Source organism: Bremia lactucae, linkage group LG12 (assembly GCF_004359215.1).
Source record: "Bremia lactucae strain SF5 linkage group LG12, whole genome shotgun sequence".
Lineage (NCBI taxonomy): Eukaryota > Oomycota > Peronosporomycetes > Peronosporales > Peronosporaceae > Bremia > Bremia lactucae.
Window position 1 is genome coordinate 3,280,989 of NC_090621.1, and position 66,802 is coordinate 3,347,790.

The following is a 66,802-nucleotide window of genomic DNA, read 5'->3' on the forward strand; positions in this document are numbered from 1 at the left end:
CGTGGATTGAATATCATTGGTAATTGGAATTTTGTTGAGCTACTCTACACAAGAAATCTCAATCCTGTTGTAACCAGAAAGCAAGTCCCTTGATTTATAACCACTGTTTTCTTATGTTGCATGCATCCCTTCTGCTTGCGAACTAGAAATTTGACCAAAGTACTTTACATGATTGATCCACACAGAAAGAATTAAATAACATGGATTTTGAGTTATTTAGGATAGCAGGTTAACAACAGTAGAAATAATTATACCAACACCAGCGTTTTCATTGGCTGTAATGATAACATTTGTTCGGCTAAAAATTGATTGTGTGAGTTTTGATGGGAACTTGGCCGATTATTAAGTATTGCCAGTATGTTACGAATGACAAGTGAGTATCGTTGAGACTTAAAGCCAATATCGGCTTTCAGAAATATTACTTATCTAATTTCGATACGACATTGGGTGTGTAGCGATAGTGGCAGCCAGCCGTGGTAAACCGTACGAATTGTTGCCAACCATGACGTTTATCGGTCGGGTCTGGCCCCGCCAGTATCAGCTCGTGCGCTAGTACATTCGTGCTTGCGAACGACTTCCCATAATTTGTTTTACGACGGACATGAAGGCTTAAAAATGATTCGGCGCATCGCTTCGATCAATTTGATTAGGAATGAGGACGAATATGGCTTCTATCCTTCAAATAGGAATTGACTTTCGACGTAAAATTAAACTTGGAGGCTTCACCAAGCTCCATTTACATGTTAAAACAAAGTTTTTTTTATAGAAAGATCATTCATATGTGGCAATCTCGACCGGGTTGAACGAGAGGTCATGTTTATCGCCGAACTGTGGTCTAGTTAAGAAAAAAATGCAAATTGAATTGTGATTGTTTTAGCAGAGAGTTAAGTTGGTCAAGTCTGACTTTCGAGGCAGCGTATTAGAATTCCTAAAGCTTCTAGAACTTGTCTAATAATAGAACTTACATCAGTTTGGTCTGTATCCTATGCATAGTTACAACAACGATAACCGAAGTCTATCGACGGGTCCACACTGCTTCCCCAGGATCTGTCGCTCTTTAACATGTAAGTAATCGTGATTCTAATATCGATTAATTAAGCTCACAGATAATCGTCTTTTTGTTGTTTCATTCCTTAACAAGTACAAATACGTCGCGTATAATACTTGTAAGCCGTTCCTACGAGTCTTCGGTATCTTGCTTGCCAGAAATAAGACATGGAATAGCGCTGCAACGTCAGCGGCAACGAAAAGTATACGTCTTTTGTGAGGTTAATATCTTACAGAGCTCAGCACACTGACAATAGCTCCGACTTCGGGGGAAGCGAGATATTGCAGCGACACAAGATTGGTTCAAACAACAAAATTCTGAAGAAAATTTGAATTCGGCGTTTCGTCTCTCAGGACTCAAATATGTAGTGATGACGAACATTTCTATTTTAGCTCGAAGATACTTATCACTGGCTTGGCGACTCAGCTACTAACACAGCGCCACTTGCATGGTCGTGTATGCACTTTTGTTCTACATAACGTGTCGGCCAAGTAATATTGGGTGCCGGGCTGGATTTCTATCGGTCCTACGAGCCCACGCCACGAAACGAGAAATTCTTAATGTTTGGTTAGCGTGTTGTATCGGTGGTCCTGGATCCGCTTAACTCCAAAGCAATGCCTTGCTTGCCTGTGAGCTCTAAAATTTCAGCGGTGACGTACATGCTGGCGTTGTAAAAAAATTTGAGTCTTGAGACGTGGACTTCGAATTAGTCGCCTGTAATGAGATGTTCGATCATAAATGAGTAATCGCGTGCCTCGGTCACTATGTACGGCCTGAACCAGCGCACCATTAACTTGTTTTCACGAAGACGCTCATCGACTCGAGACCACATCACAAAATCTTCAGCGCTGAAGCTTTCAAGTGTGCCCTTTTTCGCCATTTTTGTTGATCAGTGTTATCTTGTTGCAGTCGGCTGCTTCTTCATGCATTAAGCCCTACCTCTCGTGGAGCCTTTAACTCCTCATCGACTGCAGCTAGATCAATATGCATGAGCTTTTCTTTCATCTTCACATTTCGCGGTAGCAGCGCCGTATCCAGCGGGGTCGATACTTGCAAGCCGGTGAACAACTTAATGAGTGCTCTCCCATCTAGTGATTTAACTGGTGATTGGTTTAGGTTGGCTTGTTTAAGAGGGATTAGACACTCCCAGCTTTGGGTGTCAAGCTGGTTCTCGAGGAGTAGTAATCGCATGACCTGGAGTATGTCGCAGTTTAAACGCTCGACTGTTCCGTTTACCCAAGGTGTATACACGGGCATAAACGTGTGTAGCACCTTCATATGGGTTCTCAGATTCTATATTGACGAATTCTTATAATGGCTGCCAATGTCGGAAAGCCACATGGACGGCAGGCCAAATCGTTTTGCTCAGTCGGGGACAGCTATTGTAGTTACGGAGCTTGTTGGGGAATCACACGGCATCAATTCGCAGAATGAGCTAGCTCTTAACTGAGGACGAGCAGGTAGCGTGTACTTACGTAAGAATCTTCCATGAATAAAAAGCCAAAATACAGATTTCGTTGCTTGCACGCGCTTACGATGTTCGCTCTACGAGCGTTGAAACAATTGACTACGATGAGCTCATTTAAGCATACCTCCTTTGCATAGACGTAGCTTATGTTTTTGATCCGTTAAACTCTTCACATCATCACACTCACTGACTTGAAATACAATGAGAGACCAGCCTCGGTAACTGTCGTTCGACGTCAAGCATACTGTCGTCGTATCAGATTAGAAATTAGCTCCGCCGAATTTACCACACTGTTCCGGAAATTTACTGCACTGTTGCTACTCTTCAAACGTCGAAGTCAGGGTAAGCCCTTCAGCATAGCGTTGCTTCCGACTATGACCATCAAAACCTGTCTCCAATTTCAATTGCATCGGTGCTGCATGCTAGCAAATTTGATAATTGCCTCTTGAGCTGCGCGCAAGAACTTCGACAATCTGCAGCAGTACTGGTAGCGGTAGAGAACAGAGCGCAGAAACACGCTGGTGATCGTGTTGGACCCCTTTCCCGTCAATGATGCGCCTCTACCACGCAGCTCTTCCGCGCGTTCAAGTTTAAATCATAATCATGTAACCGCGAGAAAAATTTACGCGGGACGGCTTTAAATTACTCCGCTGTCTTCGCAAAAACAATGATACCGTCAATCCAGATCAATACATTTGTGAACAACACGTCCCGAAATACTTCTTGCATCTGATTCTGAAAAAGAATGGGAGAATTCGTAATACCTTGAAGAACTCGCGTGGGCGTGTACACAGTGTCATTCGTAACAAAACTGAAAATTTGCGTCCGCATGCAGTAAAAGTTGCCAAAAAAATTGAATAGGTCAAACTTTGCAACAAACTGAGCACCACGGACCTTCGTAATTATGACCATCAGGTTGGGCGTCGCGCCAGGAATTGGAATCGCGCGTTTATTGGTTGGGCGTTAATCATTCGTGCAGCGATACTCTTCAACAATTTCTTTCTATCTAACTGGAACCGCCGCACACGCCCAACGACTCTGGTTGTTGCCAAATACCAAATTAAACTCCTCCAGCCGCTTACAGTCGTCAACGAGGAATTTCACTTTCACTGGGGAGTATTGTCGAGATTCAGTGCGATATGGGACAGCATTCTACACTAGAATTACTCGCAATGGCTTGATCTTTGTTGATGGATCGGGTCCAAGCTTAATTCGCCACAGATCTATGCTGTGCAAGGTATCTTTGCGCAGTGCCCTTTATCAGATTTCGGGGAAATCAGGATTTGTCGGCAACTGCTAGCCTTGACTCCAAATATTCTATGATCTCATTCACTTTTGTCCTTCCGACAATGTCATTATCAGGTACATCATCACCATCGTCGCCAGGTCCAACCCTCGGAGCAAGTTGCTCCAATAGTTGGTCTACATTGTTTCCAAGTGAATATATAGTCATGTTTCAAAAAAGAAACTCGTCTGCAACTCCATCAATAATCATACACTGAACCTGTTGTACATGAACAGGACCAGCTGTTGTTTGAAGCTGCATATCTACTTCACATTGATCAGAGCGTTTCTAACGACCGGACAGCTTTCCCTCCATTGTTGGTTTTTACGTCGTTTATTCGCTTGAAAGTAATTTCCTTGTCAAATTCACTAGTTATTGGGCCTGTTTTACTAGATGAGCTCCATTGCATACGAGGCAGCCGTCGCACGGCGGTGGACGAGACTTCCCCCTCCCTCTTCACGTTCTTGAGCGAGAACCTTGGTATAGACTTTTGCTGCTGGCTGGCTTGAGGTGCCATTTTATGGGCTGCCTTCTGACCAGTACTGCTGGTCTTTACCTGATCACGCGTCATGTCCCCCCTTCTTAAGCTCCTGCGCGAGCATGTGATAATGCTGCTCGCTGGCACGCTCTATCAGAGCTTCATACAGCGCTATGTCATCTATTTTCAACGCAGGTTTCGCAATGATCACGCGATCAATTTCTAGCCGTAGCATCTTGAGCGCAATGTACTGTAGCAGCATCTTGCACCGTTTTTGCAAACGCTCTGCGTACGTGCTCTCATCGGCTCGGCCACTTTCCAAATTACGATGTAATCCGCGGTCCTCGATAATTTTATCGAAGAGCACAAATCGCTCAAAACTCGCGCATCAGTATCTTCATTCTCTAGTCTATCTTGATGTGGTCGCGGAAAAGTCGGTCTATATCAGGAATGTGACGATTTTGAAGTGACGATTATTGCCGCATGATCGTCAAGTTAAGGTCTTCATCTACCACCGAGTCCGCCTGCTTCTTCAAGACAAAACTAGCCAAGTGATCGAGGACATCGAGTTACGGATGGAGGTGACAACGTGGTCGTACTGCTCCCCCATGACGGCGCGTCGGTTGCGAATCTTGGCTTCATACTAGCGGCGTTGTCGCCCCCACGACACCAGCAACGCTTGGTCATAGGCGTTGTAACTTGGTGTTAAAACACCTAATAAAACCGGGTGAGGTATACTCATGTCGATTTCGCCATCAACATCAACTGTCATTAATGTTTGTCGGGTTGTCTCCACGCCTTGCGGGCCGGCTTGTATCACAGCGGTCTTCCCGCCTTTTTCCTTCATTGCCGCGGTTTCTGGCTCGTCTAGATCGTATACTTTGTGGTCCAGTTTCAAAAGGATGCAAATTGAATTGTAATTGTTCAGCAGAAAACCAAATTAGTCAAATCTGGCATTCGTGGCAGCGTACCAGAATTCCTAAAGCTTCAAGAACTTGTCTTATAGAACTTACATCAGTTTGGTCTGTATCCTGTGCAGAGTGACAGAGACGAGGACCGAAGTCTATGGACTGGTCCACACGAACGGACGCTAGCGAAGCTGCTCATCAAAATATGACAGCATTTCGGTCTTAATATTTAGACCAGGACGAACTCGGAATCACCCGTATTCCCGGGAACTGTCGGGCAGCTATTTACGAACCTTGGTCACAGCTACCTTTAATGACAGCTCGTAAAGCTGCTAGGCAGCCATGTCGATATGTCGACAGCCAGCTATTCTACTACGGATGGCCACAGTAAGAATTTGCTGTGAAATTCAAGACTTTTTACGCAGCATAAAAGCTGACACTCCCACAAATGTGCTCCAAACTTTTACGACTAAAGTTTGCACTAAATAATGTAACATTTGCATTAACAAATTGCGCACACTGTTCTCTCAGCAACGTGCGACACCCTTGATTGCTGCTATGTTGGCTTAAGAAGGTTGCAAAATACTAAATCTTATACGGGGGGTCGCTCGGCTCACCGATCCACATGTAGTGTCTGTGATGGAGTTCGCTACTTTGTCAGCACCGCTACGGCTTAAGATTTGCAAAAGCTAACTCATACGCAAAAGACCGTTTTTCGTTATAAGTACACGCTTATGCGACGAAACGCCTTTTGCATAAGACAACAAAATCAACAAAGGTACAGAAGTTGTGGATTGGTTGTACTAACGCTGAGAGCCTCCCGGTAGACGTAGTCATTGCTGATACAAATAAAAGTGAGACCTCCTTCGAAGATACTTGATAGGTCTTGGCCGCACACAAGGAAGGGTGCAGTTGAGCATGTCAACAAGGATGACAACTCATCTGGTGTCCTATTTGAAGCTAAGCCCAACAATGCAATTATAGAAGAGAATGTCTGAAGTTGAAACGAACCCGTCCTAGAGCCTGCACTTAAAAAATATCTATCAACGGCACACTCGAGAGTAGAATTTGAGTTTAATTTAAAGAAAATGAATCAAGACTTTAAATGCCTATGTTGACCCACAAAGACCCTAATACGACCATATAGACTCGGGGTGACTCGTCTAATTCTTCGAAACAGGCGAGCCTAACACGATTCTTTGTAGCATACTTAAAGCGTGCAGAAAGGATGTTATCGAGGACAATTGCTGTTAAAAATGCCGTCCGTCAAATTTTAGACAGTTGGGATATTTTACATATATTATACCAGCATCGTCTTTAGAAATTACTTACAAAATAAGAAAAATCAACGACCACAGAATACTTGTTAGATTTTTATTACATTGTCAGATCTTATATAGGCGAGCACATCTATTGCGACCACGCTCTACTTAAGCACACACATTAGCACAGCGAGAAAGAGGGTTTTCACCGTCTTCTCTCACCGGCAGTGAGGTAAGTTGGTGGGCGCCTAAGCGGCATCTTCCTACGAACTAAGACCTGCAGACTAAGTGACGTCACGGGAGCGGTTATTCGGCTCCACGTGCGCACTTACGAACTAGTAATTAGTTATCAGACTTATTTATAATAGATCGTATTAAATTTAAAACATTTTTTAACAATCATAAATGGCATCTATGTAGATATGTTATTAGATGTATTGCGTGCGAAATTCTGAATATGACGCTAGCCTATGCGTATCACATATACAAGGGTGGGTCAAAATGTGAACCACATCGAAGTGATGGGTCTAATTACTTCACTTAAGTAATTGATTATATTCTTGAGTACACAAAGTGTACTTAACAGGGATTGTGTAACATAAGGGCAACTATAGCTTGTTACACCATCCCCATTTAAGAACAAATTTACATCTTGCAAATTCGTCAAGAGGACAGAGAAACAGCGAGCTCCTTTACGCACCGCTTAATTCTCTCATTCATTATTTATACCTGTGTCTTACACGGAGCCGAATATGCCACCTAAAAGAGGCAATGTTGGTGGTTCGTCTACGAAGACACCCACTCAACCACGCACGAAGCGCACGCGCCGCGTTAACAAGCCGCTGTCGCCCAGTGCCACAGCCACAACGCCGACAGCTTCTGCTGCCGACGTGTTAACTGGACTGAATTTATTTATCCTACTTTCACAGCGAGGATGTAGATCCGTCGTTCATTGTCGATTACAATGAGTCGACACCGCTGCCATCATCTCATAGTAAAGATGAGTACAGCGAGCTAATGAGGAAGGATGATGGCGCTATATTGCCCATATAAATATCTCTCATTGCTCCTAACATGGAGACAGCAACGTTTTCCAATGCTCTCTCGTCGTCTGCGCTGGCTACATAGCGACTATTAATGAGAGCGCTGCCCGTAAATGGGCGCAGCCGCTTCTCCGTTGGGTATAACCACAACGCCTTATTATCCATAATGGTTCTAACATGGAGGACTCGGAGCCTAAAGCTCCACCGACAACACGTGAACGTGCTCAGTCGGTGTCACAAGCCATTCGTATCGAACGTGGCTATGTGACGGGCGGCATACCACTTATGCTCCCTCCATATCAGTGGCCTCGTATCAACAGGCCAAAAGCTTCGCTCCTACAAAGCAACATTTTAGACGCTCATAATTATTATGGCGTCGTTCAGTCATGAAAGGCTTAGGGGAGATCACTTGGACATATTTTCCCGATCCTGGTCGTGTTGCGCTCAAATGGAACGCTCGACCAATACGGGTCGGAATTGACGCACCGCTTTCAACCGCATTACGATGCGATAAAACAGCCGTCGCAGCGAATAAATTTCGCCCGATTGCGTGTGAAAGAAATCATGGGAGGTACTATATCCCCTGTTTCTTCTCACAACGCTGCTTCTGCTAGTGCATTTGAGACTAGCGGCGAGGCCTCAGCTGGCGCTTCATTTCATAGGAAGTCACTAGCTGGGCACATCAACACGTAGGGTATCAATCGGATCCCAAGAGTCGAAACGCTTCGGGTATCCCCTCCACAGGACAAAGATTTGATACCTCTTCCTCACGGAGCGATGGGAAGCAGCCTTCCAACAAGGAAGCGTTGATTTACACCCGCATCCATCATTGCAGGCGGCGCCCGATAGAAGTGGCGATCTCGCCCACCTACTCGCGGCTGCCTTACTCTTCGTCCGTTAAGCGCTGTTGAACAACGCATTCGGGATCTCGAGGTCAATTCTTGTGACTGACCTCGGATCTTCAGGATGTCCGCGCGAAGGATCGTCAGGGTTATGAATGCCTGGTACTTCGGCTTGATATCCTAGAGAATTTGATGGTGAGGGGCCCGCATTACGCGCGTGGTATTCCTCGCTCTCCGAGACAACTTGTGCGTCTTCATATACGGGGGGAGGGTGAGCCTATAATTTAGGTCTCTAACCTCTTCTACCACCGTAACCGGCCCAATGAAATGCGGCAATCATTTCGTTGTACCTCCAGGTAGTACAGAAATTGCAATTTTAGGTAGGGTAGCAGTGCTTAATAGTACTTTTTTACCTCTCTAAAGCGTTCATTATTTTTCGCGACCATTTCAATTAGCATATTATTTTTGCTTATCCTGTGCGCTTGCAATCGCGTCACGGACTTTTCATGTGATGGCTAATCGCTCATCCACAAAGCGCTGAGACTCGCTCATGCTTTTTCCATCTAACACGCCTATGACTGCCGAGAGGTCGGTTATAGGACATAATTGTAAATAGCGAAACATCGGTGCTGCTTGGGAGCATAGGCATTTCTTGCCGTGACTCCATACTGACCACTACTGGGTCACTCCGACCACAAGGGTCGGACGGTGCTCGTCGCCTTTGTAGACAGACATATCTAAGTATAAGGGAGTTGAAGAAGACTTCTTAAGATGGCTAGTCAAGTTGGACGATGCCATAAGGGCTCGTCACATCGTCGACTGAGAAAAATGGAGCATTTAGCACCATTTAAAACATCGATCACAGGAAAGGAGGCAGCTCCCTTTATCCTAATTCATGTATACCGACAACACGGACCGGGGTCCACGTTTTAGGTCAGTCTTTTGGCGACATATGTTTGAGCTGCTAGGTAGCAAGCTCCACACGTCGACGGCAGATCATTCTCAGACCGATAGCCAAACAGAACGTGCCAATCGGATCGTGGCGGATATATTGCGCACGAGAGCGAAACTCAAAGAATGGAGCAAACAATTGCCAGAGTTCGCTATAAATAACAGTGTCCACGGCAGTACGAGGCGGCATGCCAAACTTGAAGTCCAGTCTTACCGACTTGCAACAATCCGTAATAATTGACAGCGGCTTCAGTGGCGCACTGCTGGACGTTGCAGACGTTATGCATTGACACTGGTCGCAGGAGCGAATACAGTTGGCCGCCCATCTATAGGTCTAGCCACCATAATTCCTCTGACACTCGTAAGAATGTCTTTTCACGGCCCAGATGCCCATTAAAAGGCGCATCATGGAGCTCGTGGAGGATCATCAGCTTGAGATCTGTGTCATGAGACACATAGATTCCTTAGGGATCACAAGGTGACAGCTGATGCCACAACAGGCCATCGCTGTAGCTAAAGCGATGTAGCTTAGCTTTCTGCGACGGAAGGGTTACCTTTCATCCACCAAAGTGATCTAACAGCAGGTGACAATGGTCGTCCTGGCTGTAGCTCTCTTTTATTTCAGAGGCTAATGACCTCGTCACGTGGTATGCCTTCATGGCTGCCTACGTTGACGGCTGAAATTGTGTTTTGGCACTAGACACACTTTCCTGGTGTTTTATCTCGAAGTCCGGTCTGCGCGATAATGAGTCAGCCAAGGCATCTGATTAATTGGGCTTGTATTCAACTTTAAAATTAAATTAGAGAATAATGTAAGCCATCTTGCCATTCTAGGCGAGAGGTGCGGTGAGTTTATTGCGGTCCGCAATGATGTGTGATCCGTACAAATTAAAAATGGCTCGGTGCCCAATAGGTGCACACAAAACTTGGCAGACCATATTTTATTGAAAGTAGCTATTTGTCATGCACAGGGTAATTCAGTTCGGCGGCTTTTAAAACCTGGGACTGATAAGAGATGACACGGTCAACGCCGTCGTCATCCTTCTGCATGAGCGCGCTGCTGATTGCAAAATTACTTGCATCGCAGACGACGCTAAAGTGCTCATCCGCGTCTGGCAATGTCAGGACCGGTGCCTCTAGAAAAGATTGCTTCACTGATGTGAACGCATCATCTTGTTCTTTTAACCAAACCCATTCTGCGTCCATTTAAGGAGGTCAGATAATAGTTTAGTTTGCTCAGCATAATCCTTGCTAAATTTATGCAAGTAACTAGAGTCATCCTTTCATGGCTCCAATTTCGGTGGGAATACTGATACTTTTATTGCGCATCGCCAGGAACGAAGAGGTATGGTTTGTGGCTGTAGAATAAAGACAAAGTAAAACTATACAAATATTTCAACTTTTTGCGCGACGATCTTCTATCTACTACTGACTTTATTACATAACTCACAATCTAGTATAGCGCCTACTTGCGCACCGCACAATCGTGTCTTATGACGATTGGCGGGTTTGATTTAACGTTAAATCAACCAATCATAGAACTTATGTCTTATCGGTCAATATTACCGAATTTGGTAATATAGGAACTATTAACTCAAAATTATTTGAGATAATTGTATTGTACTTCTAAATATTATTTCCTATTATAGAGTATAATATTAATCTCGATTCCAGGAAATAATATTTATGTATCGGGACTCCCGTTACACCTTAACTTTTACAGAAATTATTGTTACTAATTTCTTTCAACTCCAGAACTACTGCAGTCGCGAACAAGTCACTACCATCCTCAACACCACTTTCAAATTAACAACTCGGAATGTCTTTTTTTGACCACAGAACTACTGCAGTAGTAAACAAGTAACTATCTTTCTTGGTGCCGCTAATAAAAAACAACTGACATGAGCCGTTTCTTCTTTCAAGCAAGTCACTATATTTCTCATTGAGAATGGCCGTTTCGGCGCAGTGATCTCGTAATCACTTGAACAAGGAAGAAAAAGCGGCAAGTCGAATGCAAGGGCGGGTAGGCAGTAAGAAAGTAGGTTTGACCAAACTTGAATAATGCACTCACGTCGACCTTTGTCACATACGCCGCAAGCAGCTCCTTCCATCACTGCAAATTGACGACAGCATGTGTTGGCAAAGCACTTTTTGTCACATACATAATTGCATTAAAAATGTATCTATTTACTTCTTTCGATCATTCCCCATCCAAGATATCGGGACTGATTTATTCTTACTACTCGATCTTTTCCGTACATCGTATAGTATACACCCCGTTAGGTGAGACTTGAAATATACCCATCTTCGGATCATTCCTATATCTCCTCGCTTCTGCTCATGGCTCACCATCTCCTACTCGCTGCGCTGGGAGTCGTAAGCGTGCAGCTCGTGTCGTCCCTTGTGCGTGTGCCACTAACGCTCACGCCCCAGTCCCGCAGCACCGAGGACCTGCTGCAGTTCCACACGCAGCCCTCTGAGGCCTTACTCAGCGGCGTCCACGAAGACCACGTGCTTAGTGCGCTTCGCTTTCAGCAAGACAATGCGCAAAATCCTTTCCAAAACGATCGTATCGTTCATAATGCGCAAGAATTAGCAGCCCAGGGCCACGTGCCGCTCGAAAATTTCATGGAATTTCAATTTTTTGGTCCCATTGCCATTGGCACGCCTCCGCAAGAAGTGCTCGTGTGTTTTGACACGGGCTCGAGCGATTTATGGGTTCCTGGCACCAAATGCGACGCGTGTGCGGGCATTGAGCGCTATAACCACTCGCAGTCTCGCACATACCACGAATCAAAGGCCCATCCGGGGTTTGCCGTGCAATACGGCAGTGGCAAAGTTAGTGGCCACTTTGGCAACGATGTGGTGCAATTGGCTACATTTGAGGTAAACCACACTGCCGTGGGCATTGTACGTCGTGAAGAAAAGTCGATGGCAAAAATGAAAGCTGATGGGCTCTTAGGGTTGGCCTTTGATGGTTTGTCGACGTTTTCACACCCGCCATTTTTTTTTGCATTACTTGAACAACATGCGGATTTGGATTCCATGTTTGCGTTTTATTTAAGTCCATATCCTAATAGTCTTGGCTCGGAGTTACACGTAGGGGGGTATGATAAAGAGTTACTGACGTCGCTCAATGCCACATGGCAACTAACAGACGTGTTGCCTCAATTTGGCCAATGGACATTTTGGCGTATCCATCTTCATCGCGTGAATGTTGGTCGTCATGGAAATGCGTGTCCGGATGGATGTGTCGCATTTGTCGACTCGGGCACGTCACTGATTGGCATTCCTGGGACATTATACTTGAATTTTTTATACCAAGTGGCAACTTTTGCGCAAAATCAGGGCTGCTATTGTGGATTTGTTCAATACGGGTTTCAATGTTTTTTATGTGCACCACAAGACTTTCCACCGCTCCATCTTGGCATTGGGCACCAACATTTCTATACACTTGAAGGTCCGGATTATACGCTCTGTGTCGGGCTCACGTGTATAGTGCTTGTCCAGCCGAGTGGACAAGACATGTGGGTTCTTGGCGATGTATTTATGAAGAAATTCTACTCGCTCTATGACGTGGAGAAGAAACAAATTGGCTTTGCATGCGCCAGTAACTCGTCGCTCTGTGGCATGGACGAGTTTATCGAGACTCCAACTTCCGATCACTTGCCCGCGTATACCTCGCCATTGTTTGAATCCAGTTTCAACATGTATACCATGGATACCCACGCCGTAGTGGTATTGTTTTTATCCGGATGTTCGTTTCTTGGGGCCTTATTTATTGTTGCGTCATTTTGGCAATATCCCGTCTTGCGTACTTTTCCGTCGTTTTCGCTTGTATTTTGGCTAGCCATGTGTTTACTTGCGTACCACAGTACACTCTGGATAGCCGGTGTATTATGGCGTACACACCAGACACATGCGGTGTTTTGTGCCTGGTTACAAAGCACGCAACAGTTTTTAGGCACGGCCATTCTCCTGTTTAGTGGCGCCATGGGCCTCGAACTTATTCGGACAGTACGATGGACCCGTTGTAGTACCGTCAATTTCAATGTGGCATATCATATTGTCATTTGGGGCACGGCCTTCTGTACCGGAGTCTTTGCCCTCGTAACTCGCGTGATTGGTTTTTTACCGGATGGAGCGGGTCCGTGTCGGGCTTGTTTTGTTGGCCACAGTCCAGGATGGGCTCGTATTGGGTTGTTTTACCTTCCTGCAACAATTACGTTAAGTATTGTTGGGACAGCTGTATGTACCACGTTGAATGGTACGGTTTTAAACCTTCCGCCTCAAGCAGAACGTGTTCGTCGACGGTGTGGCCAATTGTTGTCGAGTTGTTTGGCAACTTTTGTGTCGTTGTTTCTTCCGACAATTTTTGGATGGCTACAGATTGGAGGGGTACGTTGGGTTACGGCAGGCCTATGGTTGTATTTGTCGGAACTTTGTTTTTATTCGCAAGGGTTACTTCTTGCTTTGTCATGGGCATTGAATCCGTCGTATCGAGTTGCTCGGGACCGAGGAAGACTTGGTGAAACGACTCGTTTAATGGAACCGAATTAAACGGACGGGTTGAAAGAGTTTAAAACATAACGTTTAATACAAAGGTTACGACTTGGTTTTAATCCCGTCTTTAAGTGAAGACTTGGTGAAACGACTCGTTTAATTAAATCAAATTAAACTGACGGGTTGAAATCGTTTAAAACATAACGTTTAATACAAAGGTTACGACTTGGTTTTAAACCCGTCTTTAAGTGGTTGGAAACGCATCGAGCGCGCCGTAAAACTCCCAAAAATCATCTCCTAGCAACTCCAAATTGTCGTCCTCGAGCCAACTATCTTGCTGACAAATTAAACTGTCCTCAACCACGTAGTCAATATGATTTTTATGACGCACGGGTAAATGGCCACACCCTGGTCGATGCGTGTCTTGTGCCATTGTACAGTGGTCAAAGGATACCGTACGCTCCGCTGCTGTCCGATGGGCTAGTTTTGTGACACTATCTTGACACACGAGATGATTCTGGACAACGTAGTCGCGATGGTTGCCATGTTGAATGGACAAATGGCCACACGACCGATTGTGAAGCGAATAGTCGAGTAAAGACGACGTCGATAGACACGCCGTGTCCGTTGTACAGGCAGGAAGTGTGTTGGAATCCGCCACAAATGGAAGCAACTCTTCCGATGGCAAAAGAGATGTACCCATGTCCGATAGGGTCGGAATTGGTTCGGACATCATGGAGGGACTGTTTTGCGTGTTTAAATAGAGGTCGCTGATACTTGTGGGTGTGGTGGAACTATCTTTCTGGGACACCAGAGGAGGTGCGGACAGGACAAATTGTTCGTACAGAGTTGACCCTACGGACAATTTATTTGCAATTGGCTCGGAATCGGGCCGTGGCGGACGGAGCTCGAGATGCGCGGGACAGCAACTCGCACCGAGCACGGTCGATGGACAATGCGAGGGAAACGATTCCAGTGCAAACGAAGGCGTGTCTTGGGACAGAAAGAAAGCGTCCAAAGCGGCAAGACTTGCGGGTGGCGAGTGGCACGGAATGTCCGGACACTTTTGCTCCAAGCCATTTGATCGTACAATTTCACTTGGGTGATGCGATCCTTGAGGGTGGAGTAAAATACCGGTATTAAATGTTGCCTCCGCAAGAGGCATGGCAACATCGTTCGGACAGTCGCAATGAAGATTGGTGCGTCCATTTTTTTCAGCGTCTTTGAGCAAACGCTTGCGCTTCTTGGTTGGAAGTTTAGAGGCCTGGAGCTGATTGTTATGAAGTCGCTGATGCTTGTGGAGATCAAATCGACGTGCAAAATGACGAGTACACCCAGGAAACGTACACGCAAATGGTTTCTTGCCACTACATTTTTGTATAAACAAGTACGTGAGTCAAATTTATACTATCGTACAATTCAAGCGTACAGAACTTACGTGTGTGTCCGTTCATGACTTAAAAGGTCCGAACGACGGGCAAAAGCCTTGGTGCATTCTTTAAAGTGGCAACGATAAGGTTTTTCACCAGTATGAACTCGGTAATGCACTTCCATGTCGGCTTTGCGCAAAAACTTTTTGCCGCAAAATTTGCAACTAAATTTCTTGTCGCCATTGTGAATGTGCCCGTGTCGTTTTAAATTCCCTTTAAGGTGAAACTCGCGGCCACAGCCCGGGAACATGCAGCGAAATACTTTCTGCATGGCCTGAGTCGCTTTTGCCGTCTCGTACGGAGCTGTTAGGCACTTCCCCATTGGAAGGATCGATTGGAGGCTTTTACAGTCGAGCATTGAGTCCATTTGTTTTTTATTATGGTCGGGAGTGGTTAACAACAGGAAAGTATCGCATATTACCGGTACAGTGGTCGGTACGGCGCCGTCGGACAAACTCAAGAACCACTCAAATGCGAGCCATTGAGTTTATAACCCTATATGAGGTTTAATTCGTAATAGCTTCAATAGTGTTCTTCAACTGTCTTTCTTGAACCAAAAGATTGAGCAATTATTCGATTTTAACTTATTCGTAAGAGAATTTGCGACTTGCAAGCTCGTCAAAAATTGACGCTTGGCAAATTGAGCTATTTATGTAAACTATGCCGTAAGATAAAGAGAAATTATCACCTAGCCGTCATGAATAAAAAACAAATCTTTTTGGTACAGCACGATGACATTGTTGCAATGAGGACAAAAGTTCACATCACTATGCATTATCATTATCTATCGATTGAGGAACTTGGAATAAAGGGTTTTAATATGACTTCATCGATAATTACAGTAGTCGTTCTCTTTTCCGCCTATTTAAATAACGACATACCTTTGCTGGCTTGGTCCATTAATTGTAAATGAGAAGCTATGAGTCTGTTATGCCTGTGAGGCAAACACAAGCAAAGATAGCAAACTTTGAATTAAAATGGGTGGTACGTGGAGTTTCAACTATCAATGAACATTTGATTTGCCAGTACTTTCATTGGGGGCAAGTTTGAGCCAATCCGAGCTGAAAAAGTTAAATCAAGTAAAGTGTTGCTTCTTTATTTTTGCGGTGGTGATTTCAGGTGCATCTGAAGCAATTGTGCCAAGATGGACGTTTGTTGTAATGCATGTGATCAAACGGCTCGAATCTTATTAATGCTACAAGTGCTAAAGTTGTTACATAAAGGAACGTTATATTGCCATTGCACATCGATCCATTGAAGCGTGATTTGCTGCTTAGTCAAACTTCATTTACCTCGACGCAACAGGTGTGCGATGTATCAAGTGATTCTTTTTCGGCTTCATTTCGACATCCTCGTATCCTCGTTTGATGAATTAAATTACACAGGAGAAGGCATCACTCGGATACTTGTAAATCGCACTATAAAGGTCAAGTCGACGCATCTGATATGTTGATTTTATTAAAAATACCAGGTTTGTGGCAACAACTTGATTTTCTAAGCGCCAATTTTTTGACAAGCGAGTTTGGATGGGTTCTTTCTGGCATGACCGCTTTTGGCCCCAGCAACGCACTAAACAATCACTTCGTCACCATATGGCTTCGTCCCAATTAACATGCAACATGCAGCAAGCTCCATGTTTTATTAAAGCATTGTGCGTTTCACAGTGTCGGACTCAACATTTGTCAGCGTATGGGGAATTTCAATACCTGTGCAATTTTCATGAACGACGACAAATCCTCTCATTTTTTATCCTCATCATATCCAAATGGCAAATGTGCACTTTTGGACGAAAAAAGGGTCCCTACGCCTCAAGAAAAGAGCGATTTATCCACTTTAAACCCTAAAAAGCGCCCACGTCGGGTCGTTGATTCGAGCACCACATGTGTGCCCGAGCAACGGCATTGCCGATATGCCAATAAAAGGTGCTTACATCCGCGTGCAGTTAAACGCACGGGGGGCTTACATACATTCTGTGCCATGCACCGGGCTAATGCCAATCGGAATCAGCGCCGCCTCGATATGCGCAAACGTATGGCTCGACAGGCTTTGAAAGTGGAGGCAACTTACCTTCATTCACATTCGAGTACCGTCACTCTAAAGCAACAGCACAACGTATTGCAAAACACTACAGCACAATCACCTAGGCGCAACTTTGATACAAATTTCGAGCCATTTTACGAGCCCACACCGCTTCAGGAGGAAGATATTGCGACTTTAGTGATGCTCTTTTTGCCTCGACAAGGTGCAACGTTCGAAAGGGAGTTTGGCACTTCGCTCGTACTCGCAACACCGAACGAGTGGGTTCCAACAGAGAGTAGTGGCAGCAATGACCATATTTTGCCTTCTTCGCGAATTTGACCAAAAGAAGACAAGACATGGTAGAGAATTTTTCGATTTGCCGTGTCGAAGCTGACGCGTTTGTTTAAAGATTGAAATACTGAACTTTACTTGAACTTTTAACTTACACAGCCTTACTTTAAAGTCTGTGCCTGCATGAATTGATAGGAACTTGTTGTAGTTGCCTCAATTTGCAAACGAACTCATTTTGGGCAAGGTTGGATAACTTCACTACTGGAAGGCCACGAAATCGATGTTTTTTTTCGCAATTAAATAGGCATTTTACTGACACAATTTACTGGTGGTGTCCATAGACAAATCGCTCATTTTTATCGTCTTCGAAAACGCATATTCTGCCCCCACAAGTGACGTTTAGATAAGAGAAACATGAAAAAAAACTTGCAACTTCATTATACAGTTATCAAAAAAACACTCGATAATCGTTGCCGCTAAAGAGCGCAACGTTAATTTCGTTTTGAGCTACAAACGAGTCTTTCGTAGTTTCCATAATACGAGCAGCATTTTGCGAGTGCATGCGCTGTAATATGCGCTTCTGTGTACGCCGCTTGCGCTCGAGTTTGCGCTGGTTCTGATTAGCTTTGGCACGGTGGCGTTCACAGAGATTGTGGCGCTTACCATTACGCTTAATTGTCCGCGGCAACCAGCACTTTTTGTTGCGATAGCGGCAGAGCAAATTGTCGGTTGCGGCCACATTGTGGTTTGCGGGTGCCGAGGCAACTAGCACCGATGATGTTGCCTCGTGGCGCAATGAGATTGGCGGCTTTGCACATGAGTTCAGCGACTGAAAACGTATGGGCGGCAGAGTTGCCGCTGTGGCTGTTAGAAAATTAATGGATGGGAGACGTAACGGAGCCAATGACATGGCACCAGACGCGGAGAGGATATGGAAGCCAATGCTTGCGGTAGAGGTGCTTAGGCTGCCCGTTGCTAAAGCGCATGTCTTGTCGTTATTAGTGGCGAATTTATCGGTCACTTCCTCAGGCTGCGCTTCATTGAGTAGTCGATCCATTGTTTCACTTGTATTAAACAAGTTGAAAATGGACTTGATTGTTTAAACTGGGAGATGCAAGCAGCCACTGGTTGTCAAAATGCATTGACCTGTACAATTGTTTCAATTTTGATATGAGCTCGTTCGGAAGATGCAAATGGAGTCTGTCATCTCTGATAATAGAGCCGGTTCCTGATCATGATATCCTATGTGCTTGTTTAAAGTTACCCCAATCATTTTTCCTCAACGATGCTTCTGATAAATATGTAGAGGTTTATTAAAGAAGTGCCAGGTTCGAAAAACGTTTAAAGAACGTCAAAGTCGGACGAGATAATTATGCTACATCTTTGGCAAGGATATCTAGAAGGCAAGGATGTTGATTAAGTTCTGCTTTAGAAAGAGATAAAACAATCCAGTGTAGCGAGCGCCAGCTAAAATGTATGTTGCCGTTTAACTTGCAAAAAAGTTTTGTTTGCATAGAACCATATACACCTAAATCTTCACCTGTGCATTGGCATGAATAATATGACACAGCTTCAATGATAAAATGGCTGACTACGAATAAACAAGAAATGAAATGAAGCTGCAACATGTTTTCCACTCTCCTTCTATAGATGCTATGCAGGCTTCAAGATTTACTGCAGGTGCGTTGCAGCACATCGCTTTGGAACAATACATATCTCGGATGGCAGAGTTGCCGCTGTGGCTGTAAGGATATTAATGGGTGGGAGACTTTAAAGAGTTGATGACATGGCAGCAGATGGAGAGCATCATGAAAGCCGATGCTCGAGGCCGAGCTGCTGAGGCTGAAGCGAGTGCTTTCTCGTCTTCGGTGAAAGTCTCAAATCGTAGGTCTCTTACTTCCTCCCTAAATACATTTACTTGTATAATCTTATCGAACGAATGAAGCAATACGTGTCATTGGGTCTCTTCCATTAGAAGGGTACAAATTTCGGTCATTCTCGATTCGGTATACTGGGACGGCAGAGCCTGTCTAATTCAATACTATTACAATAATACAAAAGACCTGTAAGATTTTATATTCTGCCGCCTTTTCGGTGGAATGTGGAGTCGACTGATTGGACTTTAATCTCGAAGCGTTGCAATCTAGATATCCCGATACCCAGCGGGACAATACGCCAAAATCAGGTGCTTTACTGCATGCTTTTAAAAAACCTCGGATGAGTTCAAGATTATAAAGCAGCCGGTGCTGGTTTCCGAGGACGAACAAGCGCAACGCTGAGAGCCACAAAATTTTTGCGAGCGCCACCGCGCCAGAGCCAAGCAGATTCAGCGCAAGCTTGAATGCAAGCGACGTACGCAAAAGCGCACATTATAGCACGTCTACTCGGGAAATGTTGCTCGCATCATGAGACTCGTCANGGAGAGCATCATGAAAGCCGATGCTCGAGGCCGAGCTGCTGAGGCTGAAGCGAGTGCTTTCTCGTCTTCGGTGAAAGTCTCAAATCGTAGGTCTCTTACTTACTCCCTAAATACATTTACTTGTATAATCTTATCGAACGAATGAAGCAATACGTGTCATTGGGTCATCTGTGACGGCAGAGCCTGTCTAACTCAATACTATTATAATGATATCAAGCCCTGTAAGATTTTATCTTTTGCGTTTCGGTGGAATGTGGAGTCGACTGATTGGACTTTAATCTCGAAGCGTTGCAACCTCAATATCCCGATACCCAGCGGGACGATACGCCAAAATCAGGTGCTTTACTGCATGCTTAAAAAAAAAACTCGAATGAGCCCAAGATTATAAAGCCGCCGGTGCGGGTTGCCGAGAACGAACAAGCGCAACGCTGAGAGCCACAAAATCTTTGCGAGCGCCACCGCGCCAAAGCCAAGCAGATTCAGCGCAAGCTTGAATGCAAGCGACGTACGCAAAAGCGCACATTATAGCACATTTACTCGGGAAATGTTGCTCGCATCATGAGACTCGTCAGCACCCAGTGCAACGCAATATAATGCTTCAAATTTAACTATACACCTATGCCAACGTAGATGACAAGTTTGGTCTTAAATGGCAAAGCATAAGACTCGTGATTATGTATTTAATGGAAGCCGATGCTAGTTTTTTTGCGTCTTTCTAATTCTACATATTACATGAAAAATATCTTGTTTTATAATTTTAAACAGGGAAATGTCATATTCACCCCCCTAGAGACACAATTAAAAATATCTTGCTTTATAATTTTAAACAGGGAAATGTCATATTCACCCCCTAGAGACACAATTAAAAATATCTTGTTTTATAATTTTAAACAGGGAAATGTCATATTCAACCCCCCCCCTAGACGCAAGTTAGTTTAAAACTCATTATATTCTTCAAAGCTACAGATAAGAAGGACCTGGCATGGAGCTTCTAGAGAAAACTACACGATTTAAGCAAGTTCGTACAGTATGACCGACATTTTGACCAATGCTGCAGCGCACCCTACGTGCAGGCTGAGCAAGTTCAAATGCGGAAGGATCACGCCGGTTAAATGGGTCATTTCCAAAACGCACTTGCGATCCAGGAGGGCGACCTCTTGTTTGCTGAACGACAGGATTATTAACTGGTGCTGGATTAAGCGTTGCAAAAAAATTCAGCTGTTCAATGATTTTCCGTTGCTGGAAGGCTCCCACTGCATTAATCGCTGATTGACTGCAAGTAGGTATAGCTCTAAAGATGTATGTGTTCGATCGATCGGATCAGGAATGCGCCACAAAGGATAAAAATTGTCGATTGTGAGCGCCCTTCCGCTAGTCTGAATGGCCAATAACACATGCTTCCAAGGTATGACCATTGTTGGCTTGATGGTATTACCTTCCGCATATGTAAATTCCCGAACACTGCTGATCAACTCAGCAGAACTAGGGTATCCTTGAGAGGGAGGAGCTAGCATATTATGAAGTATGAGAAAGAGGCTGCATGAGTTTAAGATAAAATGTATGCGTCTGGCGCTAAATTATCTTTCGGGGGTGGGGTGAATATAGCACGAATTTAGGGTGAGGTGAATATAATAATATTGATTTTAGAGGTGGGGCGAATTGTAAGGACCAGTCAGCTTGCTCAGCCCTTGACCACTCATTTCGACTTACCTTTTAAACCATTCATTTTCTTTAATTCAATTTTACATATGCGCCATAATAAAAACAAGTAAAAAGGTTTGCGCAATTAGGAGAGATGATACTCAGTAAGAATTAGATTAAGGATAGGCGATACCTTAAGGAGTATACCAAAAGTATCGGTTAGTTAAACTAATTTTAATTCAGTCGTAATTTACCCTCATCCTGACAAGTGGTAGCACTTGTTGGTCCTCCGCCCGCTTCTCCGCCGTCCTCCGCCCGCTTCTCCGCCGTCCTCCGCCCGCTTCTCCGCCGTCCTCCACCCGCTTCTTCGCCGTCCGCTCGCCTCTTCGCTGTACCCCGCGTCTCCGCCGTCTCGCGCCGCTTCTCCGCGTCTGCCGCTTCTTCGCCGTCCGCTCGCTTCTTCGCTGTACGCCCGCTTCTCCGCCGTCTGCCGCTTCTTCGCCGTCCGCTCGCCTCTTCGCTGTACGCTTGCTTCTTCGCCTTTCGCGCTTCGTGGGACTGCACTGCGTTGGATTGCAAAGTACTGCTTGTAGCGTGAGAGATTTCCGCTCGCAGCCAATAAGGTACTGCTTGTAGCGTGGGAATTTTCGCTCGCAGTCAACTGCTCCATCCCTTTGGAAGCGCTGCGTAGCAGTTTTGAGTGTGTGGCTTTCAGTATCCACTGTAATTCTAAGCGTCTGCCTAGGCAGATATAGTCGCTTAGTCTGTGTGAGGTTGGGTCCGGCTTAAATCGGTGAAACAGTTTATCCATCTGGGATAAGGTTTAATCTCTAACGCATTACGCCTAAGCTAAAGTAAGTCGTTGAGTTCTATGAGCAAGAAGAGAAAGGCTACTACTCAGATTCCGTTTGACTGCAGTAAGGCTTTCCTCTTTGAGTACGGTGACAAGTCTGCAAAGACTGCGAACGATCTGCTTGCGTCTTTACAAAAGACTCGGCGCATTGCGAAGATCTTAGCAAAGCAACTCACCAAGGAGAAAGCCTGCCTGCCCAAGCAAGGATCCACCTTATCAGCTCCGCTACACGAAGTAGACGCGCTTTTGGAAGAAGCCGAGCGCACCATCTTAAATGATCTTCGGTTTAACTTAAGAGACCTAAATAAACTAAACGACTAAGTCTTTTAAAAGTTCCGAACACATCTTCTTCCATTATGGGTCAACCCTCAAACGCCCGAGCTAATGCAGCAAATGATGCATATGCTACAGCAACAACAAGAGTTGATCAAATCCTTGGCTAACTCCCAAAAAGAAGGTGGGCTTAAGGTGGACGGGCTAAGAATACCGACGTATAGCGGAAGGAGTGAAGAGTCGGTTCGACTTTATTACGCGCAAGTACAGCAATATTTTATTGCGCACGGTACGAAGTGGAGAGAAGACGCAATGGCTCCTCAAGTACTTGCCGTACTAGGAAGTTCATTGCGCGGACCAGCAGCACAATGGTTCTTGCTGCATCAATCAGAAATTCACTCAGTCGAAGAGCTTTTTCTAGCAGTGGAAAAGGAATTTGTTCCTGCGGATCTACAGCAACGTCTTCGAGACGACCTGCATCGGCTGAAACAAGCCAGTTGCAAAGGCTTAATGGACTACATTGCGAAATTTCGACACATTATTTCGCAAGTTGAGGACATGACTGAGATAGACCAAATAATCTATTTTCAACGAGAATTAAAAACAAGAACGCAAGAAGAAGTTCAATACCGACGGGGAAATACACTGTCGGAGGCTATTACTGTGGCGCTCGACTTTGAACGCGCACATTCGGTTGGTTATAATCACCATATCGCAACAACCCCTCGTCCTGGTCCATTAAATGTGGCCAGAGAATTAAACAATGAGCCAGAGCTGATGGAAATCGCAATGCTCGGCCATTTCGTAGGTCTTCTCGCGTCCATAGCCGACGTCCAAAAAAAACAAAGTGTGCGTACTGAAAAAAACTGGGGCACACGATTCAGCAGTGTTACAAGCGCAGGAACCAGCAAAATAGTCGCGGCAACGGATATCGTCGCGAGCGTGCAAACGTCAACTATTTCAAGAATGAGTCAGTCGAAGAAGAAACCATCGCGACTGTGTCAGATGAAAATATCACGACACTAAGTGAAGCTGACTTTGCTTCCTTCACGGGAAAAGATTTGATCGTCAAAAAGGGTCATCTTGACGATCGTGCTGTTAAAATAATGCTCGATTCTGGCGCCACATGCAATGTGGTGAAGCCGGGGTTGCTGCAACGCGTCACGTCTGAAGTGGCAATTCAAGTCACTCGTTTCGACGGCACTAATACCACCAAAAGAAAGGTGAAGAAAGGAGTCGCAAATATCTGCTTTGATGGTAATCAATTTTCTGACATTCCGGTCATTGAGTGGCCAATGAGTAATTCCCAAGATGTAATTCTGGGTAAGCCTTGCTTTACTGCGCACGAGCCAATCATAAATTGGCGTACTCATCAAGTTTCGTTCAAAAGTGGTAACATACCACAGGATGAGGTTTTTGAACCGGTCATTATTTCCTCTGCCGACTTTTCAAGGAAATTAAAGACATCAAAATACGAAGAGGTCTATCGTGTCAAAATTTATCAAGACTCGGAATCTACAAAACCTCGGGAAATACGGTTGAAGTCGTTACTTGATTCCTATAAAGATGTATTTCCAGAAAAGTTACCGAATTCATTGCCTCCTAATCGGTCAGTTGAATTTGAAATCAATATGCAACCCGGTGCGCAACCGAGTAATCGTCCGCCGTTTCGACTTTCACAAGTTGAACAAAATGCTCTACAGAAGTTTGTCGATGAGAACCTTTCCCGCGGATGGATCGAGCTTTCAGACTCGCCTTGGGTATCAAACATCTTTGGTATTCCTAAAAAGGACCCAAAAACCGGTACGAGTGTATCTCGTTCAGAATGGATTCGATCGGAAACGCAAACATTTTGCTCCGTTGGGTGATTGACTTTCGTTACGTCAACTCAAAGTCAGTCGTCCCTAAAATACCTTTGCCGCGAATCGATGAATTATTTGATAAGATGCAAGGTATGAGCTATTTCACAGTCATTGACTTAGCTCAGGGGTACCATCAGATGCGTATCCATCCGGATAGCAAGAAGCACACTGCGTTTCGTATATCAAATGAGACGTATCAGTGGTGCGTTGCTCCGATGGGTCTTGCTGGAATGCCTGGCATCTGGTCGCGCTTGATGCGTGTACTTTTTGGAAAGTTCCCATTTGTTGTGGTATATTTAGATGATATCTGCATATTTTCCGTCTCTTATGACGAACATCTTGGCCATCTGGCTATCGTGTTCGACGTATTACGCAAGGAAACGCTATTCGCTCACATCGGCAAGTGCAAGTTTGCGCGTCAAGAGGTCAGCTTTTTGGGGCACACTGTTTCCAACAAAGGATTATCCGTTGATAATACGAAGACGGAAGCAATCGCTAAATGGCCACCACCTACCTCCGTAAAGGAATTGCAAAGTTTTCTTGGTCTTGCTGGTTATTATCGCCGCTTTATTCATCAGTTTGCGCACATAGTTCTGCCATTGAGTCATCTTGTTAAGAAAGATTCTCCATGGCTGTGGAATGCAGAACAGGAGGATCCCTTCGCAAGACTGAAGACTGTCTTACAAGCTGCACCTGTGCTGACTCTGCCCAACTTTTCACGCCCGTTTGTACTGACTACGGATGCATCAGGGTCGTGCGTGGGAGGTGTTTTATCGCAATTTCTCAATGGACATGACCATCCAATAGCGTTTTATTCAAAGAAGCTTGGAGTCCATGAGATTAATTGGCCTGCACATGAAAAGGAGCTATTTGCAATTAAAGCGAGGTTAGACAAATGGCGTCATTACCTTTATGGTCACCAGTTTGAGATTTTCACGGACAATAGCGCCTGCTCTTGGCTGCTTCATCATCCGAAAGTCTCGCCGAAATTGGCTCGATACTTGACCACCTTCGCTCAATATACGTTTACTATACACCACATTAATGGTGCTTTAAACGTCCTAGCTGATGCGCTTTCGCGCCGGCCTAATGATACTGTCGTGGACAATATCCACTTCCATAAGTGCGATTCTAGTTGCCAACAACGAGGTACACGTTTACTTTGCTCACCCTCGGTGCCAACTCTGCCCCAGGAGGAGGCTGAGGCTCTGCAAGTTGCCACCTTAATGACAGCGTCGTATGTCGAGTTGTCACCAGAAGTTCGCAAGCTACTTCAACAAGGCTACGCCAGAGATGCTGAGTGTAAAGAAGCATGGAAAAACTCAGAAGCAAGCTCACTGTTTGTCAAGCAAGAAGACTTGCTGTTTTTGCGCACGTCAAATAAGCTTACACGTCTTTGCGTGCCCAGCAACAACCGTTTGCGAACGAAAGTAATATCGGAAAATCATGATTCGGCAATAGCTGCTCATCCGGGCAATCGCAGAACATACTTGCGAGTGGCTCAGTGGTATTTCTGGAAATCGTTGCAGAAAGACGTCAAGGAATATGTCAAAACCTGTGAAACCTGCGCACGTTGGAAACATGATAATCAACGAAAAAACTGATTACTTATGCCAATTCCAATACCAGAGGCTTGCTGGCAAGTGGTGTCAATGGACTTCATAACAGGGCTTCCTATGTCCAATGGATTTGATGCCATCCTAACTGTTGTCGATAAGTTTTCCAAACGAACGAAGTACACAGCAGTGCACGTTAAGGATGATGCATGCACAACAGCAAAAGTATTTTTTGATGCTGTAGTTCGACACCATGGTCTTCCAGAAGTTATCATCAGTGACCGAGATAGCAAGTTCACGTCCATGTTTTGGAAGTCTTTGATGACGATCATCGGTGTTCGTCTAAGCATGACACCCGCTCATCGGGCTAAAGCCGATGGACAGACCGAGCGACAGAACCTTGTGGTAGAAGACGCACTCAGATGCATGGTATCTAACCATGGCACTGACTGGACCGAACACTTGGGAAGCATAGAGTATGCGCACTCTACACTGGTTAGTGCATCCACGGGATACTCTCCCTTCGAAATAGATACGGGAAGAAAGGAACGCTCTACATGGCAAAAGGCTCTGGGCTGGAATAGTCAACCAAAGGAGATTGACGTATACGCAAAAGAGTTTATCGAAGAACGAACAAAGATCATCGATCAGGCTCGCAGAAATCTCCTAAAAGCACAAGCTTCGCAAAGCAATATTACGATCAAAAACGCCGAATAAATCAAGTTAAATTCAAGGTTGGAGATCTAGTTATGCTTGATACTCGCAGAATATCGTTGAAACATGCTGCGAAAGATATGGGGACACCACGAGCTAAGTTTGCGGCAAGAAAGGTGGGACCATTCGAAATTATCAAAATGATTAATCCTAATGTGGCAAGGCTTAAGTTACCACAAAGTATGAATAAGATTAATCCAACCTTTAATGTCGATGTTCTATCAAAGTATGAACCGACACCAGAAAAATTTCGAAGTCGTCCGATACCGAAAGCATCCAAATTCGTGGATAATGGCACAGCGGATCATCTTCAAGTTATTGAACGTCTCTTGAAGAAAAGCCAGTTCAATCGTCAACCATACTGGCTCGTACAATGGCATGGCGAAACTAAGGAAGAAGCCAGTTGGGAAAAAGAGAAAAATATTCGCCATGTCTCCCACTGGAAGGATCTCGTCGCCAACTTCAATCAGCGTCAACGAGAGATCAAATCGGGGAGGATGTAAGGACCAGTCATCTTGCTCAGCCCTTGACCACTCATTTCGACTTACCTTTTAAACCATTCATTTTCTTTAATTCAATTTTACATATGCGCCATAATAAAAACAAGTAAAAAGGTTTGCGCAATTAGGAGAGATGATACTCAGTAAGAATTAGATTAAGGATAGGCGATACCTTAAGGAGTATACCAAAAGTATCGGTTAGTTAAACTAATTTTAATTCAGTCGTAATTTACCCTCATCCTGACAAGTGGTAGCACTTGTTGGTCCTCCGCCCGCTTCTCCGCCGTCCNAAAATACCTTTGCCGCGAATCGATGAATTGTTCGATAAAATGCAAGGTATGAGCTATTTCACAGTCATTGACTTAGCTCAGGGGTACCATCAGATGCGTATCCATCCGGATAGCAAGAAGCACACTGCGTTTCGTATATCAAATGAGACGTATCAGTGGTGCGTTGCTCCGATGGGTCTTGCTGGAATGCCTGGCATCTGGTCGCGCTTGATGCGTGTACTTTTTGGAAAGTTCCCATTTGTTGTGGTATATTTAGATGATATCTGCATATTTTCCGTCTCTTATGACGAACATCTTGGCCATCTGGCTATCGTGTTCGACGTATTACGCAAGGAAACGCTATTCGCTCACATCGGCAAGTGCAAGTTTGCGCGTCAAGAGGTCAGCTTTTTGGGGCACACTGTTTCCAACAAAGGATTATCCGTTGATAATACGAAGACGGAAGCAATCGCTAAATGGCCACCACCTACCTCCGTAAAGGAATTGCAAAGTTTTCTTGGTCTTGCTGGTTATTATCGCCGCTTTATTCATCAGTTTGCGCACATAGTTCTGCCATTGAGTCATCTTGTTAAGAAAGATTCTCCATGGCTGTGGAATGCAGAACAGGAGGATCCCTTCGCAAGACTGAAGACTGTCTTACAAGCTGCACCTGTGCTGACTCTGCCCAACTTTTCACGCCCGTTTGTACTGACTACGGATGCATCAGGGTCGTGCGTGGGAGGTGTTTTATCGCAATTTCTCAATGGACATGACCATCCAATAGCGTTTTATTCAAAGAAGCTTGGAGTCCATGAGATTAATTGGCCTGCACATGAAAAGGAGCTATTTGCAATTAAAGCGAGGTTAGACAAATGGCGTCATTACCTTTATGGTCACCAGTTTGAGATTTTCACGGACAATAGCGCCTGCTCTTGGCTGCTTCATCATCCGAAAGTCTCGCCGAAATTGGCTCGATACTTGACCACCTTCGCTCAATATACGTTTACTATACACCACATTAATGGTGCTTTAAACGTCCTAGCTGATGCGCTTTCGCGCCGGCCTAATGATACTGTCGTGGACAATATCCACTTCCATAAGTGCGATTCTAGTTGCCAACAACGAGGTACACGTTTACTTTGCTCACCCTCGGTGCCAACTCTGCCCCAGGAGGAGGCTGAGGCTCTGCAAGTTGCCACCTTAATGACAGCGTCGTATGTCGAGTTGTCACCAGAAGTTCGCAAGCTACTTCAACAAGGCTACGCCAGAGATGCTGAGTGTAAAGAAGCATGGAAAAACTCAGAAGCAAGCTCACTGTTTGTCAAGCAAGAAGACTTGCTGTTTTTGCGCACGTCAAATAAGCTTACACGTCTTTGCGTGCCCAGCAACAACCGTTTGCGAACGAAAGTAATATCGGAAAATCATGATTCGGCAATAGCTGCTCATCCGGGCAATCGCAGAACATACTTGCGAGTGGCTCAGTGGTATTTCTGGAAATCGTTGCAGAAAGACGTCAAGGAATATGTCAAAACCTGTGAAACCTGCGCACGTTGGAAACATGATAATCAACGAAAAAACTGATTACTTATGCCAATTCCAATACCAGAGGCTTGCTGGCAAGTGGTGTCAATGGACTTCATAACAGGGCTTCCTATGTCCAATGGATTTGATGCCATCCTAACTGTTGTCGATAAGTTTTCCAAACGAACGAAGTACACAGCAGTGCACGTTAAGGATGATGCATGCACAACAGCAAAAGTATTTTTTGATGCTGTAGTTCGACACCATGGTCTTCCAGAAGTTATCATCAGTGACCGAGATAGCAAGTTCACGTCCATGTTTTGGAAGTCTTTGATGACGATCATCGGTGTTCGTCTAAGCATGACAACCGCTCATCGGGCTCAAGCCGATGGACAGACCGAGCGACAGAACCTTGTGGTAGAAGACGCACTCAGATGCATGGTATCTAACCATGGCACTGACTGGACCGAACACTTGGGAAGCATAGAGTATGCGCACTCTACACTGGTTAGTGCATCCACGGGATACTCTCCCTTCGAAATAGATACGGGAAGAAAGGAACGCTCTACATGGCAAAAGGCTCTGGGCTGGAATAGTCAACCAAAGGAGATTGACGTATACGCAAAAGAGTTTATCGAAGAACGAACAAAGATCATCGATCAGGCTCGCAGAAATCTCCTAAAAGCACAAGCTTCGCAAAGCAATATTACGATCAAAAACGCCGAATAAATCAAGTTAAATTCAAGGTTGGAGATCTAGTTATGCTTGATACTCGCAGAATATCGTTGAAACATGCTGCGAAAGATATGGGGACACCACGAGCTAAGTTTGCGGCAAGAAAGGTGGGACCATTCGAAATTATCAAAATGATTAATCCTAATGTGGCAAGGCTTAAGTTACCACAAAGTATGAATAAGATTAATCCAACCTTTAATGTCGATGTTCTATCAAAGTATGAACCGACACCAGAAAAATTTCGAAGTCGTCCGATACCGAAAGCATCCAAATTCGTGGATAATGGCACAGCGGATCATCTTCAAGTTTTTGAACGTCTCTTGAAGAAAAGCCAGTTCAATCGTCAACCATACTGGCTCGTACAATGGCATGGCGAAACTAAGGAAGAAGCCAGTTGGGAAAAAGAGAAAAATATTCGCCATGTCTCCCACTGGAAGGATCGCGTCGCCAATTTCAATCAGCGTCAACGAGAGATCAAATCGGGGAGGATGTAAGGACCAGTCAGCTTGCTCAGCCCTTGACCACTCATTTCGACTTACCTTTTAAACCATTCATTTTCTTTAATTCAGTTTTACATATGCGCCATAATTAAAACAAGTAAAAAGGTTTGCGCAATTAGGAGAGATGATACTCAGTAAGAATTAGATTAAGGATAGGCGACACCTTAAGGAGTATACCTAAAGTATCGGTTAGTTAAACTAATTTTAATTCAGTCGTAATTTACCCTCATCCTGACACGAATACAACCAAAGGTGGGGTGTATATACCAATTCCCTTTAAAATGTAACAGTTTCATAGTGCTATTGAGATGCTTCAAAATCGATGTTCTACTTCAAATTGCTCAACATGATAATGGTGCACATGTTATACAATATTATCTTAAAGGAGTCAGCACGACGGAAATTAAGAAGGTTCAGATTGCCTATTTGCATACTTTTTACGTGCAAGATCTCTAAAGTGGCTTTCTATGATGTGAGCGCCGGTGTACCCTGGTTCTCCGTTGATTCTGGGACCCGCCATGGAAATAAATGTAGCAGAGGGTGTGCCTCGAATACTACCCCCTCCTCTTTGAATATCTCTTTAAAGTTTGTCAGATCCTGTCCATGTTCCCTAGTCAACGCCGAAGGTGGTCCGTGTACCTTCCAGTGTAAGGCGTCTGCCACTTGTTTATATATCACGCTCTCATCTGCGTGCTGAGAGCGCGGTCGAGGCTTTCCTTTAATGTGACCCGTTCCAATCCAAGCCCAGTCATATTTTACCGAAAAAGGTTGAATCTGACGAAGCAACCGCGGTGGATTCGTACAGAGCGTTTTTCCAATCCGGAGAGGTCATCGTTGCATCTTCTGCGCTGCGTGTCTGACCAGTGTGGGCTATGCTTGTGAGAAGAGGAAGCTACATTCAGCTAGGTTCCGTTCGCTAAATATTTGTAGCTCTGCGATACTCTAAAAGTCGACTCTATTGTGTTTTTGGCTGCCCAACATTCGTCCCTTGTCATCTCGGATCCATATATTATCGTTCCATCGAAACGTTGCTCAGTAGCCTTATACTTCGTGACCATCACGGTACTGCTTGGTGATCCAAATATTGCGGTGGTGTTGTAGCGAACACCCACATTACCTGTGGCTTCCACTCCTCCGGCAAATTGAAAGAATCCATTCAACTACCTCGTTCCGTCGTCCAATATTTCAAATGATCAGTTGTGTCATCAGATATCGCGTCAGTGCGTGCTCTCTGAGCAGCCTAGCAGCCGTCAATAATTCGGTGCATGCGTCTACAACGCATACACCGTTCTTCGTGAATGGCTTACGCCATCCTCGCATACCACCCAATTAGAGGAGTCCTCTAGTTTATCGTTTAAGCAATCACCCTAGCGTCGGGCTCTCCGGTCTACTGGCTAACCTCTCCCCCAGTCGGTCCAGTTGCGGGCTACTGAAGTCTTACAAGAACTGTAGCGCGAAGAAAAGTTCTCTATCTCCCCGCACAGTAGAAGCGTAGACATTGAGGATAGTGATGTCATCTATTCTGACTCCAATTGTCCGAGTATGGCCCATTTGTCATCCTGCCGTTTCCATGATTGTGTACCAGCTGACAGTGTTAAAAGAATCGCTACACACCGATGCACTAGATCTATACTCCAGTATTAAAGTTGGGTCTGCGCTGCGTCATGTCGTTCCGTGAGCTGCCTTAATACTATGATTCTCCGCTGGTTGCAATTCCGTTTTTATAAATATTGCGATAGATCCCCATGCAACAGGATACATCGGATCATGGTACGCCGTCTTGTATCCCGTATTGGCGTGGAGTAGGTGGAAGTGAGCCCGTCATTTAGCCGACGCCGATGCCGTCGTTAAACGGCTTTGCAATAAGGCTGCAATCTCATGATCAAAAACTTGTGAGCAGATAAAGTGTTGACTTACGTGATGTCTCCTCGTTGGGTCACAAAATNCCCTAGCGTCGGGCTCTCCGGTCTACTGGCTAATTTCTCCCCCAGTCGGTCCAGTTGCGGGCTATTGAAGTCTTCCAAGAACTGTAGCGCGAAGAAAAGTTCTCTATCTCCCCGCACATTAGAAGCGTAGACGTTGAGGATAGTGATGTCATCTATTATGACTCCAATTGTCCGTGTATGGCCCATTTGTCATCCTGCCATTTTCCTGATTGTGGACCTGCTGACAGTGTTAGAAGAATCGCTACAAACCGATGCACTAGATCTATGCTCCAGTATAAAAGTTGAGTCTACGCTGCGTCATGTCGTAGGTCCCACAGCCCTCTGCATATATCGCTTAGTTCGTTCGCCTTCTCCCAATTTACTACGTGCGTCTCTTGGAGGCACCATATCAACGGGCATTCCTGTAACTCGGTCCCTCTCCACGCAGCAATCCAGTCTATCCTTGTCTCCTTTTTAAACCCGAGTACGTTTTGCGTAACGAAGCACTTGTATCCTGGTTTTTGAAGCATTTGATCTGAACAACCTCAACGTTGTTCCTACAACACCTTCATCCAACCGAAGACATCTCCTGATGCGATGCTGAATCGGTAAATCTGGGCTGCTATATGGCTCCGTGAGCTGCCCTTAATAATATGATTCTCCGCTGGTTGCAATTCCGTTTTTATAAATATTGCGATAATCCCCATGCAACAGGATACATCGGATCATGGTACGCCGTCTTGTATCCCGTATTGGCGCGGAGTAGGTGGAAGTGAGCCCGTCATTTAGCCGACGCCGATGCCGTCGTTAAACGGCTTCGAAATAAGGCTGCAATCTCATAATCAAAAACTTGTGAGCAGATAAAGTGTTGACTTACGTGATGTCTCCTCGTTGGGTCACAAAATAGTACTAAATCATCCTCCTCCGTATTTCAGCTCCCGAAGTCGTTTCCAATCGTCCGGTTATCGACAAGTGGGGCCAACTGCGTTTAGTTAAGAACCTTTTGCCATTCTGCTGTGGTACTGTGGACGTCCAGAAAATGCTTCTGGTCCGGGTTGGCCAGTCCTCCTCTAAGGCCGCCCACGCTTCTAACCAATCGTGACTGTCCATCCTATCATCCTCATCATCATAGGTAAGCTGTTTGGTGACTACATCACCCTTGCCCAGATAATGTAATAGGCCACATTACAGGATTACCACAAAACAAAATAAACAATTACATTTGTAGGCAGGTGCTGAGCGGGCACAGCGTAACAAATTATTATTATGGTTCATAATTGGGGGCCTAGAAACCCAATATAGACCAATAATAAAGTACCTGAAAATAAGTGGTCCCGAAAGGCGGGATCATGGTCATACTTAGCACGATTAAAATTTTCGAAGCGATTTAATAAAATCGAATTTTACTTGATACCTAATAGTAGTCTGGAGGCTCCACAAGCGTTTTGTGTAAGCTAGTGACGGGACGTTCTAGCCCCGTTACAGATAGCTTCATTGTGTTTCTTCCTCAATGTCGATCCTGCTGCTATGCGATCCTCTGGCCACGTGGCCTCGTTTACGAACGCGGGTTGGTTCCCTCTATGCCGCAGGTGGAGGTGTGGATGGCTATGCTGGAGGCGCTCGCGTTTTCTTAGCTGTACACTTTTCTGTTGACTATTTTGCCGTGTGACCGACGCTGTTATGCCAGGAACCGAAGGTGGACTTACATGGAGTGCACTGCTCGGATAGCACGACTGCCTGTTCACATGGTGCTGTCTCGAGACGGAATACTTATTGTTGCAACATAGTCGCTCATGCTCATTGTTGATTGTTGCAACTGTGGTCTTACCCTTACTGTTGTTTTGCTCCGCCGGCTCAAAATCAGGCCGGCGCGAAAGGGTATCAGCGACGACGTTAAGTCGTCCTGGTTTATATTTCACGAAGAATTTATATTCCGCGAAGTAAGACAATCATCTCGCCAAACTTTGCGATAGGTGTGGACTCTTTACGGCCGTGTGTAAAGAATATACAATGAACGGTCTATCTTCCAAGAGATAGGCCCTAAACTTAGCTAGTATATATTTCATGGCAAGGAGTTCCTTGTCATGCACTGGGTTATTGCGTTCAGCTAGTTAAAGCTGACGCGACTGATAGCAGACGACGCTCTCTGCACCGTCTGTGTCATATTGCATTAACGCACAGCCGATTGCAAGATCGCTGGCGTCACAGACTACATAAAAAGGTCGGTCTTGGTCTGCAATCGCTGGGATTGGCAATTGTATTAAGCTTTATTCAATACCCTCAAAGGAACGCTGCCAATCAGCGTTCTATGACCCCTTTAAATTTTCTTCACCGAAAAAGAACTATAAACTGTTATTTTGGCAAAATTGTGGGAGTACTTGTGTAAGTACGCCGCTAAGCCAAGGAACTATCGTAGTCCCTTTACACCGACTGGCACAGGCTAGTCGGTAATCGCCTTGATTTTTTCTGAATCAGGGCTTACACCGTGTTTACACACGATGCGCCCAAGAAGTGGTATTTCGCTTGCTGCGAATATGCACTTCTTGAGATTTGCATACAGCTTATGCTTACGCATAAGTGTAAGATCCTTTCGGACGTATGTACAATATAATTCAACATCCGACTTTTCGTTCATGGCTCTGCTATGAACGAAGACGCCATTAAAATAGCTCGGTGCGAGATCCCGCACCGATCTCAACAGATTGGTTACACATCTGTTTATGTCGCAGGGACATTACTAAGTCCGTGTGGCATGACTAGGCATTACCATGGCATTCCGCTTGAAGTGCTTACTGCTTACTGCTGTGAACGGGATATCTTATTTATGCATGAGGATCTACTAAAATCTATCCATCAGAACCATTGACGAAAAGATAGTACTCTTTGACATACCATCAATAATTACGTCTTTTCGTGGTATCGGCGTTTGAACCGGTAAAGTTGCATCGATAATCTGATTGAATGCATGCACTATCCGCCATCTTCTGTTGCTTTACACTCACAGAAACTCAGAGAGCTATGTGGGGAAGTTGAATCCCTCACATGTCCCGCTGTTCAGCGTTCGGCAAAGACTTTGTCGATCGCTATTACTTGTTCCCGAGGCAATGGTCATATCTTCATGACACAGTACTTCGAACCTGGAATTAGGTCGATTTCGTGTCGAATGCCTTTATCCTTAGGCAACTCGCACGGTACTGATTCCAAGAAGACATCCTTAAATTTCTTAAGATCGTTATATAAACGGTTTGTCTTCAAAGGCTCCCAGGATTTGGACGTAAAACGTTTACTCCGAGTCTTCTCATCGAGGCCACTTTCGTCCATCGATGAGCCACTAACAATCCGTTCATTCTCAGGAAATACTATTGCCGACCGAATATCGGCCACATAGTTTTCATCTGTGCCAAGTACGCAGATCTGCTTGACTTTGCCACTACGCAGATCACGCAAGAGCCCTTTCGGTTCTAGCGTTGGCAATTGGGATTTCTACGAAGTTAACTTCGGAAGCGCTAATAGATCAGGTGTATATAAGCGCCTACACGCGATCCATTGTTAACTAAGTCATTGATTGTCTCAGTTTCTTCTTTGGAACTTGCTTCCAAAGTTACCTGGGAACCTTTGACCACAGGTTTCCGTGGACTTATGCTCACAAAAATTCTTGGGGAGTATCCTTCCCAACTGTCTCTAGCTGTGGTTGCGCTACCACAGCGGATTCCTTCCCAACTGTCTCTAGCTGTGGGTGCGCTACCACAGCGGATTCCTCTACGATCGACTCTCCAGTCAATCTAGGCCCTTCGCACTGTCTCCTATATAGACTGACGTTTCAAACTTTCGTGGTTGTTGCTTTTTAAGCAAGCATCTTTGTTTCGCACCACTCAACTTATTCGAGTGGCCGAACTTCGACGATGCCTGTGCTTGTACACAGCCGTCGGGATCTGATTCCACAATGTGTTGGGTATTCACACTGAGGTCTTGTGCAGTCATGCTAACGACCGAACCACAAGTGAGGCCATCGCACTCACTCATAGGACATCCACACCTTTGTGGACGCTTCAAGACGTTCATCAGTTGGCCATCTGATGAACAAGAGACAGGCATCGTCACGGATTGATGCTGCCAGTTTTTACATGGCTCGTACTTTCTGAGCCATGGTAATCCAAGGATGACATCAAATTTGTCATCCGAAACTAGTACGACGAAATCATTATCGTACTGTTTACCCTTTAACATGTGTTGGATACCAACTACACGTTTATTAACCGTTACAGATGCGCCTGTTGTTGCTAGGCGCCCTGTCATATGCCTCCTTGAAGCCATGACCTGCACCTTTAAAGCAACATCGACATATGTCCACACACGGAATGCAAAGTATCCCTGCCTCTCTATACAAACGGTGCAGCTTGTAGCGTGCACCGACTACGGTCCGCTTTTTGAACCGTTCCCGGAAAAGCATCCAGTTTTTCAAGCCAGACTTCGCGGCCTATGCTTTGCACATGCATGACCCCTAAGATAAACCTCTTGAGTGACAGATCCCGTTGACTTAATTGAGACAAGGCACAATAGAAATTAATGCAGGTCGCTAAGATGGAGGTTGACGAAGCCGCTCACCAAGACCATGATAGCTTTATATACTGAACGAAAACAACTGTGGGACTGCCCACGTTACCGGGATTGGTGCAGCAGCTGTTACGGTTGAATCATAGTCAGCGCGTCCGAAACAATCGGTGCCTATCATGCACCTCCTACTAGTCATTCAGCAAAATCCACAAATAGTGTTTGCACATACAACCGTTAAGCATGCGACCAAAATCGACGATGACGTTACCATTATCGTAATGAAGATAAAACTTAATACGACATTTAGGCTTTATACAAATGATGACGTCCATTCCATATAACTTCTTTTATCTTAAGTTCACTAAGACATAGAGACACATCACACGCGGGTGAAGAATGTAAAGTCTAGGACGGTGGCTAGAGGGAAACATAATCTTGTCGGTCAACTTCTTGGTAGTTCGTGCCAAGGAAACTAGAAGAAAATTTGGTGGATTGGCATGGCAGTCCCCAATTATAACAATGCATCAGAGTTCGAGTCGCCTTAAGAGTGGGGAGCCTGACCTTGTGAACGCTTTCGTTCACCCTGAGGTAGAATATCTGGTATGAACAATGATCGGTACCATATTCCAATGTTCGACTCATCCAGGCTTCACAAGCCTTGTGAGGACGAAACGGAAATCTGTATTGATGCCTTTTTCCGGCATCGGCGGTACACTTGAAGCGGGCAAAGGATGTCACTCTTGTGTTCCAAGCCTGGGAAGCATTTGTACAGAAGTATCCATCCTCCTGGATCACCATAAATTGCACGACGAAAACCCCTCGGTTGAATGTCTGGTACATTGCGGGAAATCGTTGATACCTAGTAGGTGCGGGGCGCCCCACTGGGGAGACCTAGGCTTTGTTGAACCTCTAGGTTTTTTAAGAATGATTTATATATAATCAAATTAACAATAAACTCTATATCCGATCAATGAATGCCACCTCTACCCTTACATTGTGAGCGTATTATTCTGCGTACCTCGGATTACGGATTACGCTAGCCGTCATTCCTTCCAATGTAAATGCTTTTATGTACATCACATACACAAGGTTCACTATGTGCACCGCAGGTCTAAGAGATACATTAAAGGTGTTTATGGATTAATAAATAGTTTGTGAAGTTAAAAGGAGAAAGGTAATACGGATATTTATACACAAATCTATTTTAAAACTCTCGTTTTACGCGAAGGTACCTTTTATTGCAGAGGACAAACAAAATAACTCCTTCCTTGAAAGTACCAAAGCTAACTCAAATTTCGACAATTTATCTGATCCCGACCGTTCTAAGTTCTTTACATTGTAAAATATAAGACTGATTATTAAAATGGCTCGACAAAAACCTTCAGTGCCAGACAGGTGTCCCTGCAGCCAAGGCACGACGCTGCTTTGCTTGTTCACATTGCTGCAAATATTTCGGATCGTTTTGATAGGCAAACACACGCGGATCAACAGTTTCGACACGAGTACGGAGCTCCTGCCACTTGTTATGCACAGGACCTGCTTTTGTCGTAGCTAGTGATGCGTTGATAGCTTCATTCTCCTGAATCTGACCGTCAAAAGTGCTATTTCCATCACTTTCGAGTCCCTCCAGACCGTCCTGGTGGCTATAACTATCCGTTTTAGCTGGCATCGTAGTGAGAGCATTGTAAATAGAAGCCAGTAGCGGTAAGCGTCTCGAGTTGTCGTTAAGTGGAATCGCAGCCCCGAAAGATCCGGTCGTGGCAGAGGCGAAGGCGAGACTTTGAATCGACATTATGGCACTTGGACGAGATCAAGATTAATGGCTTTGCGATACAAGTGTCGAGTTCAAGACTGTTAGTCTAGAGCTTGATAGATCGCAAGCCATCATCAAAGAGCTATAGTCAAACTCGACGATGAGGAGGTCACGAATGTGGTCAAACCTTTCGATTTGACAGCATTCGTCTTTTATTTTTGGTTAAATTGAAGTTTTGCACTTGAAATTATTTATTCGCCACACTTATTAAATTTTCAAGGCCAATATTTTGACACGAGGATAGTTTTTTTAGCTTTGTAAATCTTTGTTTTAATGGTATCCATTGAAAACGGACATATTTAACTCTCATGTAAGGTCCTATAAGTAGTACCATAGCCTCAATGAAGATGGCGACGACAAAAACAGTGGGTGGTACAAGAGTTAAAGTGACTCGCTTTCTTCATCCTCCCTAGCGGATGTTTAATGACAAAAACTCAATTGTCGGAGAACCAATGAATTCCACTATATATTTCAAATTCGCACCGGACACTTTCTTTTTTTATTTGCTTGGATCTGTGATAAAGTCGAGGGCGGCTTATGGCTCTGCGGACTACTATTTCTACCATTATGGGGGCACTAAGTAACAAACAGCCACCGTCGAACTTTTTGGCTCGGCTTTTTCGAAAAATCGGAGATTTGTTACCTTAATAGTCAGCTCCACATTAGCACAAATTTTAAGTTTATTTGTCCTCTTTGCATTTATGTAAAAAAGCTCATTCTAATTGCTACCATGTTTTTATACAAAATTGATGAATCTCTAATATAGGATAGACTGTAGGCGCCCATTTCACTCTCTAATTGCTTTCAGCAGAACGACTGAGACCCATGACTTTCTTAACGTCTTTCATCGTAGCAGCAGCGAGTTCAGAAGCTTTCGCCGCCCCATCCTTGAGCACCTTATCGACATATTCGACGTCCGCCTCGTACTGTTTGATACGCTCTCCAATTGGGCACATTCTGTCCACATTACGATCACATTAGCACCCTTCAAAAGACATACCCCTCCGAATCAAACACACATACTTGGCAATCACTGCGTCTGCCACACAATCTTTGAAGGTACCCGTGCTGTAATTCGCGTACTCGGCCTCCAGGTGCACGACACTGTAACCAGTAACCGCGCTAGCAATTGCCAGCAAGTTCGAAATGCCAGGTCGTTCCTGGCAGTCATACGAAATGCCGTGTATCGCATCCGTCGTAGCCTTGCGAATCTTTTTTCGAATATCGTCGGCACTGTCCGTGAGCTCAATGCGACTGAGGGCCGATGTGTCGCTCTTGCTCATTTTCTTGCGAGGGTTACGCAAACTCATAATCCGCACGAGTGTCTTGCTCTGTGTAGTGGTATACGGCCTTGGCTTCAGTAGCACTTCCTTCCCAGGTGACTGAAAGCGATTATTAAATGTAGTAGCAATCGTTCGCGTGAGCTCCAAATGCTGCTGCTGGTCGTCTCCTACCGGGACGTGCGTTGCACGGTAGAGTAAAATATCGGCAGCCATAAGGACGGGGTACGCGAGTAACCCTAGCGAAGTCTCGGTCCTTGCTATAGCTGCTTTTTGCTTAAATTGCGTCATCCGGTGTACCCGACCGAGTGGGGTTACACAGCTAAGAAGCCACGCGAGCTCAGCGTGTGCAGGCACATCAGACTGGCGAAATATTATATTACAAGTTGGATCAAGGCCCGTGCCTAGTAATGCGGCTACCATGGAATGCACCTGACTGGGCATGCGCTGGGGGTTATATGGCACCGTCAAGGCGTGGAGGTCCACGACGGAGTACAGTCGGGTTACATTCCGTAAGGTGGGTACGGTTGGTGACGCCACGATGTCACGATCTAAATTGGTAGCTCCTTGCAGCGCTACCCAGTTGGCAAGGGCACCACAATAATTGCCCAAATGGGGCGTACCAGTCGGCTGGATGCCGGAGAATACCCGCCAGTCGACACAATGATTACTATACTGCTTGATCGGTGTACCGAAAATGGCGCGTGGGCGTGTGACCGAGCTCTTGAGCCAGCGATGTGAGTGCGAAGCCATTTCAAATTAGATTGAGCATTTAAATGAACAATAAAATGTGACTTGTGCAAATAATTGCGAACTTATGTTCATCCTCTATGGATAATGTCCCTAATTTTAGTCTTTTGCTTATCTGTACTTGCTTAATATTATCAACAGCTTGACGCAAGCGGTGTATACGGTGTGGTGTACACAGCGCGACGGGAGTCCAAGTCTCAAATATATGTAATTAAGATTCAAAACGTTTGCGCGACAAAAAGTTTCCTCACACCAAGTTTGATAGTCATCATGTTTTGCCAAACTGCTTTGTGATAAATCTTCTGACTTTTTCTTAGCATCAATCTTAAATCAAATTATACGAAATATGCAATGAGGAGGAGTGATATTGCAGTTAGTAAAGTTAAAACTCTTTTGAATCCCTCAATATATACCTTATATTTTACGAACCAGATGAGCATTAGTGTATGACGTACAGATTAATCAATATAGCTTTCGCGATGTTATTGTTTTGTATTTTAGTGACACTCTTTTTTTGAAAGCAGTTGATAATTTTTTTTGGCAATTCCTGATCTCAAATAAGCTACGAAGCCACATCTCGGAATGCAATGAAGCAGAGAATAGCAATGTATATTAAGCGTTAGATGGTCCTTTCTTGATGCCGCAAGAATCAAGTCGACAGTGTCTTGATTCAGCAACAGCAGAAACATTTATTTTGCCAAAACAATCAGACATGTATTCCAAGAGCATCTGTGACACTTCTATCCTTAAGAAAGTCATGCAATAATTGACAAAACTTGAAGTGGCAAACCATAATGTCGTAGCAAGTAGCTTCGACAAAAGATAGGCGACTTTAATTTTCTATGACACACGTGACCCACATTTTATATATATAGTAGCAGTCCAAACCGTTTGACAATAATATTGCGTGTTCCGACTCTTCCTTCATACTGAGTCATCAATACAATCGTCCAATAAATGTAGTCGACGTCCGTACAACATCTGAACTTTTGTACGCTACCACTGCTTATCCAAACGGTCTACACTTTTTTCTTCTACTATCCTAAGTCTACCAGTCTCTTTCCGTCACGACGTAAACAAACCCCTTGCAACCACGTCATCTACATCTCCGACGTCGGTGGCCTCTTTAACATCATCGCCAGTAGTCTTCACGACTTGACGAAGACGGTGATTCTCCACTTCTAATGCTCGAATCTTATTCATTCGTGTCTCTTGCTCTGCTTGTGCAATTTCCAATCCCCGTACAAATTCCCGCAATAATTCTTTTTGACTATACAATTCCCCTTCCTCCATATGTTGCCATCGTCCCGATCGCTGGTCCATTTTGGCCAATTCGTCCACGTATTTAGTCTTCAGCATCGCCGTCAAAGACGGTCGTATCCGACTCGAATCCGTCGCATCTGCTTCCTGTGCTGACTCCTTTACTTCCTCTTCGTCGTCTTCTCGTTTTGATTCCATGGCGTCATCCTCCTTCACGTGTCGACCCGACGACGTCGATAGCGGCCACAACGTGGCACTCGCACTGCTACTTAACGTCTGGTTTAAATTGCTGGAATGGATTACTCGTGGACGTACGGACTCGACAACCTTTCGTTTTTCTTCCCTCTCCAGGTTTGGCAAAACAGGTGCTTGCAATGGTGGCTGAAACGTCGCTCTTGATCGCACAAGCGGTAGCTGCTCGGAAAGAGTTGCAACATCTGATTCCGTGGATACGACATTGGGTGCATCAAAGAATGAGGTGTCGTTTCGAGGTCGTTCAAGAGCTTGCGACGAGTTTAAAATGACGCGATTGATATTGTTAATGGCACACTGCAACTCCATTTGCCGCGCACGTAAGGACGTCGTATCGCGTGGTCGTCGACGGTTTTGCAATTGTTTCAACTGCGTTTCTAATTCGTGAATGCGAGCTCGATACTTTCGTAACAAGGCCGACTCACCCACGCCATCATTCACAACCACCCGATTACGCACGCGTCGAGCACGCGTGGCAAACTTTAATGTACTGTGCGTCTCACTTAAACACTCGACGGAAGGCGATGCAGTACAGACAATGGCAATTTGTGCTTTTCCGCCTAAAGACGGTTGCAAAATTCGAGTCAGTTTCGAATTTCGGTATGGCAAATGCAATGGTCCGGACAGTCGTGCACTTTTTGAAGATTGTGCACGACTGAGCGTCCAGATAATGTGACCAAGTGTGAGCAAACTTCGATTAATATATTTGCCTTCTTCTAACGCCTGTCCGGACGTATTGGCCAATCGGACACTTTCGGAACCCGCGAGATCAATAATATTGAGGGTTGCCGATCGTACAGGTACAATTTCGTCACTGTCGCGACTTTTGCGCTTCGCTTGGCTTTCAATGACCTACGAAAGAGGTACAATAATTCCATATGAGTACAATACTTTTTTTTAGTGTCCTGTCTGCAACTTTTGGGTAATTGTATGGCAAAAATAACGGCACAATACCATTCGAAAAACGACGTGAGACCGTGACGATTGGTCGTTGGACTCAGTTGTGGCCATATGCCGGTGAAGATTTCCGACTTCTACGAGGGATAAAACATGTTCCATTGACAATACAATTTCTTCGCGCAATCCTCGGATCACAACATCTTTTGGACCCAGTGAATGCCGTCCCATTGTACTATTTGGGGGTTGGACATCATAGATTTTAATATCAGACTTGGCCCCTGCGGCCAGTAAATCGTAAATTCGCTCGTTGTAAATCTCTAAATATGAAACACGAAGTAAAAATTCCATGCTCGGTTGTCGTGCAATGTGGTCAAAAATGTCCTGTACGCTTAATTGGATAATCCCCGGATCCCCTCGGCCACCCTTGAAAAAGGGCAACAAGTCAGTACAAAGAGTCGGTTCAACAATGGCAAAAAAAAAAAGAATTCCGTCTACCTGCATTGTATAGGTCTTGCCCGTGCCTGTTTGGCCATACAGGAACACGGACGAGTGGTACCCTTCAGTTGCCGCCATAACGACATCCTACACGAATCAATTGAGTCAAGCGACTAGCAAATGAGCCTATTTTTAGAAACACATGTACCTTGACAGTTTCGTCGTACACGGAATGGGTATGTGTTGCCGGGGGGTACAGATAATCAAAACTGTACGAGGATGGCAACTTGGACGCCGCGTCGCGCAGTGCTGAAGACGTGGAAGAGGCCGTGGATGTTCCCACTCGTGTCTTTTTGTCGTCGCTCGTCGCCCGCGACGGGATCTGGGCTGGAAAAATTTGCTGATAAATCGTATTTTCGTGCCTATTTTCGCACGCCAAAAATGGGTCAATTTGCAAACTGGCAAAACCACTGCGTCCAAAGTGGTCGTGCATTACCATGTCCACGCGGCTTTTCCGCCAGCTTTGAGCTTCTCCGTGCGTGTGAAGGGGCGCAAGCGGACGCAAACTTTAATGCGTTGATCGCGCACGACGGCGCTCGAAAAGGTAACCATGCCACTGTACGCGAAAGGGGGGCGTGAATCCGAGACTAAGGCTTCGAAGATTGTCCCAAGCGGCTCTAGACGGCGCAGAGAGCGCACGCCGCCGCTATGTGGGAGCTCCGCGACGGTACCGTCGTCCCATCCACGTCGTGACCCATCGTGGTGTTTGCTACACAAGCACAAACGGGACGGGTATGGAAAAGCGCAATTTCAAGTGGCTAAGCTGAGACAAAAACGATTTTTACATTGGAGAGAGCCGTGGCTACAATGTATTGGCAAGGCAATGTATTGGACCAAGGTGCTACATACCAGGCAAGACTTGGTCTTGTGTTTTACTTTAATTGCACCATTAGTATAGTCAATAAAGATTGCATTGATTGAGATTTAGAACAGTGGCGACAGCATAACCTCGTGGAGATTACTTCTTTTTTTTTTCGTAGTGAGGGTGCAACGACTTGGAGTGTTTAAACTTGCGAGTCAGTTGGTGAAATTTTAAGGGAAGCCGGATTGGCAACTTCTGCGGATGTTCGGCATATTTTCCTGCTTCAGCTGTTTGCACGCTTTGCCAGACAGGACAAGCGAGAGTAGGACGAGAAGCTTTGCCACAACACTTCTTGAAGTCAAGCGCATTGACGTTCACTTATATTCTTGTACAGCACGACAAAAGCAAGAGTCGGATCGTGCAGTTTTGAATAATAGACACATGGATAAACCCTGTTTTTACGCACCAGTCAGTAGTTTCTAATCTTGAGATGTAGTCGACAGGAAAAACTTAATTTATAGCTAAACCCTTTCTGCCTCCTACTCACTTCAGGTCAGCAATGGCTTGGCTCTGGACGAAATGCGTGTTTGAAACAGCAAAAGAGCTTCCGAAATATTTCTCTCTTGTATGGCGTTAGTCAAACTGGCTATCTCTGTCATGCGCTGGCTTTGGGGAATGGGGACTCGAAAGTAGATGTCTATTATGTACAGAACCTCGGCGTTGATTATACGATTGAACGAGGACGTTGCGTCAGAATGTGCACCACATGAAATTGGTGTGTCACGCCCAGTTAATGCGCACCAACGCAAAATCTTCCAATGCTTCGTTTGAAAGCGCGGTCTCGCTCCGCGCTCGGCAGCCGCTTTATCACCATTTCCTGCATCAATCAGATACAAGTTCTGGATCGTATCGATGCGTTTCGTAAAGTGCGTCGTGAGTTGCCTGCAAATGCAACGCTAGGACTCGTGCCGACCATGGGGGTATACGAACTATTTCACCAAGATCGTGTCTATTCTAATGCTTTCTTACTATCTATTCCCATTACTAGGGCCTGCATAACGGTCACAAGGCCTTAGTAGAGAACGCGCAACATTCGTGCGACTTTGTTGCTGTCAGTCTTTTTGTAAATCCGACCCAATTTGGTCCAACGGAAGACTATTCCAAGTACCCGCGCACATTTGAAACGGACGTGGCCTTGCTTACAGAAATGAACGTCGATTACGTCTTTCATCCGTCCGTAAATGAAATGTACTCACGTCATGCTCGCTGTCACGTCGACCCTGTCGGATTTGACGACTTAAGCGAAGGCCATTTTCGTAAAGGGCATTTTCGTGGCGTCGCGACCGTCGTGTTAAAGTTGTTGAATATTGTTCAACCAACGCATGCATTCTTTGGACAAAAGGACGCTGCTCAAGTCGTGCTAATCAAGCGCATGGTGTCCGATTTGAATGTTCCAGTGCAAATCAATGTCGTGCCCATTGTGCGGGATGTCGACGGCCTCGCCTTGTCGACGCGGAATCAGTACTTGTCTCAAGTGGAGCGCAAAGGAGCCAATGTGCTTTATCGTGGACTGCTTCAAGCGCAACAGGTGTTTGAAAATGCCAAACAACAGGGCAAGACGACACTTGAGGCAGCCGCGCTTTCCAAAGTAGTGTGTCAAGTTTACGAGCGTGAATCTCTCGTGACTTGTATCGACTACGTGTCGGTAGGGTCCAAGCACACGATGGAGGAATTGTCACAAGTAGAGATAGCAACAGGGGCCATCATTTCGGTTGCTGTCAAACTCGGACACTGCCGCTTGATTGACAATATTGTGTTGTAGAAACGTACGGTGGCACTTGATACTCAATTGATTCGCTTCTTTATTCTCTTTGTGGTCTCTTGAACGTCCTGAGTGCGTTTGCGACTCGTGTCGAACGCGCGTGAGCTCGTCTGATTTAGAATCGCCGTATCCAATGCGTTCCAATCAATGTCGTCAAGATTTTCATCGATGATGGGGCGACGAGTGCTTGTGTTTCGCTTCACTGTTGATGCCGGTAAAATGTTTGATTTCGTGCTCTTGTCTTGAAAAAAAGGAGACGATTTCGTAGGCGCTTCAATGATCTCGAAACCCGAGGTAGCGAGTTCCTCGCTGTCGAGCACGTTACTACTCGTGCGTGTAGTTGCAAGTGGTGATGGAGTGAGGTTGTTCTATTGCAACAAGACAATTGGGTAAGTTGAAAACAAACGACTTGTGCATGAGCATTAAACCTTTGCAAGATAGGTCTTGACAATTTCAATGATTGCCGCGCCATACTTCTTGACTCGAATGCGTCCAACGCCATCAATCTCGAGGAGTTCGGCATTTGACACTGGCACGGCATTGGCAATGGCAGCGATTCCTCCTGTCGTAAGGATATGGTACGGCATGAGATTCTGGCTGTCACACACACTTGCTCGCCAATCTTTGAGAATTTGCGCCAATGCTTCGACGTGGTTTTTTGGGATTCTGCATGGTATTTACAAGTTATATTTTGATGACAAACGTTGATTTGGAAGTGAAAGACAGTGAGTAGCACAAACCTTCTTGAAGAAACGCGCTCTGGCATGAGCGGGTACTCTTTCGTACTTGTAGATGGAGCGACAATCTTCCCGTCCAACTCATCCTTGTCGTACGTATCACTGACCTCCTCACGCACGTCCTTGGCCTTGGTGGTCTTGACACTTTGTCGAACACTCGCAGTCTTTTTGGAGGCAGCACTTTTCTTGGATTCGTTTCTCTTGACGGATTTTTCAATTGGCGCTTCGGCGATGCTAGACGCACGCGACTGGTACTTTGTTTTGCATACAATACACACGCGCTCACCTCGGAAAAGTCGATTTGCATTTCCTCCAAGTGATATAAAGGTTGTCGTAAAGCCCCTGGCATTCGTTTGATCCTGTTAGATAGCAGCATCGTCGAGTAAGCGTTAAGACATTCTTTTTTAATTCTAAACGTACGACTTCACGTAGGTATTGCCGAAGAATCATGTGATATAATATCCGCTCGACTTCGCTGCGAGAGTAGCGTCCTTTGCCTTTTCCAAATCCTTCAAGTTGTGAATACTGCGTTTGTTTCCACTCTTTCCCTTTGACTGTCAGACCAAGAAAGATGTGACTCGTTTGCACGAGCGTTGTTGGATCTCCACTCTCTTGAAGACATTGCACTACAATAAACACGAATAAGCACACGTCCGAGCGTATTAGTCTCATTAAAACCATATCTCACCCATCGTAGCAAGCACCACGCAATCGTCCGTCACATCGGACTTTTCAAACGTCATTCCCATCCTCTTGTTTTTGCAATTGTCACAAGTTCCGTGGCACTGCTCGCTCCTAAAGTGTTCGCCAAAATACTCGAGTAAAGATGTTCGACGGCATTCCACTTGGTTTTCACAGAATTCAGTCATCCGTCGAAGGTTTTGCAAGTGCACATTGCGATGCTGTATATTTTCGCGATCTTTCGTAATGAGCTTCCGTCGTCGAGTCTTGCATTTAAACGCTTCAATGTTAGCGCAAGCACATCAGAAATGACGTCTAACACGTTTAGGTACTGACCAAATCTAAGAAAGAATAGTACAGAATGCAGTTCGCGACTTCTCCATCTCGTCCCGCTCGGCCAGCTTCCTACAAAAGAAAGTTGTGTAATGAATCTTTAAGTCGTAATTTAATGAGAGCAAGTAGCTCTAACCTGGTAGTAATGCGTCACAGACTGAGGAATTGTATGATGGATAACGTAGCGCACATCGGGCTTGTTAATTCCCATTCCAAACGCTACGGTAGCGCAAATGAGCTTGATTTTTCCTTTGCTCCACTCATGATGACGGTACGCGCGATCTTCTGGTTCAAGTCCCGCGTGGTAAAACGAAATTTGATTTGCTTTTCGAGTGTGCTCAAACCCCAGCGCTTTAATCAATTTCTCTGCGGTTTGTTCGCAATCCTTTTTTGACAAACTTTACTCAAAGACATTCAAATGTAATTCGTTAAGTAATTGGCGAAATACTCGGCCTTACAATGTTCAATAATCCGTATTCAGCTTACCAGTAAATAATTCCCGAATCGTCAATGTGTTTCCGGACAAACTCGGCGATTTCAGTCATAAATTTGGACGTTTTTTTGCGCACATCGTACGTCAAGTTTGGTCTATCAATCCCTCACGCGATTAGAAAATTATTACGTGATCCATCACCTTTACAAACGCACCGATTGAAGCTGGAACGCGTAATAAATGGGTTTCTTAGCTTGAGATTTTTCACAATATCTGCCTCTGTTTGTGTATTTGCTGTTGCGGTCAGTGCCATAATAGGGACCTGTACGTATCAAGTTACAAAATTGGCATCATGTCAGCACAACAAACTTCCAAATTGCAGCAATACGTACGGATGGAAACTTGGTACGAAGCATCCCTAAATTCATATAATCTTTCCGAAAATCGTGTCCCCATTGGCTAATGCAGTGCGCTTCGTCAATGACAAATCGGGCCAATAAACCACGCTTGTCAAGCGACTCAAAGAGATTATTGAGCATATTGCTCGATGCGATCTTCTCAGGAGTTACATAGAGCATTTTAATTCGAGAACAATTGGAAAAGAGCTCGGCAATAATCGGTCGTTGTTCCGTAGCGTAGTCTTGGTCGCTTTTTAAATTGGCGACACCCACGTCAAGTGCCTCCAGTTGCTGAACTTGATCTTGAATGAGCGACACCAATGGCGAAATGACAATTGAAACACCATCATTAATACACGCAGGGAGCTGAAAACAGAGGCTTTTACCACCTCCAGTGGGCATTAATACAAAAACATCCCGCCCACTAAAAGCTTCCATGACCGTCCGTTCTTGATTCGGTCGAAAAGTATTATGACCAAATACATCGCGAAGCACTTTCTTGGCTTGGTGCATATTGGCATTCACACTTGGATCCGTTGATACACAAGGCTGTTCAATCACAAACGAGTGACTTTGGTGCTTCGTGACTGCAAAATTGTCGCCATGGGCACTCAATTCAGCGTCTACCCACGAATGAAACCCACACGTGCTACATCGATAATACAATCGATTAGCATTCGCTCCATGATGCACTCGCGCTTCGATAGTCGTTATTCCACACGAACATAATGGATTCAAACAAGAAGAAGAACTCGTCTTGATAGGAGTCGTGCACTCTTGTACCTGTATACTCTGACCGCGAGGCTGCAAAGGCGACTTTGATTGACAAAGCGACGTATTTGTTGTCGTTCCTTTACATTCCCGGTATCGTTTATTCAGTTGCTCTAATTCCATTTCCAGCTCCGTACGCCGCTTCTGCATAAAATCCGGTACGTCGCCTTCCAAAGACGCATCATCGCACTCTTCTCGAACTTTGCGAAGATTCTCGCGAGTTTGCATGATCCATTGACGTAAATCGTCCACCATTGCGGCACTTGACTGGGTACAAGGTGGAGTTTCATTGTTTTCGTCAGCCTTGGATGCAAATATTGGAGCTATTTGACGCTTTTGTTGCTGGGCACGCTGATGTTTTGCAACTAAAGCATCAATGTCCACGTTATCAAATAAGCTATCGGCTTCGTCTTTTGTTGCTGTATACGTCGTCTCGTTTCTGGCAATATCGGTGGAAAGCTCTCGATTACGCGAGTACCCTTGCGTAACCTGGTTACGTGGCAAAACTGACTGCGTTAAATCGACCACGTCACGCACTGCTGCTGTTGCTGTTTGAAATTCGGTAGTAGTAGAGCTATTGTTTTTCTTGTCATTTGTTCTTCTTGGAGCATCGATTTGAGGTCTTGATTGGACGAAAGGAGGCAAAGTTTGTGCTGATTGGAGCGTTCCAAGCGGAATCCTTGGCGTTGGGACCAATCTTAGCTTTGTAGACGCCCCGGATCTTGCTTTTAAAGCTTGAAATGTCTGCAGTGCGTCGTGTCCACGTTGAATCGTTTCCAAGCAATTTTCTTTGTCGGCGGTATCACTGTCGTCGCTAGAATAAGTTCACAACAAAGTATTGAGACGCTTTAACGTAGCGGTAATGGAATGTTAACAAGATACGTACGCTTGCTTGTGAGTCTTGTGACTATTGAGATATGCTCCAATTACTTGGGAGTTAAGACACTGCTGGAGCGTGTGCTGGGGCGCCTATGGCATGGACGTCACACCGCACAATAAGCTTGACTATGACATTGATCGAGCGCAATGTGCATGCACTTGCTTTACCGTTGCGGCCCATGCGAGATGTTCTTGGAGATTGAATTGCGGTGCCGCATTGCTTGGTAGTGCCTGTGCGCGCATGTGAACACGAGTGCGGAATGAGAGTGATGGTTTGCAGCAATGATCCCGTGTTCAACGACCAAATGTGTGTACTCTACTTAATATTGTGGACCACGTATTAGAAAGTCATCCACTACTGGAGCGACCATTTTCCTCTCGTCATCACTGGCTAGTGCCAGATTTCCTATATATGCAGCGGAGTTACTTAGCTCTTCAAGTCATAAAACAGACTTATCGGCTTAAAGAGCCATGTACATCTATTGGACTAAAGCAACGGATAAGTGTCCTCGATGAGGAATGTACCAGTTAGTGTCGTTACATGAATTACAGTAGAGTCGCCATAATTTAATAAATTACAATAAAAGAAACTTAATTAATACTAACCAAAACGAGACTCATGTTAGGCCCAGGTCAAATACTACAAAACTCCCTTAATTTTTATTATTAAAAGGCAGAGAAATTTTCCGCCGTACAAAAGTCACTACAAAAAAAATATTCAGAGTTTGTTGCTTAAGAGATTTTGGCTGAAGATTTCACACCTGATCCTGCATCTTCTAAAACATCTTTGAGAACTCCTCTCCAGTCTCCTGCTACAACCAGAAAGTCTTGAGCTCTGCAAGCATCGATCCAGCATTCCGAAGAGGGACGGACGGTGCGTCCACGCTATCGTCCTCAATGCCGTAGCGGCCACGTGCTGACTCCGGTAGTTAAATGCTCTCGAAAATCTCTGCCTCTGTCGGAGTGTAGCTCACCAACTCTTCGTCGAGATTGTTGAGCAGGAAGTCGCTGGACATCGGATAGCGATAAAGTTGTTGAACTTGCTTCTGGAGGTCCACAACGACTGCCTGCGGGACGTCCACGTTGGCATTTGCAGCGTTGTCCATGTCGGAGGTCCGGAGTCTGTCATGCGCAAAGCAGTTGCGGATACACTCAGGCTGCACATCCTAAATTCATGCTCATGCGCCAGCTGAATCGCCTCCAAAACGTTGATCTCCACTTCAACTGATTGTTCTCAAAGCGATCCAGGAAGTGGCGGTTGAAGCGCCTGCGGTAATACGCTTTCAAATTGCGTATAATTCCAGCGTCACAGGGCTAAATCTTGCTGGTCGCATTGGGCGGCAAATACAACAGCGTTGTATTCTCCAGAGTGATTCCGGTAAGTGCCAGATCCTCCTCCTTGATGTACGCGGAGCAGTTGTCGAGGATCAGAATGACCTTGCGACCGGCAACGTGTTTGTCGAAGGCTTCCAGCCACAGTTTGAACACGATGGAATTCATCCACGCGTTCTTGTTAGCGTGATAGGCAACGCCCAAGCTTCTGCGGTCCACGTTTTTGAAACATCGTGGGTTTGAAAAACTTTCCGATGACCCACAGCGAAGGCTTGTCGGATCCATCTGCGTTGCAGAAGATAGCCATCGTGATCCGCTCTTTGCTTTGCTTCTGACTCTCCAGCTGGTGTGACGAAAGCGATGGGTCAGCCTGCAGTCGGTAGAACAGGCTGGTCTCATCCATGTTGTAGATATCGGCGGCAATGTACTGGTCCAATTGAGCGCGGATTTCCGGCAGGCGCGCCTCCAGTGCTTCGACATCGACACATGCATGCAGATGCCGTGGCGATTTTTGAATTTCTACAGCCAACCAATTGAGAACGAGGGTGCACTCTCATCCTTGACGGTTAAATACAGCGTCTTCACGTACGATGCCGCTTTTTCCTGGATCAGGTGTTCGCTGATGTTGACAACACCTTGATCCTCAATAATCCATCGAGCAAGAGCCGCCTCCACTAGCGGGTACGAAACGGCGTGCTGTCGCTTGGTATGGAGGGCTGTATCGCTCTTGGCTGCACCCAGCAGGTCAGCAGAACGCTTCAGGTCGTTGCTGATTCTCCCTTGGGTGACCGTGACTCCATGCACCTCCAGCATCCACCGACACAGAGCCTCCTGGGTGAGGCCAAGACATCTCTGCTTCTCCGTGCAGATCGCCTTGCGGAGGATCTCTGTGAGGGTATGTCTATTGGCGACCATGTTGAACGGGTCACGCAGAAGACGCGTTTTGCAAACTATGGGTTTCCCTGAAAAAAGTGCGTCCGAACAGAGCCTTGAACACGTCGGTTACAGCTTAATTTCATTTATATACAGTAGCACCCTTCGCCTTTAACCCCTTCAACCCAATTTAACCCTAACTCTGCTACTTAATAATTCCTTTATTTAATCAAAATTGGTCGGTCCCAGCCATATTAAATAATGGAGACTACTGTAACACTTAATGGTTGTTAATCTATCTATTATCTTAAAGGTAAATTATGTTAAGAAAATATTATTTTACATGGTAATATTCGATAATCTTATCTATTGGTAGATATAGACCATTATATTTACTTGCTCCGCGGTCCAGTCAGCGCTGTACGCGCGCAAAGAGAGAGACAGATAAGACTTTCTAGCACACGTTTTGTATTATTTTATAATTAAGTTAAGATTAAATAGATAGAAACAGAAGAACTTAATTATATTAGATAGAGTTTTCTTTAAGCCCTCTATAAAGCAACTGTTTTAAAGAGAGTTTTCCTCTGCACGTACTAGTGTATGTGAAGTGACGTGAGGCACGACTCGCACTGAAGCAGTGCGAAGTGGACTTGTACTGAAGAAATACGAGTCGGCAGTGCCCCGTTACACCTAATAGCACATTGTAGTTTGTCCAAGGACCACAGTTCCATCAACGAACATGGACATTTTAGATGATAATGGAAATACGCATCACGTTTCGCGTGATAGCTACTTCTTTCTAAGTGACATAGAAAGGAGTGCGGTCAAACGAATAAGTTCGACCGTATGGAACAATGCCATCTTGCTTGGCCATGCTGTCCAATTTGGACAGTGATGCCCTCCATCAGCCACGTCAGCTCATCCTGGTTTCGAGGATCTTCGGACCAGACATGAGTTCCACCAAATTCAGCATGAGTATTCGGTTTGTGACCACAAGAACCTTTTAGGGGTTCGTGAAAAGGGTGGTCCGATCCGTCCTTGGAAGAAACCGCGTACTGATGGTACGGGCGGAGCCGACCAACGGATACGTAGGATGCGTATCCTACGTGGCAATTCTATCGTGGACGCATTGCCTCTGCGATGCAGTACACGGAATGGCCCAATGAACATCCGCCAGTATCAGTTCGTGCGCAATTACATTCGTGCTTGCGAGATATGTCAACGGGCAAAGCCTAGCCCTTCATCCCGTGCTCCTCTCCAACCTTTACCTCTTCCGGCAGAGTACTGGCAGTCCGTATCTATGGACTTCGTCTTCGGATTTCCCAAAGACGATCACAAAATCAATGGTATCCTTGTATTTGTAGACAGATTCAGCAAGATGGTACATCTTGTTGCAGTACCAGAGCCGATCACGGCTCCGGGCTGTGCCGGTGTCTTTATCGACACGGTATTCAAACTCCACGGTTTACACCGTGAACTGGTCTCGGATAAAGATCCACAGTTCATGGCGGAGTTTCGGCAATCCGTGTTCCGATCTCTCGGAACGCGGCGTCACTATGTCAGTATGTCAGCTTCTGATCATCCAGAGACAGATGGTCAGACGATACGCGAAAACCGAAGATATACTTTGAGGTTACGTCCAATCGTACCCAAACTGGAGCGAGGTTTTTACCGATGGTCGAATTCGCCATCAACAATTCGGTGCATGCGTCTACAACGTATAACATGTTCTTCGTGAATGGCTTACGTCATCCACGCATACCCACCCAATTCGAGGGATCCTCTATTTTAAGGGGGTTGGGCTCGCACGAGCACATGCTCATCACGCGTCGATGTTACCAACGACGCGAGTGATGTCGATGTCGAAGTTATCGACATCGAAAAATGAAAAAGATCTTATGGCAGTGCGCACAATGCGCACTAAAAAAGACAAAACAAATGAGTCAGCAAAGGAATTTCTGCTGGCTCGAGAATCAGTAATCCGTTTCGCACAGGATTCCATTGCTGACGCAGTGGACCGTCAGAAACGGAACGCAGACAAACATGGAAGAGCCAATGTTCTTATATTTAAAATAAATGAGCTAGTTCTACTCTCTACGGTAAGCTTACCCAAGCGTGTAGTCACTATTGTGGGTAGCAGTAAACTACTACCCAGCCAGTAAAAGTCGCGAATTACTGCGACATGAAAAATTTCACGTCCACGATGCCCTCTTTTTAATGCGTTGTGACACTCATACATGATGCGCAAGCGCAAATCATTGTGAGTCGGGACGACGGCACGTGGAGTGTCGCCGGCAACGGCTGTGTAGTACAATAAGCCGTTGCGTGTTGTGTATCGATCGGATGATGATCGATATATAAAGCCGGTAAATCTTTTAAAGATTTATCGGTGGATTTATCAGATGGTCCATTAAACGTAGAAGGTCTTTATCTTCTGCGTAGGCTTTCTTTATGTCATCAAACAAGGTTGATGACGAAACACTCGTAGTGAGTGTTGCAACAGTGGGATCATTTTCACTATTAGAGTGCGCAGCCGGCTCGAAACCGGGTCAACGTGATAACGCATCAGCGACGAGATTAAGTCGTCCTGGTTTCTATTCCACGGAGAAATTGTAATCCGCGAAGAAGGATAGCCACCTCGCCATTCTTTGCGAGAGGTGTGGGCTGTTTACGGCCGTGCGTAATGACGCATGGTCCGTATATACGATGAACGGTATATCTACGAGGAGCAAGACCTCAAATTTAGCCAGTGCATATTTCATGGCAAGGAGTCCTTTGCCTTGCACTGATAAATTGCGTTCTGCCGGTTGCAGCTGACACGATTGGTAATAGACGTCGCGCTCCGCGCCGTCTCTATCGTATTGCATTAACGCATATCCGATTACGAAATCGCTGGCGTCGCAGGCCACATGGAATGGTCTATCTTGATCTGGAATCGCCAAGATGGGCGATGGCGTCAAGCTTTGCTTAATACCTTCTAAGGAACGCTGACAATCAGCGTTCCAAAACCATTTCTCGTCTTTTTTCAAGAGACGAGAGAGATGAACAGCTATCTCTGCATAATTGCGTGAGTACTTGTGCAAGCACGCCGCTAGCCCAAGGAGCTTTCTTATTCCCTTGACATCGACTGGAACTGGCCAGTCGGTGATTGCCTATTCTTTTCGGAATCAGGGCGCACGCCGTGTTTTCCGACAATGGACGCAAGAAGTGGTATTTCGCTTGCAGCGAATATACACATCTTGAGATATGCGTACAACTTATGCTTTCGCATAAGTGTAAGATTCTGATGAACGTGAGTTTTATAAACTTCTTTGTCCGTCGTTCCGTCCATGGCCCGACTATGGACGAATACATCGTCAAAATAACTCGGTGCGAATTCTCGCACCGGTTTCAACAGATTCGTTACGCATCTGTTGAATGTTGCAGGGGCGTTACGAAGCCCCCGTAGCATTATTATCCATTCCCAGAGCGTCCCACTGGGAGTGCTCACTGTTGTGTACGGGATGTCCCGTTCACGCATAAGGATCTGACAAAATCCATCGATCAGATTCCGAGACAAAATGATGTAACTCTTAGACATACCATCTATATTTACGTCTTTTCTAGGTATCGACGTTTGAGCCGTTACCGTTGCAGCCTTTAGTTTATTGAATGCGTGCACTATCCGCCACCCTCGTGTGGCCTTTCACACAGAGGTCGGAGATCTATGTGGAAAGGTTGACTCCCTTATATGGCCCGCTTTTAATCGATCGATAAAGAATTTATCGATCGCAAGTACTTGTTCACGAGGCAGTAGCCACTGCTTCATGACACAGTACTTCGAGCCCGGCTTGAGCTCGATCACATGTCGAGCGCCTTTATCCTAAGGCAACTCGCAGGAACTGCTTCAGGGAATACATCCCTGAATTCAATCAAATGATTATATAAAGGATTTGGCTTAAGTGACTCCCAGAATTAAATAATATATCTCTCAATCCGAATCTTCACATCGAGGACACTTTCGTCCATCGATGAGCTGCTGAGAACCGTTCGTTCTCTGCAAAAATTACCGCTGACCGAATATCAGTTACGTATTCGTCCTCTGTGACGAGTACGCAGATCTGCTAAATTATATTACTAAGCAGATCTATCAAGAACCGCTTAGACTCTAGGGTTGATAATTGAGTTATCTCCGAAATTAACTTCGGAGGCGCATACAAACCAAGAGTATAAGGGCCTGCTCTTGATCAGTCATTAACCAAGACAATAAATGTCTCAATTACTTCCTAGAATTTATCCAGAGGCTGCCGAGAAAGCAATCCCTCGGGAAGCTGAAGTCTAATAAATTAAGCAACTAAAAGTTGACCACACAAACCTAAACTACGTCGCGACTTATCCCATCAACCTCTGCCGACTGTGATTCGCCACCACAGGCACCTCATCCACAGTCGATCACTAATCAAACTAGGATCACCGTGTTGCCCCTTTTAGACAACCGGTATATTCCTTAAATGTCACCCGCTAGGCATACATTCGTGTCTCAATCCACTCGATTTAATCGAGTGGTGAAACTTCGTCGCTGCCTGTGCATTCGCTCAGCCCCCGGCACCTGATTCCACAGTGTGATTAGTAATTACACTATGATCTTGTGCAGTCGTACTAACGACCGTAGCACAAGTGAGGCCATCGCACTCACTCGTAGTAAATCTACCCGCTTGTAGACGCTCCAAGACGTTCAGCAGATGGTCATCTGATGAACAAGTGGCAGGCATCTTTACGGATCGATGCTGCCAGCTGATCCTTGGCTCCATATTTTGAGCCAAGGTAACCCTAGGATGACATCAATTTGTCAACTAATTCCAGTACGAGGACATCATCATCATACTGTGAATCTTATAACGTGTAGAATAATCTCACAACGCGTTTCATCACTGTTATCGGTGCGCCTGTCGCTATACGCACCATCATTCTTGTTGGAAGAATGTCGCACTCAACATATTTGAGCGTACGACCCTCTAGCGACTGGCGACGAATAAAGTTATTCGACGCCCCATACTCAACTAGGGCTCTAAGTGACAAATCATTTGTCACTTTTAACTTCAAGGGGATGAGAATTACCTCATCGCCAGGTGCAGAGACACATAATGATTGTGTGTCTGGAGCAACTTTAGTCAAGAAGCTTCCAAATTCTCTTGAGATGCTGGGCGTTGCACCCCTACCCACCCGACCGTTTTTGGCGGTCCGCAGCGCTGTTGCGATTTCGCAACAACGTCGGACCCGCGGCCGTTGACCTTTTTGGCATTCGGTCCATAATTACGCCCAGTACCACTAGGTACTGGGCGTGGGGCAGTACACTCATAACTATAGTGTCCTAAATTTAGACAGCGATTGCATTTCTGCAATCGCTTATTGTTCGAAAAGCGAGGTTTCTCACTTCCGACATAAGAGAGGTTCATAGGTTCTGGACCTCCAAGATTGTGTCGTCTTGGAGGACGATACGATGACGAACTAACTTCAGCCTGTCTCAAACGAAAGCCCTCCTGTTCCGCAACGGATATTGCTTCTTTAAGCGTATCCAGTTCCAAGCGGAACAGGTGGGTCTTTACCGGACCATCCGTAAGACCTTGCATGAACACCGTAAACAACGTGTCTTCATAGACCGGGTTGTTTGATATACAACTCGCTAAGAGTCGTATATGCTGGGCATAAGTGTAAACATCCTTCGCCTTGTCAAGTTCATGTTATATGAATTTGGCGATGGCTGATTTGAGGACACCTCTGTCCAGACCGGACAGTATAGCCAAGATGGCATTGTTCCATATGGTCGAACTCATTCGTTCGACCGCACTCCTTCTATGTCACTTAGAAAGGTGTAGCTATCACGCGAAATGGGATGCGTATTTCCATTATCATCTAACGTGTAAATGTTCGATGTTGGAACTGTGGTCTCCTTGGACGGACTACTAAGTGCTTCCAGGTGTTACGGGGAACTACCGACTCGTATTCCTTCAGTACAAGTTCACTTCGCACTGCTTCAGTGCGAGTGGTGCCTCACGTCACTTCATGTGCACTAGTGCGTGCAGAGGAAAATTCTCTTTAAAGCATTTGCTTTATAGAAGGTTTGAAATTTTTTTTTAATATAATTATGTTCTTCTATTTCTATCTATTTAATCTAAGCTTAATTATAAACTAATTCAAAACATGTAATAAACTCTTATCTGTCTCTCTCTTTGCGTGCGTCCAGCGTTGACTGGACCGCGGAGCAAGTAGATATAATGGCCTATATCTACCCACGAATAAGCTTTCCGAAAATTACTACGTAAAGAAATATTCTCCAAACATTATCTACCTTATTGATTTACAACCTTTAAGTGTCAATTTCATGTAACAATACACCCAGTTACAGTCGAGGTACTGCGAACTCGCGATCCTTGACTTGATTTCCCACCATGCACGCAAGTTAGATCTCTGTTTTAATGGACCTCTTTATTGTTTCCAACGGTCTGATTCTTTGAACCTTCACTGCAAATCCAATCTTTAATGCAAAGTTTTTTATTGCTACCGTTGCTTCATCACTGTAGTTGGAAGGAATATTTGGTGTGAAGTACGTTTACCAAAAAACTGAAGTGGCACCCTACCTGTACGCATTATTTTCCTTATTATTCCTCTCATAGGTAATAATAATTGAGTTTCGGGCTGTCCCGTTACAGATGTGCTGCTGTGCTCATGAACAGCGTGACATGCCACAATATTTGTGGAAGCTACACAACTTTTTTTCAATGACATTTAAATTTTGCTTTTCAGGTTGTATTGGAATTGACACTTTGACATCCGATTTTGGGTGAGAGAAAAATTAAATTTCGCAATCCAGGAAACTCGTGTAACTTAAGGACCTGAATGACAGAAAGCCCTCTAGAATCGAGCGACTCTGTTCATGATGGCACTATATCGCTAGCTTGAAAGATTAGTGATACAGAGTTGATGCGATTGAGAGATTTGGCGACTTCAACGGTTGGCACGAGAACTTTCTGCTTTTTGATAATTTCACTTGAAGGTCGACATCCTTTGTTCGAAATTAAATCCAGAAGTTGCGTATTCAGTCGTTGCCATCCTTCGTGAAAGTGGAATGGTCTGGTTACATAAATCTAGTGGAGCAGATAGGGACTTGTTGTCAATCTCGGTGCAATTTCGAAAGACGACAGCAGGTCATTAGCACGAAATCGTATATCACATTTAATGATAAGTACAGAGGTTATGCGTCTTTTTAAAAACGCTTGAAAATTCTAAGGTCAGGTTGCCTCTTACGCTTTGACTTCAATATTTTTTTTTAGAAAATAAATGGAATGTATCGTATACCCCAGCGAGTAAAATCTTGGTATTCGCATCACGTCTAGGTCTTTTCTAGTTAGTCAGTAGTGAATGATGTTTTTAAGTTGACCCACCAACATTCTGATCTCCTCGAAAAACAGAATGGCATATTTTGCAGTTGATGGATACATGGCGTCGACTGGTGCGGTAAAAAGACCGTTTTTTGCGTTCCCTGCCCAGCACCTTGTTTTTAATACTAAAACTCGAGTCCAAAGACTTTTCCGTGGATTAAAATAAAGTGTTGCAGCCATTCCATGCTCAAAATCTTGGCTGTTGCATTCCTAAAAGAATTCACAAAAAGTACCTCCTTTTGAAGTTGCCGACCTGTGATGGAGTTGCCGACCTCCTTCATCGAGACGTCGACTAGAAAATACCTCCAGGAATCGTACCGGTATAAAAACGAGAAGGGATTTGAAAGTTTAGGCTGAGATACCGGGCTGGCGACATGTACAAGCGTGCGGTACGATCGCAAAACGACACGGTACGGCATCCTGAAGAAGTAAAGGGCAGGGAGGGCTTTTTTTTCGCGCCCAACGGTCTGATTTGAATCAGCTTGAAAGAGTGAGACAAGGAATGCGTATGCTCACAAAATACGTAAAAGCGCTTTGTCGGCGCCACTTTTCGCGCAATTTCACAACCATCTTGTGCGAGCAATAATTGCATTGCAACTTTTTTCGTGGCTGTGCTGTCTCAGTAGAAAGAAAAAAACGTCACAAACATATCAAGACAGCAATTTTGCAGCTTGATGGAAAGGCTTTCATGCTTTCCTTTTGCGTACCATTTAAAGACTTGAAACGCCACGCTTGACGTGCTTGCCAAGCTGGCCCCATGTATCACTGCTGTAAATACCCGTGCCACTACAACCGCACAAGCAACACGCGGGTAGGTGTAGCGTTCGAGCTACGAGTATCGTCCAGCGAATAAGTAGAAGGTGTCGTCCCCTCTGTTTCGTCGAGGTCCAAGTTGCGTCATTAAGGGTACCCATCTCACACCGGTATGTGTCTATATCCTCGACATGTATACGAAAAAAAAAAAAACCCTCCATATTTTGTGACCGCCCCATCCTTCATAGTCGGGCTTTGCCAAGAAATTTGCATCGAAAAGAGCCTGATAGAAACTACCGGTATTTGCCCTGTCCTGTTTGCCATTGCTCGACTACGCAACCATCCTGTTCTTGGAATAGTACCGTCGCGTTCCCGCCTCCCTCCAGGTGCAGTCTCCCTATATCACCCCCCACACACACACAATCACCCACCATCAGCTCATGTCGCCCACCCCACGCACGCACGACATGTCGCCACTTGGTATTCTTGGTCGCCTCATTTCCTCAACAGCTTGAATTCCATCTGTGTTGCGATTCGATGGGAAGCCCCGTCTGACGTGTGGACGTTTACGACGATACGACGACGACGACGGGGGTGGTTAAACGGCCTGCCACGTCTGCCCTCGCTTTCTTCAAGTTTCAGCTCACATTGCAATTTGCCGCCCCCCTCGCTTCGAACTTTCCCGAAATTACCATTCTAGTATGCCCAAGTCCGCACGCGCCGTCCAAGTTGCCACTGTGGCAGACCATGTAGCCATGAAGAAACAGTGGCAGACAAACCTCGAAATTGACTTGCTCAAGAGCGCGTGGATTCGCAAGGACCGTGAACAATATGGCGCGCACGCATCGCCACCGCTCTCGGCCGCCAAGTGAGACATTTCGAGCGACCAAGGGCCACTCGACACGTGGCCTCGTGCGATTCACACGATGCATCTGATGTTGCCATTCATTTGATGGAAGTTACTCATGTTAAGACTGTCGCGGAGGGTTTTTGGTGCGCTGTTGCCGCCCCGTAACATGTCCATGAAGCATGGAGGTAGGAAGGAGAAGGAGGGAAGGATCGAAGAACGGCATTTGTCAGGGCGACTGTACCGAACTATTTAGTCTTAATATAACTTATACGACACTTTGAACATTTCGTGGGCGTTTTTTCCAGCGCGTAACCTTTGACCTTTTTTGCCAATGCAAAATGCGACATGAAACGGCGTCGTTTCGCGGGACAATTACCGGGCAAATTTCTGGGTGGTTCTGCGATCACGCCATTAAACGCCATTTGCCACGTCAGGGGGTTGTAGCCAATTCTTTGATGCATGCACCCAATTCGGAGACGTCCAATTTATGTCACTCATGCAATCTAAAAGTTTCAGTGTGGCTTTTGTAAGCTTGTTCCATACGCGAGATTTTGGTACGCTTCTAGATACTAAGAATAAAACACTTTTGATTTCACTTGGTGACGGGCAAGAGTCAACGCGTTTAAAACAGTGAAACCCTTTGGCATCTTCCAGTACGATTAAAAACGTCAGTTGTCACCCATCAAACGAGAAATTTGACTTTAACACAAAGGGTGATTACGTTGAAAAATAAAGATAGTCTTTTTGCAGAAATGATGATGACGATAACCTCACTTGTTTACTCGAATGTCGAGAAACGTACCCTTCCTTGCCGCTCACTCTTGACATACGCTGAAACTACTAGTTATTGTAGGATGTCAAGCATTAGCGCACGATAGATGAGAATATGGTTTTGGGTGGGTGCAATTAAGGGCTTCCATACAATGAGTTTAATAGCTTCGGATGGATACTTTTGAATAGGAGCTCGTTTTTTCACCGCAAAACATTGTCTTTACAAAACAGAACAAGGAACTGAAACTAAACATGTGGTACATGCACAGAAACGAAGTTTCCTTTACGATTCTCCAATAAAGAACAAAGCGTTGTGCGTCATAAGCAGCATCCTCGATGGTCTTGGCATGTAGAGGTAGGTGCCTTCTTTAGCGCTACCCAGCAACCAAATGGCTCAAACCATCTGATAATTATAACAGTGCTAGTGGCCTACAAGCTGGTCGCCACCATGTATAACCTATACGACACACTAAACGTATTGGATACTGAAGTGTCAGACTGTTTTTCGATTCCACGCGCCTCATCGTGACAACTTTGTCTCGCGTTACCTCGTAACGATAAGATGAGGAGAAAAAAATTCACTATTCTGTCCTGGATCTGATTTAAGTTGTGGTTGTTTTAGGTACGGGAAGGCAAAGTCGGAAAAATTAAGAAAATCTGAGATCACTATTAAATCGGTGAATTTGCTAGTGCATAACTTTAATTAGCCACAATTTTGCACCGAACTTCGCGCAATGCTGGCAAAGTTAGCTCTAATGAAACAAAATCAAGTTTATTTAAGAATCAAACAAGAACATATCTACCGTCGACAAATTATTGTTTTGATGTCTTTGCTGCTTAATCGACTTCTTTCACTAATGAAGCCAAAACTCTCGTATGGAGATGCTAAATCGCAATTCTGATAGACATTAAATGCTGACAAAGGAAAAAAAGTTGAAAATAGTTGGCGATATACATCTGTGGCAAGCTCGCATCACGTTTTTACCAAGTCATTGCTTCTCTCCATGAATACTTCACATAAGGTTTTAAGCAAAAAAAAATTAACCAGATGATGCGATACTTTTACAATAAAAGGAAGCATCTCCGGTCACTGAGTGCTAATTGCGTGTCGGACATGTTGTTCTCGGTATAAAGGGGCCTTATTGACGTAGGCTGTGATAACTGACAGCTCGACTCTGCAGAAAAGCATAAGCAATTTGATATGAGGGGGCATGAAACCAAATCGGTACCAAAGGACCTTGAGCTACTCGATTGCTTATGCGCTCACGTGGCATCAATGCCAGTGACGTATCAGCAATTGCCAAGGAAAGCATAAGAGGCCTTTAAAGCAATCTTCTTTTGTTAAAATCCTGATTTTAGAATTGTGAACAAGCGTATATACGGATCTTTGACGTTTGTATCCCTCTTTATTGCAAAGCAGTTCATTTGCTGGCTCCTTCCTTGCAGCTATGTCTATAAGGGTGTCTCTAATTCACTGACGAGGACGGCACACGTGCGTAAACCTGCGCAGCAGTATTTTTCTTTCTTCGCATCATAGACTCTGGAAACATTATTTCGTCAAGCCAATATACCAGATGGGCGTATCTAATAAATTTTCTTTTATAGAAGTTTAAATTTCTACAATCATTTTAAAATTCCAACCCGATATTTTTTATTCAAGGTGCCACCACGATAATTAAAAATACATTTTTTCTCCTTCCTTACACGCACTCCTGCTAGTGCTTCCGGTACTATGCGACAAACATATTACGTCTCCGGACAAGCTTGCCAATTCCATTTAAAGCGGAAACGACAATCACGATCTTGTGCCTGTCGATTACGACGGCGCCGTTGTCTCTGAGGCAGGAGCTGTGGCGTAACGACACTTCATCTTCTATCTCGATGACACGAAGCAGTAATGCGCCAATTTGCCATTCCGATGGGCTTTCACTGGGCATAGTTACATTTCCGTAACTCATAAAAAGACAATAATCGACGTATCATTTTTTTTTGAAATCTCGCTGGTCGTACAGATGCAAGGAAGTCCTGTTTGCCTATTAGTTGACTCGTTTGCAACATTGGGTACTTGTTGACTGACATTAAAATTGCGTGCGAGTCTGTTGCCGCCTCATCTGGTTGCATTGGAATGTGACCAAGGTGATAATTACTTGTTAAGTGCGATTGGTATGGGTTTCGACAAAAAAGAAAAAATTGGAGTTGGCCTTGAGTTGCTGGATGACGGACCGTCGTCACCTCGAAAACACGATTTTTTTCACGAGTTGCCAAACGTTGTATAATATTAAAAAAATACATATTCGTCGTGACTAATTTTGTAGCATGTTGACTACCGTATCAGCGATCGCAAGCGAGGCGGTTAGCCCAGGTGACTCAATGCCACACAAATGCACGAGGTTTGGGATCCCGTGGATGTTTTTATCCTAATGAAATGACATAGCCAGCAGTGACAAGCAGCAATATTGCAGTGTTTTAAACAAACCCTACCGCGATGAAAAAATCTTCATAAATTTGGCCATGCATTGCAATTTTAGGACGAATGCCACAATAATCTACTGTCAACATCTCCGTCCGTACATCAGGCCAATACGTGCGAATTTTCGTTGCAAACGTTTCTGCTTTCGACGAATCTGGACAATATTCGATCTTGTCAATCCACTCAACGTCAGGTCCAAAGCGGACATTTCCGGATAAATCAATTGTTGCATGCACCCCTAATCCACCCACTTCAGGAATTGGGTAAACCAAGTGGCTACATATCCAACACGAGTCAGTAAAATAGTAGTAACTCATCGTAAAACAAGGTTCTGTACGTAAAAGGTCGTGTCTGGAGCTTAAAGTACGTTCCCTTTGCAAATAAATTAAAGACAGTGGGCAATTCGCTTGTTGAATTGATCGGGCGATTCAAAACGCCCACTTTGGTCAGTAAAGTGGGGGCAAAAAGACCCGTTGCATTGACAAAATAGTCACCCTGAATTTCGTGCTTGCAATCGTGTTGCACGACTTGAATCGTAAACGTCTTTGTCTTCAAATCAAACGTTCCTCCCTCCACCGCAGTGGCACACACCACCATTGCGCCATACGTTTCAGCTTCCCCTTGCAACGCCATCATCAGGCCGTGCGAGTCCACAATACCCGTCGATGGGGAGTACACTGCCTCGTGACACTCAATAAATGGCTCCATAGCAAAAACCTCCGACCGAGTTAAAAGCTTTAAATCGCTCACACCGTTCGCACGTCCGCGCTGGAAAAGCAACCGCAGCTCATTCGATTGATGCGAATGGGCAACAATTAATTTGCCACATTTGGAATATGGCACACCATGAGCGTGACAGAACGCATACAGTTGCTCTCGGCCTTTAACACAAAGGTGGGCCTTCCAACTCGTTGGGGCGTAGTAAATCCCCGCTAGGAATCACATTGAATTTATGTATACCACATCATAAACGAAGGGAGGTTTTTTTTATCCTACCATGCACGACTTCGCTACTGCGTGCGCTCGCCTCTTGCCCCACTTGGGCGTTCTTCTCAAGAACAATCACCTCTAACCCTCTACAAGCAGCAGCTCGCGCTATCGCGAGCCCCACCACTCCTGCCCCCGCGACTACGACCGTTTTCGGTGCCATTCCAACGATTTAGCGTGAACTTTTTAATACAAATTGTGTGCTACACATCATTTAAAAAAAAACCGAGGTATTGCATTCGTTGCCATCCAATAATGAGCGATTCGGAAGACCTTGACGAAGGTTACGATGTTGAGCTCGGCTTTCTAAGTGATAGCGAAGTCGCACTAACTGCAACACCACTACATCGTGAGCCAGATTGGACCAAATGGGACGGTGGGCAAGTAGGCGGACGACCGAGTTGGCTCGTGCCATCGCTCTCGGGCCTTCCGTCGATTTCACAGCTCCAATGCCACGAGTGCGACTGTCCTCTGTCGTTTTTATTGCAAATTTACTGTCCACTCGATGAGGTCGTGGATGCGTTTCACCGCACTTTATACGTCTTTGTCTGTCGCTCAAGGTGTTGCACACGCCAGGGGGATGGGAAAGCTTTTCGTGTGCAACTCCCGCGAGTCAATGCTTTTTATGATTCGGAAGGAGGTGCTAAACAGCTGCACTTGCACCAATTTGAAAAATCGGTCGCTTTTTGTGTCCTTTGTGGCCAGCGAGCCTTGTATACGTGCAAAGACTGTAATGTTGCGCAGTACTGTAGTCGACTTCATCAAAAGGACCATTGGGCGGCAGGACGACACAAAGAGACGTGTAACCAATGGTTTGTGACACAAATGTATATTTGGTGGTGCGAGTCGAATTATAGCTGATGGAAACGAATCAATTCCGTAGTCTCGACAC

General features: G+C 45.1%; 23 protein-coding genes across 23 annotated transcripts in view; 9 read left to right on the forward strand and 14 right to left on the reverse strand.

Moving 5' to 3' along the window:
* Nucleotides 1-1,969: 1,969 nt before the first annotated feature.
* On the reverse strand, nt 1,970-2,326 carry CCR75_003512 (uncharacterized protein; the record flags this gene model as incomplete). The annotated part of the gene is made up of 1 exon (XM_067961606.1): nt 1,970-2,326. One exon carries the CDS (start codon nt 2,324-2,326, stop codon nt 1,970-1,972), a length of 357 nt encoding a protein of 118 aa, XP_067820698.1.
* Nucleotides 2,327-3,427: 1,101 nt separating this feature from the next.
* Nucleotides 3,428-3,969, reverse strand: CCR75_003511 (uncharacterized protein; the record flags this gene model as incomplete). The annotated part of the gene is given in 4 exon segments (XM_067961605.1): nt 3,428-3,502; nt 3,528-3,668; nt 3,684-3,771; nt 3,824-3,969. The coding sequence occupies 4 exon segments, from the start codon at nt 3,967-3,969 to the stop codon at nt 3,428-3,430; spliced, it is 450 nt and encodes a 149-aa protein (XP_067820600.1).
* A 3-nt stretch (nt 3,970-3,972) lies between these two features.
* CCR75_003510 (uncharacterized protein) lies at nt 3,973-4,318 on the reverse strand (the record flags this gene model as incomplete). The annotated part of the gene is given in 2 exon segments (XM_067961604.1): nt 3,973-4,089; nt 4,103-4,318. The coding sequence occupies 2 exon segments, from the start codon at nt 4,316-4,318 to the stop codon at nt 3,973-3,975; spliced, it is 333 nt and encodes a 110-aa protein (XP_067820599.1).
* Nucleotides 4,319-4,361: 43 nt separating this feature from the next.
* On the reverse strand, nt 4,362-4,889 carry CCR75_003509 (uncharacterized protein; the record flags this gene model as incomplete). The annotated part of the gene is made up of 2 exons (XM_067961603.1): nt 4,362-4,659; nt 4,819-4,889. The coding sequence occupies 2 exons, from the start codon at nt 4,887-4,889 to the stop codon at nt 4,362-4,364; spliced, it is 369 nt and encodes a 122-aa protein (XP_067820638.1).
* A 33-nt stretch (nt 4,890-4,922) lies between these two features.
* Nucleotides 4,923-5,126, reverse strand: CCR75_003508 (uncharacterized protein; the record flags this gene model as incomplete). The annotated part of the gene is made up of 1 exon (XM_067961602.1): nt 4,923-5,126. One exon carries the CDS (start codon nt 5,124-5,126, stop codon nt 4,923-4,925), a length of 204 nt encoding a protein of 67 aa, XP_067820639.1.
* A 6,499-nt stretch (nt 5,127-11,625) lies between these two features.
* On the forward strand, nt 11,626-13,845 carry CCR75_003507 (uncharacterized protein; the record flags this gene model as incomplete). The annotated part of the gene is made up of 1 exon (XM_067961601.1): nt 11,626-13,845. The coding sequence occupies one exon, from the start codon at nt 11,626-11,628 to the stop codon at nt 13,843-13,845; it is 2,220 nt and encodes a 739-aa protein (XP_067820640.1).
* A 187-nt stretch (nt 13,846-14,032) lies between these two features.
* On the reverse strand, nt 14,033-15,585 carry CCR75_003506 (uncharacterized protein; the record flags this gene model as incomplete). The annotated part of the gene is made up of 2 exons (XM_067961600.1): nt 14,033-15,155; nt 15,227-15,585. 2 exons carry the CDS (start codon nt 15,583-15,585, stop codon nt 14,033-14,035), a joined length of 1,482 nt encoding a protein of 493 aa, XP_067820641.1.
* Nucleotides 14,385-15,766, forward strand: CCR75_003505 (uncharacterized protein). The gene is made up of 2 exons (XM_067961599.1): nt 14,385-15,175; nt 15,253-15,766. The coding sequence occupies exons 1-2, from the start codon at nt 14,978-14,980 to the stop codon at nt 15,424-15,426; spliced, it is 372 nt and encodes a 123-aa protein (XP_067820642.1). The 5' UTR covers nt 14,385-14,977; the 3' UTR covers nt 15,427-15,766.
* Nucleotides 15,767-16,937: 1,171 nt separating this feature from the next.
* On the forward strand, nt 16,938-17,576 carry CCR75_003504 (uncharacterized protein; the record flags this gene model as incomplete). The annotated part of the gene is made up of 1 exon (XM_067961598.1): nt 16,938-17,576. One exon carries the CDS (start codon nt 16,938-16,940, stop codon nt 17,574-17,576), a length of 639 nt encoding a protein of 212 aa, XP_067820643.1.
* A 400-nt stretch (nt 17,577-17,976) lies between these two features.
* On the reverse strand, nt 17,977-18,585 carry CCR75_003503 (uncharacterized protein; the record flags this gene model as incomplete). The annotated part of the gene is made up of 1 exon (XM_067961597.1): nt 17,977-18,585. One exon carries the CDS (start codon nt 18,583-18,585, stop codon nt 17,977-17,979), a length of 609 nt encoding a protein of 202 aa, XP_067820644.1.
* A 598-nt stretch (nt 18,586-19,183) lies between these two features.
* CCR75_003502 (uncharacterized protein) lies at nt 19,184-19,937 on the forward strand (the record flags this gene model as incomplete). Its single annotated transcript, XM_067961596.1, has 4 exons — nt 19,184-19,208; nt 19,305-19,396; nt 19,676-19,713; nt 19,769-19,937. The coding sequence occupies 4 exons, from the start codon at nt 19,184-19,186 to the stop codon at nt 19,935-19,937; spliced, it is 324 nt and encodes a 107-aa protein (XP_067820645.1).
* A 20-nt stretch (nt 19,938-19,957) lies between these two features.
* On the forward strand, nt 19,958-20,441 carry CCR75_003501 (uncharacterized protein; the record flags this gene model as incomplete). Its single annotated transcript, XM_067961595.1, has 3 exons — nt 19,958-20,033; nt 20,234-20,284; nt 20,329-20,441. 3 exons carry the CDS (start codon nt 19,958-19,960, stop codon nt 20,439-20,441), a joined length of 240 nt encoding a protein of 79 aa, XP_067820646.1.
* Nucleotides 20,442-32,474: 12,033 nt separating this feature from the next.
* Nucleotides 32,475-32,774, forward strand: CCR75_003500 (uncharacterized protein; the record flags this gene model as incomplete). Its single annotated transcript, XM_067961594.1, has 1 exon — nt 32,475-32,774. One exon carries the CDS (start codon nt 32,475-32,477, stop codon nt 32,772-32,774), a length of 300 nt encoding a protein of 99 aa, XP_067820647.1.
* Nucleotides 32,775-38,231: 5,457 nt separating this feature from the next.
* On the reverse strand, nt 38,232-38,642 carry CCR75_003499 (uncharacterized protein; the record flags this gene model as incomplete). Its single annotated transcript, XM_067961593.1, has 1 exon — nt 38,232-38,642. The coding sequence occupies one exon, from the start codon at nt 38,640-38,642 to the stop codon at nt 38,232-38,234; it is 411 nt and encodes a 136-aa protein (XP_067820943.1).
* Nucleotides 38,643-39,320: 678 nt separating this feature from the next.
* Nucleotides 39,321-40,738, reverse strand: CCR75_003498 (uncharacterized protein). The gene is made up of 2 exons (XM_067961592.1): nt 39,687-40,738; nt 39,321-39,620 (listed from the first exon to the last, which is right to left on the reverse strand). Exons 1-2 carry the CDS (start codon nt 40,694-40,696, stop codon nt 39,458-39,460), a joined length of 1,173 nt encoding a protein of 390 aa, XP_067820944.1. The 5' UTR covers nt 40,697-40,738; the 3' UTR covers nt 39,321-39,457.
* Nucleotides 40,739-41,535: 797 nt separating this feature from the next.
* Nucleotides 41,536-44,707, reverse strand: CCR75_003496 (uncharacterized protein). Its single transcript, XM_067961590.1, has 4 exons — nt 43,749-44,707; nt 43,601-43,687; nt 43,160-43,528; nt 41,536-43,057 (listed from the first exon to the last, which is right to left on the reverse strand). Exons 1-4 carry the CDS (start codon nt 44,037-44,039, stop codon nt 41,759-41,761), a joined length of 2,046 nt encoding a protein of 681 aa, XP_067820952.1. The 5' UTR covers nt 44,040-44,707; the 3' UTR covers nt 41,536-41,758.
* On the forward strand, nt 44,151-44,498 carry CCR75_003497 (uncharacterized protein; the record flags this gene model as incomplete). Its single annotated transcript, XM_067961591.1, has 1 exon — nt 44,151-44,498. One exon carries the CDS (start codon nt 44,151-44,153, stop codon nt 44,496-44,498), a length of 348 nt encoding a protein of 115 aa, XP_067820951.1.
* Nucleotides 44,708-44,748: 41 nt separating the features above from the next.
* On the reverse strand, nt 44,749-50,699 carry CCR75_003494 (uncharacterized protein; the record flags this gene model as incomplete). Its single annotated transcript, XM_067961588.1, has 13 exons — nt 44,749-45,379; nt 45,448-46,592; nt 46,653-46,890; nt 46,965-47,320; nt 47,382-47,587; nt 47,650-47,908; nt 47,979-48,047; nt 48,112-48,373; nt 48,462-48,563; nt 48,624-48,730; nt 48,801-50,391; nt 50,464-50,546; nt 50,625-50,699. The coding sequence occupies 12 exons, from the start codon at nt 50,697-50,699 to the stop codon at nt 46,248-46,250; spliced, it is 3,693 nt and encodes a 1,230-aa protein (XP_067820950.1). The 3' UTR covers nt 44,749-45,379; nt 45,448-46,247.
* On the forward strand, nt 45,221-46,224 carry CCR75_003495 (uncharacterized protein; the record flags this gene model as incomplete). The annotated part of the gene is made up of 2 exons (XM_067961589.1): nt 45,221-45,382; nt 45,451-46,224. 2 exons carry the CDS (start codon nt 45,221-45,223, stop codon nt 46,222-46,224), a joined length of 936 nt encoding a protein of 311 aa, XP_067820949.1.
* A 9,505-nt stretch (nt 50,700-60,204) lies between the features above and the next one.
* CCR75_003493 (uncharacterized protein) lies at nt 60,205-60,498 on the reverse strand (the record flags this gene model as incomplete). Its single annotated transcript, XM_067961587.1, has 2 exons — nt 60,205-60,289; nt 60,398-60,498. 2 exons carry the CDS (start codon nt 60,496-60,498, stop codon nt 60,205-60,207), a joined length of 186 nt encoding a protein of 61 aa, XP_067820947.1.
* A 3,685-nt stretch (nt 60,499-64,183) lies between these two features.
* CCR75_003492 (uncharacterized protein) lies at nt 64,184-64,390 on the reverse strand (the record flags this gene model as incomplete). Its single annotated transcript, XM_067961586.1, has 1 exon — nt 64,184-64,390. One exon carries the CDS (start codon nt 64,388-64,390, stop codon nt 64,184-64,186), a length of 207 nt encoding a protein of 68 aa, XP_067820948.1.
* A 231-nt stretch (nt 64,391-64,621) lies between these two features.
* On the reverse strand, nt 64,622-66,151 carry CCR75_003491 (uncharacterized protein). The gene is made up of 4 exons (XM_067961585.1): nt 65,920-66,151; nt 65,261-65,855; nt 64,935-65,199; nt 64,622-64,870 (listed from the first exon to the last, which is right to left on the reverse strand). Exons 1-4 carry the CDS (start codon nt 66,071-66,073, stop codon nt 64,757-64,759), a joined length of 1,128 nt encoding a protein of 375 aa, XP_067820945.1. The 5' UTR covers nt 66,074-66,151; the 3' UTR covers nt 64,622-64,756.
* CCR75_003490 (uncharacterized protein) overlaps nt 66,134-66,802 on the forward strand; it is a 1,410-nt gene continuing 741 nt past the window's right edge. The window contains exon 1 of the mRNA XM_067961584.1: nt 66,134-66,802. This exon is cut by the window's right edge and continues 158 nt beyond it. Coding sequence (XP_067820946.1) covers nt 66,771-66,802 — 32 coding nt within the window. The 5' untranslated portion in view covers nt 66,134-66,770.

Coding starts and splice junctions, on each gene's coding strand:
- CCR75_003505 (XM_067961599.1), top strand. CDS start 14,978: ATGAAGATTGGTGCGTCCATTTTTTTCAGCGTCTTTGAGCAAACGCTT. Junction 15,176..15,252: donor CTACATTTTTGTATAAACAA/GTACGTGAGTCA, acceptor ATGACTTAAAAG/GTCCGAACGACGGGCAAAAG.
- CCR75_003498 (XM_067961592.1), bottom strand. CDS start 40,696: ATGGCTTCGCACTCACATCGCTGGCTCAAGAGCTCGGTCACACGCCCA. Junction 39,621..39,686: donor GCAGACGCAGTGATTGCCAA/GTATGTGTGTTT, acceptor TAATGTGGACAG/AATGTGCCCAATTGGAGAGC.
- CCR75_003496 (XM_067961590.1), bottom strand. CDS start 44,039: ATGGTAATGCACGACCACTTTGGACGCAGTGGTTTTGCCAGTTTGCAA. Junction 43,688..43,748: donor TGTACGACGAAACTGTCAAG/GTACATGTGTTT, acceptor TGATTCGTGTAG/GATGTCGTTATGGCGGCAAC. Junction 43,058..43,159: donor CTCACGTCGTTTTTCGAATG/GTATTGTGCCGT, acceptor CCTCTTTCGTAG/GTCATTGAAAGCCAAGCGAA.
- CCR75_003491 (XM_067961585.1), bottom strand. CDS start 66,073: ATGGCACCGAAAACGGTCGTAGTCGCGGGGGCAGGAGTGGTGGGGCTC. Junction 65,856..65,919: donor CAGTAGCGAAGTCGTGCATG/GTAGGATAAAAA, acceptor TGTGATTCCTAG/CGGGGATTTACTACGCCCCA. Junction 64,871..64,934: donor ATGAAGATTTTTTCATCGCG/GTAGGGTTTGTT, acceptor TCATTTCATTAG/GATAAAAACATCCACGGGAT.